At 39.7% G+C, this 72,089-nt stretch overlaps 4 protein-coding genes across 4 annotated transcripts; 3 read left to right on the top strand and 1 right to left on the bottom strand.

Annotated features, from left to right (window-relative positions):
* Positions 1-13,858: 13,858 nt before the first annotated feature.
* On the bottom strand, positions 13,859-14,587 carry LOC140932072 (TNF receptor-associated factor 4-like). Its single transcript, XM_073381730.1, has 2 exons — positions 14,502-14,587; positions 13,859-14,318 (listed from the first exon to the last, which is right to left on the bottom strand). Exons 1-2 carry the CDS (start codon positions 14,585-14,587, stop codon positions 13,859-13,861), a joined length of 546 nt encoding a protein of 181 aa, XP_073237831.1.
* A 19,010-nt stretch (positions 14,588-33,597) lies between these two features.
* Positions 33,598-38,682, top strand: LOC140932074 (uncharacterized). Its single transcript, XM_073381731.1, has one exon. The coding sequence runs from the start codon at positions 33,598-33,600 to the stop codon at positions 38,680-38,682; it is 5,085 nt and encodes a 1,694-aa protein (XP_073237832.1).
* A 46-nt stretch (positions 38,683-38,728) lies between these two features.
* Positions 38,729-39,571, top strand: LOC140932075 (uncharacterized). Its single transcript, XM_073381732.1, has one exon. The coding sequence runs from the start codon at positions 38,729-38,731 to the stop codon at positions 39,569-39,571; it is 843 nt and encodes a 280-aa protein (XP_073237833.1).
* Positions 39,572-62,734: 23,163 nt separating this feature from the next.
* Positions 62,735-66,716, top strand: LOC140930830 (uncharacterized). The gene is made up of 3 exons (XM_073380543.1): positions 62,735-62,888; positions 64,241-64,633; positions 66,357-66,716. Exons 1-3 carry the CDS (start codon positions 62,778-62,780, stop codon positions 66,714-66,716), a joined length of 864 nt encoding a protein of 287 aa, XP_073236644.1. The 5' UTR covers positions 62,735-62,777.
* Positions 66,717-72,089: the final 5,373 nt, after the last annotated feature.

Genomic DNA, 72,089 nt, shown 5'->3' on the forward strand with positions numbered 1-72,089 from the left:
TGGTTGCAAAGGTTGCAAGGGTTGCGAGGTACAAACACTGAGAGACGGACTGACTGAGACGTGGTTGCAAGGGTTGCAAGGGTTGCAAAGGTTGCGAGGTATAAAGACTGAGAGACGGACTGACTGAGACGTGGTTGCAAGGGTTTCCAGGGTGCCAGGTATAAACACTGAGAGACGGACTGACTGAGACGTGGTTGCAAGGGTTGCAAGGGTTGCAAGGGTTGCAAAGGTTGCGAGGTATAAAGACTGAGAGACGGACTGACTGAGACGTGGTTGCAAGGGTTGCAAAGGTTGCGAGGTATAAAGACTGAGAGACGGACTGACTGAGACGTGGTTGCAAGGGTTGCAAGGGTTGCAAAGGTTGCGAGGTATAAAGACTGAGAGACGGACTGACTGAGACGTGGTTGTAAGGGTTGCGAGGGTTGCGAGGTACAATCACTGAGAGACGGACTGACTGAGACGTGGTTGCAAGGGTTGCAAAGGTTGCGAGGTATAAAGACTGAGAGACGGACTGACTGAGACGTGGTTGCAAGGGTTGCAAAGGTTGCGAGGTATAAAGACTGAGAGACGGACTGACTGAGACGTGGTTGCAAGGGTTGCGAGGGTTGCGAGGTACAAACACTGAGAGACGGACTGACTGAGACGTGGTTGCAAAGGTTGCAAGGGTTGCGAGGTACAAACACTGAGAGACGGACTGACTGAGACGTGGTTGCAAGGGTTGCAAGGGTTGCAAAGGTTGCGAGGTATAAAGACTGAGAGACGGACTGACTGAGACGTGGTTGCAAGGGTTGCGAGGTACAAACACTGAGAGACGGACTGACTGAGACGTGGTTGCAAAGGTTGCAAGGGTTGCGAGGTACAAACACTGAGAGACGGACTGACTGAGACGTGGTTGCAAAGGTTGCAAGGGTTGCGAGGTACAAACACTGAGAGACGGACTGACTGAGACGTGGTTGCAAGGGTTGCAAAGGTTGCGAGGTATAAAGACTGAGAGACGGACTGACTGAGACGTGGTTGCAAGGGTTGCAAGGGTTGCAAAGGTTGCGAGGTATAAAGACTGAGAGACGGACTGACTGAGACGTGGTTGTAAGGGTTGCGAGGGTTGCGAGGTACAATCACTGAGAGACGGACTGACTGAGACGTGGTTGCAAGGGTTGCAAAGGTTGCGAGGTATAAAGACTGAGAGACGGACTGACTGAGACGTGGTTGCAAGGGTTGCAAAGGTTGCGAGGTATAAAGACTGAGAGACGGACTGACTGAGACGTGGTTGCAAGGGTTGCGAGGGTTGCGAGGTACAAACACTGAGAGACGGACTGACTGAGACGTGGTTGCAAGGGTTGCAAAGGTTGCGAGGTATAAAGACTGAGAGACGGACTGACTGAGACGTGGTTGCAAGGGTTGCAAAGGTTGCGAGGTATAAAGACTGAGAGACGGACTGACTGAGACGTGGTTGTAAGGGTTGCGAGGGTTGCGAGGTACAAACACTGAGAGACGGACTGACTGAGACGTGGTTGCAAGGGTTGCAAAGTTTGCGAGGTATAAAGACTGAGAGACGGACTGACTGAGACGTGGTTGCAAGGGTTTCCAGGGTGCCAGGTATAAACACTGAGAGACGGACTGACTGAGACGTGGTTGCAAGGGTTGCTGAGAGACGGACTGACTGAGACGTGGTTGCAAGGGTTGCAAGGGTTGCAAGGGTTGCAAAGGTTGCGAGGTATAAAGACTGAGAGACGGACTGACTGAGACGTGGTTGCAAGGGTTGCAAGGGTTGCAAAGGTTGCGAGGTATAAAGACTGAGAGACGGACTGACTGAGACGTGGTTGTAAGGGTTGCGAGGGTTGCGAGGTACAAACATTGAGAGACGGACTGACTGAGACGTGGTTGCAAGGGTTGCAAAGGTTGCGAGGCATAAAGACTGAGAGACGGAGTGACTGAGACGTGGTTGCAAGGGTTGCAAAGGTTGCGAGGTATAAAGACTGAGAGACGGACTGACTGAGACGTGGTTGCAAGAGTTGCGAGGGTTGCGAGGTACAAACACTGAGAGACGGACTGACTGAGACGTGGTTGCAAGGGTTGCAAAGGTTGCGAGGTATAAAGACTGAGAGACGGAGTGACTGAGACGTGGTTGCAAGGGTTGCAAAGGTTGCGAGGTATAAAGACTGAGAGACGGACTGACTGAGACGTGGTTGTAAGGGTTGCGAGGGTTGCGAGGTACAAACACTGAGAGACGGACTGACTGAGACGTGGTTGCAAGGGTTGCAAAGTTTGCGAGGTATAAAGACTGAGAGACGGAGTGACTGAGACGTGGTTGCAAGGGTTGCGAGGGTTGCGAGGTACAAACACTGAGAGACGGACTGACTGAGACGTGGTTGCAAGGGTTGCAAAGGTTGCGAGGTATAAAGACTGAGAGACGGAGTGACTGAGACGTGGTTGCAAGGATTGCAAAGGTTGCGAGGTATAAAGACTGAGAGACGGACTGACTGAGACGTGGTTGTAAGGGTTGCGAGGGTTGCGAGGTACAAACACTGAGAGACGGACTGACTGAGACGTGGTTGCAAGGGTTGCAAAGGTTGCGAGGTATAAAGACTGAGAGACGGAGTGACTGAGACGTGGTTGCAAGGATTGCAAAGGTTGCGAGGTATAAAGACTGAGAGACGGACTGACTGAGACGTGGTTGTAAGGGTTGCGAGGGTTGCGAGGTACAAACACTGAGAGACGGACTGACTGAGACGTGGTTGCAAGGGTTGCAAAGTTTGCGAGGTATAAAGACTGAGAGACGGAGTGACTGAGACGTGGTTGCAAGGGTTGCAAAGGTTGCGAGGTATAAAGACTGAGAGACGGACTGACTGAGACGTGGTTGTAAGGGTTGCGAGGGTTGCGAGGTACAAACACTGAGAGACGGACTGACTGAGACGTTGTTGCAAGGGTTGCAAAGGTTGCTAGGTATAAAGACTGAGAGACGGACTGACTGAGACGTGGTTGCAAGGGCTGCCAGGGTGCGAGGTATAAAGACTGAGAGACGGACTGACTGAGACGTGGTTGCAAGGGTTGCAGAGGTTGCGAGGTACAAACACTGAGAGACGGACTGCTGTCAAGAAAGTCGAAGCGCCTTAACTTCTTTTTGTTAGTAATTTTATTTTTTAAATCACGTCGCGTCAATCTCACAACATTCACACAATTTCCAGTGTGATTCGGTTTTAGACCTTTTCGGTGGGATTCTTCTTCGTAGTCTGTCCACGTACCTTTTTTTGGACATTTCGACGTGCGCGTGAGGTGAATTTTCTGTTGACTTCGTAGGAATTTTTAGAGAGTATTTTATTGTTTAAGTACATTATATTTAAGAGAAATATCGTAATGATTCTCTCCTGGAGTATTGAGGCTGAGATTAACCTCAATTTAAGAAAATGAGCTGAGAACCTACCCAGGCTAGAGTCAGTCACGAACGTCTTAATTTCCCTTATTTGCTATTTTCTGTTTTTTGAATGAGTAGTATAAATAAAGGCAAACTGTAGTCTAACAGATTAATTGACCAAAACAATTGGGGACATTTTATTTTTTCAATATTAACAATGTAGTTTCCATATGCCATGTAAATTAAGAACATTTTAATAACGTTTTCAAACCTCAAATTGCGAAAAAATAAGAACGTGCAGCCTCAGCTCCAAAATTGGACGTTTTATTTAAAAAAAGTGTATTCAAGGGTTGCCCGCCGGGAGAGGTCCAAACAAAATGGTCCTTGTATTTTTGAAAAAAAAATTATGTGTTGTGCCGTGATCCGTTCCGGTAATTTTAAAATGTTGGTTTGCTATACCAGCTCTTAATTGGCCAGTCATTAGCTCAATTGGTAGAGCGCTGCACCAATGTACCATTATCGCAGAGGGCGTGGGTTAAATTCCGTACAAGCAAGCTCCGGACCTTTTGGATGGTTTTTCGATCGGAAGGCACATTGTTGCTGCAAAGTTTTAAAGCTAAACGATGGATGTGATTTTCTGGGGGGAAATCGTTCGGCTGCTGGATTTTCTCCCTTATCCTTCCATTTAATATTAGGAGACGGGACCGCCATTTTACGTGGTCATCCGAACCACGCGAAGTTCTTGCCATTTCTAGGGCCAAGGTGTAGATAAAGCAAACGGTAAATCCACTACATTTCCCAAAAAAACACAGTCGAACCTCTCGGTACGGACGCCTCTCTATTACGGATTGTTTCCAATGTCCCGACACAATTCTTATAAATTGTCTTTAAAAAATTACCTCTATAATACGGACTTTCTCAATAATAAAACGGACACTAAATCTCGGCCCCAGAGACTACATTCATATAAACTTAAACTATCTTTATTACGGACACTACGGTGATCAGGTGAATCTCGAATCCCGATCAGGTTAATCTGCATGCAAAAGGGGGAATCCCGTCTGGTTGATGTGCTCTGCAAGGTGTACAGAGGAACATTTTTATAAGGCTTGAATCGACTACAGATAGCATAAAGATCTTTTCTATTACATTTTGTACTCTAGTAAATGTTTTCTGTACTTGCAAAATAGCGAAAGACCAGGTCCAATTTTGTACGAAAAGGGTAGCCCTTTCATATACCTTGTATTGACAAATTGTACCCCTTTCACATACCTTGCAGTTTACAACTTTGCATCCCTTTTAACTACTGTAAATGCACTGTCATTTTAAAATAGGAATCATTCACAAAAATAGAACGTTTTCTCAACTTTATCATATAAAACCTGAAAATTCATCTGTTAGCCGCCCTTTGGGCTCTTTCACAGACACAGATTTGAAGGTGCTAATGGGGGTACCCAATTCTTAGTTAACTACTAAATTTTCGACCAAATATCAGTTAACTACTATTTATTGGGCAAATTCTCAGTTAATTTCATTGACATGGGGCAATTCGACTTTTCGTGAGTGTAGCTCACTTCGAATTTGTAGTTCTGTTAAGCGATTCCTTTACTCTTTTTCCAAAGTCTTGGGCGTAGTTCAAAGCACTACATGTTTTGTTCGGAATGAAGTGAGAAACCGCGGGTAGGTTTTCCACCTACGTTCTTAGAAGTTTTTTGTACCTCGATACACACTTTTTCTACATCCTCAGTATTACCTTTTTCCCAGACGTACACTTTTTTCGCCTATTTCAAAAGCTTAATAAAGATATCCAAAGGTTTTAAGAAATGAAACTGTTTCGGAAAGACCGGTTTAAACATGAGCTTAAAAGTCTGAATAGTTGGAACTGAAACATCAGTTACAAAAGTGATATCTCGTAAGTACAAATTCATTTACATTTATTTTTACATTTACATGTATTAGGTCGGTAAAAACCGTTAGGTTATCACACTTTTTTTCATGTACTTAAATGAAAGATGCTGATTTCTTTGAAACTTCAGAAATTCCTTTTGGCCAGATCCAGTACTAAGAGTCACAGCTTTTCTTTGGTAGTAATGTTTAACGTGACGTCCTTTTGGATCCGTGACAACAGTATTTCCTTATCCTAACGAATTATTCGTGGAGTTGTCTACAACCATGCTCTATGACGGACGCTATTTGTTTGCCGGGTACTGCCCCGGTGCCTTTTACACATAATGTAATATGTTCAGTTGATGTGCCACCAGGTCATCAGAGGGAGAGAAAAAAGTCAGAAAATAGCATTTCTGTTTGCAAAACGTTGTTGCTTTCATTAACATCAACGATCATATTCAGTATAATTAATAGAATGTCACTTAACTGTTAACTTTTCATTTCTCAGTTAACTAATAATTTTTTGGCTAATTATCAGTTAACTATTCTTTTTTTCTTGGCCAAATATCAGTTAACGACTAACCCCATTGGCACCCTCAGATTTCCGTCCGATTTTCCTACGCTTTCGTATACTTCAACGAGTGAAATCCCTCCCCTCCCTCGTATAGGTCATTATAGAGAGTCCCCCACGGGGGAAAGACAGCGTCTTTGCACTTTGAATTAACAAAAGTAAATGCAGTTGAAAGACCAGTGTGAACCTGGTTTTAGCAAGTGGCATCATAAAAGTAGACTGCAAAACAGTCGGTTTTTTTCTCAAACTGCTCGCGCGTACTTGAATACGCAAAAATACGGACTGGTTTGCAGGTCTATCATTAAAGTAACCTTATCGAACTACCCTCTCTTATACGGACACCTTTCTAATACGGACACTTTGCTCTGTCCCTTACTGTATCCCAATAAGTGAGGTTAGACTGTACAAACTGAATGTCCAACCTTTTGAGAATGTAACATCGGGAGTAGTATTTTTCAGTCACCGACGAATCACATGAGTGCCGATTGGGTGAGCCGCTCGGGGGTCTGGTTTTTTTTTCTCCTATTTGGAAATCTCGATGTTCTGAAAGCCATTTTCCAGTGTTCTGACACGACACCTTTGTCTAAATGATCGCTAAATCGCACTAATCTATTTCCATTTTTTTGCTTATTTTTATTCGCGAGTCTTCGCGAACGAGTGTTTGATTTATATTTCAATTGATATCTCATGCGGTTTTAAAGTTTTGTGGACAATTTTAGTTCAGTATACTCTGTTAGGTGTTCTTGTATTAGTATCAAGAATTAATCTGAAAATATCAGAACAGAATCAAAATGGAGATTTTTCCCATTTCGACCCTCAATTGATCGGGATTCGGTATTTCAAGCAGAAATCGAGAGAATCCCGACGAAATAGCGGTGGCTGGACAGTGTTATAAACAATCGGTCCACTGTGTGGACGCCCTGTGCTTGATTGATGTCAATCAAAATAGTCGATCTGTTTCCTGCCGTACCGTAAGCGACATCACCACTGATCACAGTTCTGTATACCAGATTGAAGTGACAGTCATTTAGGTGTATCTGCTCTCTTCTCGAATTTTTCCGGTAATCGTAGAGGTATGTATAGGTATTTATAATATTTAAGGTTTAGAATAGACAAGTTTTAGTATTCGCAAGCCTTTACGTAGTTGTGGGACCAGCCACATACCACCATGTGCAATAATCAACTGATCCACGCGAAACGTCGGCTTGTCTTTGCACTCATTGAATCTGTACTAATTTTGTGCTTTTCACTGTCGTTTTTTCAGAAAAAACATCGCATTCTATTTAGTAGAGTGGATGTTCGTTATAATGCAGTCAGAAGGTGACCAGGTTAGTACATTTCCCTCCTCCTCGTCACTTAAATCTCAATAGTGCTTCTCAGGGAACCACGTGCACTGCTTTCTCTTAGGTGAATCACTGGTCCTCGATCACCCGTTTTTCTTCGCTCGTGAAAAGTAAGGTTTGGTCATCTGAAGGTGAACGATGTCCTTCGGGTATCGACAGTGAGACAAAACGTAAAAAAAGGGTAGTTGCAGCTCCAGCACCATGTAAACTGAAGACAAGAGTGCGAGAGCGTTTAACATGACAGCGTTTGTTTTAGTGTCATACGTTTATGGAGATGTCAAAAATGGACACGAATACTTTACAGCAGACTTAAAATTTTAACGTTTAAAAAACCTTTGCAGATCTCTGGAAAATTCGCCAAAATTAGATCTCGCACGTGTCACACATCGGGCTTCTCCCATTTTATAAACATGGATTCCTTAAGCTTCACTTGGTACTTAGTGGCTGCAGAGTCTAGGATCTCGAAACAATCCGGTGTGCAGGATGCTCTACAAAACTCTGAACCCTGCAGATGTTTAAAAACGTTCGAAGACCTGTCTGAAAGTAAGAACAGACAAGGGTGGAGAAAATGCTGTGGTTACTCGCTTGATGATAGAAAGGAGGGGAGAAGGACGCGGAAGTATACTTCAAGGGAGCTCCGTCCATAATCAAAGAATTGAGCGGCTTTGGAGAGACATGAGGAAGATGGTCTCGGAGTACTATAGACGGTTGTTCTATTTTCTCGAAAGCCATCTTTTACTCGACCCGATAGGAGAAGTAGACTTATTTTCCTTACATTTTGTGTTTATTCCAAGAATAAATAACAGTTTGAGTCAATTCAGAGCTTCTTGGAATAATCACAAATTATCGACAGAGGGACAAAAAACTCCAAATCAACTTTACATTCTTGGAATGCTTCGGTTGTTTGGTTCAAACTACACTGCTGTCAAAGACTTCTTTGAAGATAATAGAGTTCCTGAAAACTACGGGATTTCCGAGCCACAGGAGGTAGACGCGGTAAACGAAGATTCTAACGGAGCGGTTGTCTTACCGCAAAATGCAATTCAAATGTCACCAGATTGCCTAAGAGAGCTACAGGCCACGGTCAACCCTCTCGATCAAGACGGGAACCATGGAATTTCTCTTTACCTTAAAGCTAGGGAAATAATTACTCGGTCTACCCAGGTAGAATGAACTTAAGAGAGGATTAAAGGTCTTGGAATGGATGCCGGTGGGGAAGGGGGGGGGGGGGGGGCGATATTTGAAAGAAGGGCGTTTTGTGAAATTCCGCCACTTTGGCGAGCAATAATATATATCCTGGCCAGCAAAAAATTTTGTCAGATTACTTATTTTGAGGCACTATTTCAATCAGTGTCGCTTGAATTTTTCACCTGAATTAAACTTGAAAAAGGCTAGCCAACATTACAATCCATTTCCATCCAAAGACCGCATTAGGGACTTTACCGTATTTTCTTTGCTCAGGCTTTATACAATCTTTTTCATTCACGCCCCACGTACACATATATACGGAATTTTTTTCCCTCCCTTTAGCTGCGTAGCCACCTGTATAACTTCCTATTTAGTGTCTTACAGCTCGATGAAGAAGAAACACATGATATTACGGGAACAGAGGGCAAGAGCACTGGATTTCTTTAAAAATAGTAACATGAATCAAATAAGTTGATATTGACTATACACATTAAATCACATGCAATAAATTCACACGACTGCATTGTATTGATGTCAACCAACAGGTGTGGGGCCCTAGCTAGGATATACTGTATACATACGGGTACACGAGTGTTACTGCTTAATTAACGCCACCCCACCTTCCGCTATAAAGAAAAAAAAAAAGAGCAAAAGAATGAAACTATAAAGGGGCAGCGTGATCGTTGTCGTTTTTGTGGGAGGTGGTTATGGAGGGGGGTGACGTTGAGGTTAACGTAAGAATGAAAGAAATATTGGGAAAACCGTTATACTGAAAAAAACAAGTTAGTAGACTAAGTTTTCTTTGCGAAAGAGGACTATATGGTGTTTGTCTACCAAAAACAGTATCGACATTATTATTCGAGTATTTTTCCAATTGTCCACAGCTATTAACACCTCCTCCAACCCTGCACCTCACAACAAAACAGGTATTTTGATTTGAAGCACATAAATTAAGCAACATCTTTTTGTAACAAGTCAAGAGGCACAAGTCAAGATGTACATATTTAAAGACAATTTACAAGAAATTTAAAAGACAATTGCAAATTGTACGTATTTAAAGATGAATGTTAAACGAAAGGAAGTATTTTCGTGATTTACATTTCCTTTTTTATTGCACTTTGCATGCGCTATATAGTAAGTGCTGAACCTAAGTCTTTTTTTAATTATGAAAACATGACTGAAAAGGTATTTCGCCTGGCGCAACCACAAACCTCAAAAGGAAGAAGAATCTCTTCTCAAACAGAAACCGAGTGTATTGTATTTTGTTAATTACTGAGTAAAAGTAATTACACAAGGTGACATACAGCTGAAAAAATGAACGAATAAGATTTCACAAAACAAAAACAAGTAAATTAACTAAGACCTAAATTATCGAAATACACACTGTAACTTAATTGATTTTGACAAAAAACGTTATAAACTAAAAGTAATCAAGGCTAAAATAGTTAGTGATAACTGTCAGTTTTATCTACAAATCAAAACCAACCCATCTATGCATACGGTGCTTGGCAAATAAACCAGTATATATAAAAAAGACCCATTGCCAAGATTGACTGCGGGTGGTGGGGACGCAAGTTTTAAAAGTTGTAAATGAGTAAAAGTACAAGTAATATATAATTATGTTGCAGTTATTTCGTAGTGTGAAGGTCTCGTTGGTTGAACAATTAGTAATAATTAAGACTGGGTCGTAAATTAATTTTTAAATATAATTATATTCATCGTTGTATTAAGACATTTTGAAAAATTACGTCCCCTTGACATTGTGACTTCTAATTATGACTCTGTTTTATTAGTCTCAAAGTACTTCATTCGGAATACTCACTTTTACCACTCCGAAAAATACATGTAGACGAAAACTAAACTTGTCTCTATTTAAAAGTCTAAAAGGTATGGAAGACTTATAAAATGGCACTTTTACACTCAGTGCACAATACAGATGAAAACCAAAGGCCAAATCTCTTATAACTATTGAAATCTGCTAAATGTATAAAGGACTGTCTTTTCATATCTCGTTCACTACGATTTCACCCCTAGTAATATCCGCCTTTTTTTGCGAGAAACTGGTTTGAATTAATTATCACAAAGAAGCTGAAAGAACGCAATTGCACTGCCGTTGTCTAATAATTGCGGCCAGCGAGCAATGTGCCTGAAATGTACATTTCTTCTTATTTTGTTCTTCACTTGCACATTTTAGGCAACACCAGAACGCAAAACTTTGATCTTGCACACATCCTTGGAAGCCAGATGGCCAAAATAAGAAATGTACATCCACCCAGTTTGCGCCCAGGCGAAGTTCCAATCCTTAGGGGTCAAAACCAAGCAAAACCTATGCAAAACGCGAAACAGTTAGGTTAATACCGCAAATCCTCTATTAAGCCCCCCGGGAGCTCATTTCTTTCAAATTCATACGAGGAGAAAACAGGACATGGCTGGTCCCGTGATGAAGTTACAAGCAATTTCTAACTAAACATGAAATTGAAAACCTCTAGGTTATGATCGGCCTTGAAACTAACTTACATCACTGAAATATTTATAAATTCTGAGAAGTCTGTTTAGACCCAGGCCTCTACTCAGGGGCACCCAACGAGAATATAGTTCAAAACCACTTAAACACAGCATTGTTGAACGTATTTTAGTATTTGAATGGTACATATAGGCATATTTTCATCCCCTAAAAATTTTTCAGCTGTTCGGATTTCCTAGCTGAAAGTCTAGTGATCAAAACTTACCTTTTCGAAAATTTCAGCCAGAAAAAAGGCTCCCGAAAATTCTAGGTGACCTTTTTAGGGTAAAAATCCGTTTAAAATGGGCAATTATACCATTTTTTAGATGTTGGAAAATCCTAGGAGGGGAAAGCAAGCAAGAAATTTTACAACAAATGTTCCGAAAATTCTAGATCTCAAATCGTCTTCCGAACAGATATTCTCCAAAAATTGTCGTTGGGTGTCCCTGTCTACTTGAGAAGTTATGAATCTTTAGTACAGCTCGGCTCTAACAATTCCATATTGACCGTGATGGTTTTAGGCATACTGCCCGTCTTAGTTTGCTCGGTCATCTGCCCCTTCTTAAACTCCAAAACGGGTATGTTATATACTTCTTTACCCCCACTGCTGCTCTCGACGATGAAACTGCAAAGAGAGAAAAACGAGTTAGCTGAACAGGTCGCAACACAGACATCCCACTCCCATCCCTTATCCCCTTAGCCCCCACTGCGCCACTTAAGGTTTACAGAGTATAATATAAATTTCAGACAGGACGGTGTGTCCCTTTAAGAATTTGCTGCATGCAAACGTACCTCACTGACAAGTGGATAGGCCTGTCTCCCTCTTCATTTTCAAGGCCGTATTGGATGATGCCTCCTCGTCGTAGGCAGAACAGTCGCCACTTACGGCCCCACATCTCAAAGCTTGACGAGCATATGTCGCCGTAGCAGTTCGGGATGCTCCATCTGTATGCTCCCGCCTCACCTGTTCTTCGTGTCTTAACATGAAGCCACTTCTGTGAAAAAAAGGAACACAGGACGCGTTAACAACATTTTTCTTGGATGAAATCCCATATCAGCAGGACAATTGTTATGCTTGTTTTTATTTGAAAGCACGAAAAAACATAGGGGGAACTGGAGGAGTTTCCAAGGTGCATTACCTCTCTATGTACACTGTCGGCTAAAACAGCGAATCATTTTTTTCTTTTTGCAACTATCTGGCAACGAAGAACTTCATTGTGATTCATAGGCAAATGCGAAAAAAGAGCCATAATCGGTTTTCGTTTTAATCAAAGCTTCAGAAATGAGAATGACGCGAGTGTTCCTCGAAACAAAATTGTGGACGTAACGTTCCCCCAACGTTTTAAATTTTCGCAAAAAGCAAGTTTACGTTTGTTACAAACAAACTGCTTTCTTTTTCTCTGCGCGGGGAGTGAGGAACAGATAAATTTTTCCCAGCAATCACTCAAAATGCTTAAAATGGCTTCAGAAAGCTTTATTCAAGCTTTGTTGTAAGTTGTTTTTAGGTCTTTTTCTCAAAATTTCCCGTTGGGTGCCCCTGTAAAGTAAAGTCAACTGTCTTGTTAGCAGAGACTTTCAGTTGTTGTGTAAGGGCTATCTTTTTTCACGCTTAGTTTGGGTACTGAGCAATGTTTATTACGTATTTCGCGAAATTCAGGTTGCTTAACTTAATGACTACATCCGTCTGCCTGTCTGACAACTTATGCTATAATTTCTTTCTGAGCATTCAATACATGTTATAGTGCCGTTCGCAATGGTTCTATGACTATGTAATGACGTTATTTATTCAGCTTCTCGTTTTTAAGTTTGTAGTAATTGTAACAAAACATTTCGGGTTACAGATTCTATAATTTCACTCTAGAGACTCTGTTAAGAGGTTTCGTTGAAATGTCTCCTTTCAATAAAATTCTTGATAGGTGCATAGCATAGCATATAATTTTAGAAATGGACATTTCGGGCAAACTCACCATCTTGCTGGCACTCCAAAGAATGCGTTCGTTTTCCTCTTTAAGGAGGCTGTAGTGGCGGGACATATTTTCATCCTGGTGCTTTTTCCTGTCCTTTCTCCTGACCGTTTCTCCACATCCCTTGACGGTGCATTTCTGCACTTTGGCGGGGCATTATAGTGTATGAGATGGGAGAAGATACCTTGGGAGATCAATTAATAGTGAGGATTACTCCATTACTCACTAGTGCACAAGCATTCTCAAACTCTTCTTTTGTTATTAATTTTATATAGCCGCCCCAAGAAGCTGTGAACCTGTTTTCCTTTCTCTTCTTAAAAAAAGCATATGTTAATGATCAATCTCGGCTCTATGAGCTCTCTTAGGCTGGGACCAGGCTCCGCATTGGGGGAAGAATGGAAAATTAAATGTCCGCTTTGTTAACCAAGAAAAAAGAAAAAAATGGGAACGCAAAGGAAGCCGAGAGATGAGGGTCTCCAGCGGTCAGGCCTGGGAAAGGGTGGCAGAGGCTCCGCCGCCCTTCCCTCTTCACCAATTCACCGCTCAACTCGATTCGCTCGCCTAAATTCTTTTTCCTGTTTGACCCCTTTCTTGACTCACCCCTTCCCCCCCACCCCCCCACCTGCACACCTGCAGAGCCTAGTCCCAGGTTAGAGCCCTCCTCTGGTAATTCCAATGTCTTCTATCAATCGTCGACATTTTCAAAAGACCCTTTTTTTCCAGTTACATCAATTTTAAGTTGAAACGATCTTTTCTCGCCAAAACTCCAATGCCGACAAACTGACGGCATATATACTAGCCCAGAGGTGTATATATGACATAAACTATTTTATTTGCTTGATAGAATCTGTACAGAATGTCCTGAAATCACATAACAATCAATCTTAGTCTTCTATTTTTACCTGCGCGGTTTTGTAGCCCACCGGAATTGAAATTTCACTCTTTTGGTAGGTTAAAACACGATGAAGAAAAATCGCTATCGAAATATTATTTCTGCTTTCCTTATCAATACACTGTATAGATTCTATAGAGCAAACAAAAAAATTTCTGTCACATACACTTTTTAACGTACCTTTCTACCAATTCGCCGCAATCGAATGGGCATTGTGTCTGTTTAAAACTGCAAAGATGCTGGTGGTGTTCCTCATCTTTTTTGTTGAACTTTTCGCCACAGTTGCAGATTATTCCCCGCATGGGGCAATCGTGGCCATCTTGGTGTTTCCTCTGCAGTTTTTCACTGCAGAGAAGGCACACCACTTCAACTTCTGAACATCGCCCTAGATGGTCTTTGGCAGCGTCCAGTTTGATCCTTCCCTTGCAGGCTAGGCATTCACCATCAATTGCAGTGATTAGATTGCTTGCAAAAATATTTTTGCAAAAGGCGATCACCACTTGGCGGCACATTGCACACTGAATGGCACGGGATGTTTGCTGGAATCGGTAAACGCATTCGCCCCAAAACGTGTGACCACATGGCATGGCTATTTGTGCATCGAGTAGAGGCTTCTTGCTAACAAAGTAGAATTAAAATACACTTTAGAATGCTGCGATCATCTAATATCATTGCGAACGAAAAAAATTCTCTCGCATCACAAAAGTTAAATTCCAGATGGATACCAAGGACAGAGCTCTGCAATGGGGGGGAAATGATTACAATGTGGTTTCAAAAGTAACTAAATTGTCAATTACTTACCACACATTACAAAGATACTCTTGGGGAGGTTCCTCGCTATAACCGATAAGATCGAATAGGTCAGTTCCTGGTAGAGAGAAGCTCATCGTTCAGCGCAATCGTTTACTCTCGTAAAGTAGTAGGCTGATGAAGAAGCGTCTCAGATAATGTGCGATGATTCACTGAGTGACGCTAAAATCGGAAGCTGATCATATTTCTTAAAACAAAGGGCTTTTACTCTCAAGTGATCATTGGGAAATTTGCTACCCATTCTGTTATCATGTTATAGAATGGCCATGATTTTTTTTTTCTGCTTGCTGTCCGCCTCTGCTTTTCTCTTAAAATCGTCGCAGTTCCTATTCTAGCTAGTGCGATTGCAGTCAACAAGGTTACAATAAGACTAGGACTAGACGAGAAAAGTCGTATTTTTTTCTTTTCGGCCTTGCGCGCTCGATAAAGTAGCTCGCTTGCATGTGGGGAGGGGGGGGGGGTTGGGAGAAGGTTAATTATTTTAGTTATGGCAGGGGAGTGTAGATTTGTTCATTTGTTTTTAATACGTTTTATTTTTTAAGTTCTTCTAATTTAAAAATTCGAAGTGCAGTCAACCCCGTTGGTATGGGCACTGAAGGGTCCGTAGAACGTGTGCGGTGTATTCATGGTAGTTGATTGGAAAGTAACGATGCTTTGCTCAATTCCGGGCGAAAAAGAACTGAGTTGGCCGCTTAAAGAACATTACCTCGAAGAAACGCGTGTCTCCGAAGATTTTGACCCGATCTAAAACTCTCCAAAGCGTTTTTGATGTAGCCTGTTTCAGGCTCTCAGATCTGCTGGGCATGACGCAAAAGTGAAATGCACGCGAAATATCAGCGCCTGGTCCACGTAAAACGGGTGGATCATTTGTTATTGAGGCTCTTCCGCCCATTGTCACATCGGTTGTCAAACTGGAAAATGTTTAATTTGATCTAAAAATTTTCCTCGCGAGTATCTGGCGCTCTTAAAATCCCCAAAATGTTTGTAAGAAATTCCATGTGTTTCAGTTCCAGCCTATTTGAAATTCCAAGACAGCGTCCGTCAATCCGACCTAGTCTATTTTGATATTTGCCGTGTGGCTTGTGGTGGGAAGAATACGTTTTCTTTGAAAACTGAACTGAGAGCGGTTTCAGTTTTTCAGCGTTTTGAGGAACTTTCGGTTTCAATTTGTGCTGAAGCAACATCTAAATTTTTTGCCTTGAATGAAGCCGTATTTGGTCTCGAGGGTCGGTTCTAGCAATTGACGCTGTTGAGTTACAAGAAAATAGCGGTTTCGTGAAGCCATTGGTCTAGTTTTTTTCTGAAATGAGTGCATCCGAATTACTTTGTGTCTCATATTTGTTTTGTTATGCTCTGCTCATTTCCTTAGAGTCGATTGCAGTTAGAATGGCCCCTCGAAAAAAACGTGGGTCTTGAAATCTGAAACCGGGGTCTCGCCAGGTCTCCAATCTACTATTCTGTACCCCTCGTATTGAGTGGGTCATGTTATTAAAGGCAAAAAACACCTTCCGGTAGAACAAAAAAGGGGGGCATAAGCTTCAACAAATTAAGTGTGCCGTATAACTTTAACGTTGTTTATTCCGCTTATTAAATACACGGAAGTTACATTTTAAAAGTCGCTCATCAAAATTACTCCCCAACCCTTTCTCGCGTCAAAACTGGCGTTCTCTCCCGATCAAAGCACTTTATGTTTTATCCACAACTCGTACAATATAAATTGTCGGATATGATGAATACCTTCAACAAGCTAATGGGAGTATCGACTCTATGATAGTGAAGAAAGCGACCTGAGAAAGTAAAGTCGCTATCAAAACGGATTATTCTAAACAAGAGAAAGAAGAGATTGAACAAAAAGAAAATTGCGCACGGCTGATATATATAGATAAAAAATATATACAGTTAAAACAGATTCAAAAAGTCATTAACTAATTAAGAAAAAGATCTTTAGTTTCCCTTGCAGGAGTGAGAAGTCAAGGAAGGATTTCTTTGGTTTGATAAAAGTAGTTGGGCTGTAAATTTCCGTCGCACCTGTAAAATAAAACGATCTTTTTGCGACCGCTTGCTTCACTTTCGGGATATGAATATCATTGCAGCGTCTAGTTGTTACGGAGTGTACAGACGCATTTAACTTAAAATAATTATTCAAATAGGGTGGAACTGAACCGTGAAGGCATTTTCTTGTTAACAAAACAATGTGAAAAGGTTGAGTTTGATCGTCCGGGTGAACGTAGTCCTGAATAGTACTGTTGTTGTTGACAGTGACTGACGTTTCGACAACCTGTGCGGTAGTCATCTTCAGAGTCAAAGTGAATTGTATCACGTCAGTTGATGGTATTATACTCAAGGACAAAGACAAACCGGAGGACAGACAGGGAGCAGTATACAAGATCAAATGCTGCGACTGCCAGGCTTCTTACATTGGTGAAACCGGCAGAAACCTAAGCACGTGACTGACCGAACACAAACGTGCGACGAGTAATGGTGACGTCAACAATCACATTGCTGAGCACCATTTAAAGACGAAACATCAAATTGACTGGGACTCTGCGACATGTATAACGTATTCTACAGACTACTATCAACGTCTTACTTTAGAAAGCTGGTTTACTAACTTAGAACAAACGCCACTGAATCGTAGCCAACAGTTACCAGCGCCGTACAAACGACTTATTGACGAGATCAAGCAAAACTAACTACGAGAGAACAACTGGAGAACTGACAATTTGACTAATAATAGACGACTGTTTAACTGTGACAATAGACGGATCGAAACGCACCAATCACTGATTACGAGTCTTCGTAGCCAATATCATCACGGCTTATTTGACAGACGACCAATAACATCGCGACATAATTGACCAATCAGATCAATAACCAGAGTATGATACCATCAACTGACGTGATACAACTCACTTTGACTCTGAAGATGACTACCGCACAGGTTGTCGAAACGTCAGTCACTGTCAACAACAACAGTCCTATTCAGGACTACGTTCACCCGGACGATCAAACTCAACCTTTTGAAATGACTCCTGGGTTCAAACCTTTCACAAAACAATGTGAGTTACGCCTATAGGTGGTTTTCATGCAATCTCGGGAGACTCAAATGACAATGGTGAAATGAACAAATGCTGGTGGACAAACAAAGCGAGCTAATGAGCGATCTTTTGTTTACCGTCCACCAGCATGGCGGCGATGAGGTAACGTGAAAACCACCTATTAACCAAGGCACTAAACCGAAGGTATCATTCAGTTCCAGTTTAGTATCGAGACGAGAATTTCCAAAAATTAACTTCGCGGCTCCATGCTGTAAACTCTCGAGAGCATCAGGGTTAACTTTTCCACACCCGTGCCAGGCCACCTTACAGTAATCAAAAATGGGTAAAATCATCTTCTTGTCGAGGCGTTCAGCTGCAACCATGGGAATAGAGATTCTCAAAGGCCTAAGAACACCCAATTTTCTTGAATAAAACTTTGTTGACTACGTGCTCAATATTGTTGGTAAAGTTCAAGTGCTGATCAATCACGACGCCAACATATTTGAAAGAGTCGGATGCAGTCACAGAAGATCCGTTGTAGGATAAGCTTATATTATCTTCCCTCTTGAGCCGTTGGTATGCGCTATAAATAACATATTCCGTCTTGCTCATTTTCAAAAATAGCTTGTTTTCTTAAAGGATGAAATTAACTGCAAAAACTGTGGAACTGTTATAAAAACAATACACTTTGTTTTAAATCCGGCTTTGCAGTCGTCTTTGGACTTCTAGTTATTGTTTTCTTCCATCCACGAAGAAGTATGGTTGATATCAGGGTTAAGGCTTGCTTCTAACTCAATAGCAGTTTTAGCGGCAAACTCAACACTACATCGTCAGCATCCAGCAAAACTTGTGAGAAACAAATACAAGAGGATCCTTGGTACCGCCATCTTAAAAATAAAGTTCAGAAACTCCTCCAGGTGCAGCTCAACGTTTTGATTAATAAATACAAAGAGAACGGAGATTCGCGAGGTTCGGGTGAGCTCCGGAGTGGTGCTCTTTTATGTAGTATATGCAATAGATGTGAGATATGAAGAAAGACTATTTTCCGAAAGGTAATGGGACTCCCAAAAAGTTCTTAAAGATACAGCAGGATTTGAATCAACCGAACTAGCTATCGACAAGTGAAAACTATAGCTTATCGAATGTTTGTCAACCAAGCAATTCCCGAACACAAAGACTAATACTTTCACTTTAACATCTCTGATTGTAGCATTTCAGTCTTGTGAAACTTTGTCGTGATTCCTCTCATTAAACTTATATGAAATTATGCTTAGTTTTCTCTTTTTACGGCCCACTTGCCGCACGAGCTATATAGATACTTTTTATTTTCCTGAGAATTCTACAAGAATAATACAGAATTCAAAGAGAAAGGGGTTATTGCCGCGCCCCCTTCTGCCTACCCACTTCATTCAGAATTTCAATCCATAGCCAATTACTGGTGTAAATTTTATAGCGATCGGACAAGGAAAAAAACACTTTTAAGGCGATTGAAAAATATCGGTATGGCCTCTGAAAACTCTACCGAAACAAACTAACATTGCAAAATTCATGCAAAACAAGGCGGAGTCAAGGGGTGGGCAGAAGGGGTGCTTAGAGCTTTAAGCTTAGAATAATTGTCATGTCCACAAATTTGGAATATAGGACAAGAGAAAGACAGAGAAAAAGAGAAAGTGGGCTGCAGGTCAGCGAAACTCAACGAGAAAAAGGGGGTCAGAGCTGTAGAGTGAGAGATAAAAAAGACATTTTTTCCCTAGAATTTTGTAGCGGAGGTGACAAAATGAGAAATTTCAATCGATCTGTTTGACGAGATCGTCTGTAACCCCACCCACAGTCTCCATAGCCTCCTCCCCCAAAGGAAGAGTTGTAAATATGCACTGAGACGCAAAAGTGACATCACTCTCCCCCTATGTAAAACCGAGCGTTTGAAGAAAAGTTTTATTTTTAGCCATGTCTATAAGATGTAGATAATTTTCTTATTTTCTCCTTGTTATCATCAGTATTTTTAAATATCCCGTAATTCAGCCTATGGCTGCAATGGTGTTTATAATAAAGTATCTATCTATCTATCTATCTATCTATCTATCTATCTATCTATCTATCTATCTATCTATCTATCTATCTATCTATCTATCTATCTATCTATCTATCTACCTATCTATCTATCTATCTATCTATCTAAATGCTAGCGGCCACCAATGCAAGGTGAAAAAGAACGGTAATGAAAAATAGTGAACGAGAACAAGTACGACATTTCCTCGATAAAACGTGTAACTTAGGAGTTTCACGTTGCAGTCCTGCAAGACAACGGCAAAGAAATGTACCAAAAAGTGTGCTGCACGTGCAAGGTTACTTTTTTTGCTAATTAGACCTATCGTTGTTTTTTCGCCGTTCTCGTTGCCTTAGCATTACACGATTTTATATTTTGTTTGAACGAATTATAAATATTATCGAGAGCTTCGCTTTTAGCCCCGGCTGGTTAAACACTTTGTGACCTCATACGCATGATTCTCAATATGAACAACTTCTATTGCAATGACAAACATTACTTATAGACACATGGTACCGCTATGGGGACAGTGATAGCTCTGTCATACGCCAACCTTTTTCTCGCCAAATTCGACACGGATGCCTTATCACGTGCCCCTTTTCAGCCCTTCATATGGTGGCGTTATATAGACGACATCTTCATGATATGGACATGATACTTCCCTTCTCAATTACATTCACCCCACCATAAAATTCACATACGACTATTCCTTCACATCCATACCCTTTCTCGATGTCAACGTTTCACTTGACAATGGCACAATCGTCACTAACCTTTACACCAAACCTACAGACAAAAACGAATACTTACTACATTCGTCATGTCATCCCATACGCACCTGAACGTGCTATTTCTTTCAGTCTAGCTCTTAGACTCCGCCGCATTTGTTCAACCAACGAGACCTTCACACTACGTACCAATGAAATTATTTACTATCTTTACAAATGTGTTTATAACCTCTATTTCCTTCAACGGGAAATACAGCAAGTTAATAATATCACACGGACAGAAGCACTTACGCCCCATGACACTTGTACACTGGACAAACAAGAAAGTGTTCCCTTTGTTATCACCTACAACCCAACCCTTCGTTTCATCTCTTCCATTATTCGCAAACACTTTCAAATCCTTATTTCATCCCCCCGTTGCTATAACATCTTTAAAGCTGCACCCATTGTAGCTCACAGACGTGGTAGTAACCTCAGTGATTTTCTAGTTAGGGCCAAACTTCGCAATTTCACACAACACAACCATCCCCGGGGCTCATACCCATGCGGAAAAAACCGTAGCACTTGTAAAAACATATCTGACAGACAAACTTCATACACATTCCACGCTACAGGCGAAACCAGACCTATCACTAATCACATTGACTGTAACTCCAAAAACGTCATTTACGTGATACACGGCAACCACTGCTCCAAACAATACACGACGACTCAAACAGCGCTTCAACGATGAACACCGCAGACCAGCTGAAAACCCATCTATTATCTCTAAACCCACCACGGTCTCAGAACAATTTCTTACTAATGATCTTTCTGCTAACGACGTCACACTTATCCCACTAGAGCTCATTAAATCTAATAGAGACAGTGTACAAAAAGGTAGAGAAGCGTACCTCTTCGAGAGAGGCAAAACTCTTGAACCTTCAGGTATGAATGAGAAAGATAAAATGTAATACAGTCTTTATTTCTTCTACTTGTTATCATTTACTTATACTATTTTTACATTTCAAATTTCTTTCCAATCACTACTTCAACGGTTTTGGTTTTGAACGTTCACTTTTTTCTCATTTCATATTTCACGTGTTATCAAATTGCACGCTATTCTTCATTTCAAATTGTAACGTCTTAGCTTAACTTAACGAAATATTGGCAAAAATATATATATATATATATATATATATATATTCCCGACGGTAAAATCATTGAATTAAAATATGAAAGAAATAACGAAGAGGATTCTGGTCTAAAGCATTAGATCCTATCGGCCAAAACCGCCTGGACACCTTATCACTAGTAAAGTTTACACAACGTAGTATTCTTTATTGCTTCTACACTACACTGATTTCATAGATTTCTGTTTTCAGTCGTAACATTTTTAAAACGCACTTAGATTGAGCGCGAGGCACGAAAACTAAGATATCAAGCTATTATCATTGAAAGGACGTGCTTGCTACATTTATTAACTATTTGCCTTCTGTTTGGCACAGGTAGTTTTGAAGACAATTCTAGGCAATTTTGACTCCTTTGAACATATATTTTACAGTCGTTGAATGTCCCAGTATTATTTTCAAACCGTATTGTTCTTCACGACTTGGTTGAAACATTAAGGCCCGGGGAGGAGACATGACCCATTTTTTTGATTGAATGAAGAACACTTTACTTTTCACCTACAGTACAAACATGCTGGTACGTTTGCTAACTCTCTTACCCCAAAAAACTCTGTTGAAAATGTAACCCCCATTATAGTCAATCCAGTCGTGAAAATGTGATCCCATCCAGCGGAACGTTCCCACTAACCTCTTATAAGGAGGTACCCCCCGCCCCCACTCCCCCGGGCATTAGGGTTTGGATTTCACAAGAGGGTGTGAATGGGGTTAACCGACTGGCGACAAAGGGCGAAAAATATTACTGACTACCGACAAAACGAGTAAAAAATTATCGACTACCGACGGGAAAAATATTAACCGACCACCGACATGGGCTGACATTATCAATATCTGTTTCAAAAAAAAAGAGCATTTTGCATTTTTTTCTAGCCGTTAGAAAGTAACCTCTTTAAATTTTTGACTCATCAGATGGTCTAACAGAAAGCACTTCCTCTTTTGTTGATACGAGTACATTACTACAACTAATATCATAATCACAGAAGCTACACCTTAAAGATGCTACCGATTAATAAATTTTATTGAAAAGACAAAGGTGAAAAAACTGAACGTTTCTTGTTTTGGTCCGAGAAATGCTTATCTTAATCCTTAAAGAAAATTCTTTACAGTTTAATGGAAAGCACTATCAGTGAAAAACCACGGTACGCGATGAGCACATACAGCAGTTTCCTTTCCAACATTTTCATGGCCGCATATATTAAAACAAACAAACAAAGTCGGGCAACATGCCTAAAAACATAACAGTCAATGTGGAATTGTTAGAGATTCCTAACTTCTCAAGTAGATTAAGGCTTGGGTCTGTACAGACTTCTCCGAATTTTTAATTATTATAGAGATGTAAGGTAGTTTCAAGGCCAATCATAACCCAAAAATCTTTCAATTTCATGTAAAAAGTTGTTTGTAACTGCATCACGTGACCAGCCACGTCCTGTTTTCTCAAAAAATCCTTTGAGTCGGTATTCCCAACGGAGCAACCGGTTTTCTTTTGTAGGTCCATCCGAAAAGTGGAAATAAACGGAACGGAAATTAACGGAAATTTTATGTAAAGGGGGAGACCAACACTAGTAAACGAAAAGCAATTTCACCAATTATTGCTCTTGTGGCAAGTGGTGGGAATAGTTGGTCGCAATTTTCGAACAGGCGCGTGGTCCTTCACGTGATATTTGGATATCTCTTTCTTTAAGTCTAGTTTACTTAACCATCTCTCACTCCTGGTAGATGACTTCAATAATTGCTTTTGGGAAATGTACATAATAGCCTAATTATAATTGAGTACATCGGTCCTCTTTCTGTATTCTATAGAAATGAAATACCGTAAATCCTCTTCTAAGCACCCCCTCTTTAAGAAGATCCCCTTTTCCCCCAATTATTTTTCACTAATAAATGTTAATTTATTGTATTAATCAACCACAAATATAAAACTTGGAAGTTCGATTTGATTCGGATTGTCGGCTGCATGCTGACCTCCAACTTTCTTTTACTTGAGTTGTTCTACTTTGTGGTCTAGCCCCTTGGAAGAATAGATACCATCTTCTTATCTAAATTAAATAATCCCCCCCCCTCCTGTCTCTATTAAGCCCCTCCCCAAGTGAGCTTGAAAGAAATAAGCTCCTGGGGGGGGGCTTAATAGAGGATCTACGGTATTAACCTAACTGTTTCGCGTTTTGCAAAGGTTTTGCTTAGTTTTGACCCCTAAGGATTGGAACTTCGCCTGGGCGCAAACTTGGTGGATATACTTTTCTTACTTTGGCCATCTGGCTTCCAAGAATGTGTGCAAGATCAAAGTTTTGCGTTCTGGTGTTGCCTAAAATGTGCAAGTGAAGAAAACGATACGAATAAATGTACATTTCAGGCATATTGCTCGTTGGGCGTAATTATTAGACAACGGCAGTGCAATTGCGTTCTTTGAACTTCTTTGTGATAATTAATTCAGACCAGTTTCTCGCAAAAAAGGCGGATATTACCAGGGGTGCAATCAAAGTGAACGAGATATGAAAAGACAGTCCTTTATACATTTAGCAGATTTCAATAGTTATAAGAGAATAATAGTTATAAGTGCCATTTTATAAGTCTTCTATAACTTTTAGACTTTTAAATAGAGATAAGTTTAGTTTTCGTCCACATGTATTTTTCGGAGTGGTAAAAGTAGTATTCCGAAAGAAGTACTTTGAGACTAATAAAACAGAGTCATAATTAGAAGTCACAATGTCAAGGGGACGTAATTATTCAAAATGTCTTAATACAGTGATAAATATAATTCTATTTAAAAATTTATTTACGACCCAGTCTTATTGATCATAGACCCAATGCAAAAATGGCTGCTTGATTAACATTCTTTTGTTTGAATTTAAATTAGCCTAACTAGCCTCGTTCTCCAGTACAAAATTCAAAAGAATACATTATCGCAAGCGAGGCTAGTTAGGCTGATTTTAATTTAAACAAAAGAATATTAATCCGGCAGCCATTTGTGCATTGGGTGTATATTGACTCCATAAATCAACTTATTTAAATAGACTTACAATCCATCAATTTGACTGAATACCGGCAGTAGCGAAATCGATTTAACTATAAATATACTAAGCCTTAAATTAAAACTAAGTTTAACCAAATTCAACGAAATCTTAAATCGATAGCTTACTTTAACTAAATAAGTCTTAAAAGTCTCTAAGTCTTAAAACGATTTAAGCTTATATCGATTTAAGCTTAAATAGATTTAACGACTAAGTCTTAAAACGATTTAAGCTTATATCGATTTAAGAAATAAACGACTAGGTCTTAAAACGATTTAAGCTTATATCGATTTAAGCTTATATAGATTTAACGACTATGTCTTAAAACAATTTAAGCTTAAATCGATTTAAGAAATAAACGACTATATCGATTTAACGACTAAGTCTTAAATCGATTTAAGCTTAAATCGTTTTAAGACTTAGTCGTTTATTTCTTAAATCGATTTAAGCTTAAATCGTTTTAAGACATAGTCGTTAAATCGATTTAAGCTTAAATCGTTTTAAGACTTAGTCGTTTATTTCTTAAATCGATTTAAGCTTAAATCGTTTTAAGACATAGTCGTTAAATCGATTTAATCTTAAATCGATTTAAGACTTAGTCGTTAAATTTGTTTAAGCTTAAATCGATTTAAGACTTAGTCGTTAAATCTATATAAGCTTAAATCGATATAAGCTTAAATCGTTTTAAGACCTAGTCGTTTATTTCTTAAATCGATATAAGCTTAAATCGTTTTAAAACTTAGTCGTTTAATTCTTAAATCGATATAAGCTTAAATCGTTTTAAGACTTAGTCGTTAAATCTATTTAAGCTTAAATCGATATAAGCTTAAATCGATTTAAGACTTAGTCGTTAAATCGATATAAGCTTAAATCGTTTTAAGACTTAGTTATTTCTTAAATCGATTTAAGCTTAAATCGTTTTAAGACTTAGTCGTTAAATCTATTTAAGCTTAAATCGATATAAGCTTAAATCGATTTAAGACTTAGTCGTTAAATCGATATAAGCTTAAATCGTTTTAAGACTTAGTCGTTTATTTCTTAAATCGATTTAAGCTTAAATCGTTTTAAGACTTAGTCGTTAAATCTATTTAAGCTTAAATCGATATAAGCTTAAATCGATTTAAGACTTAGTCGTTAAATCGATATAAGCTTAAATCGTTTTAAGACAGTCGTTTATTTCTTAAATCGATTTAAGCTTAAATCGTTTTAAGACTTAGTCGTTAAATCTATTTAAGCTTAAATCGATATAAGCTTAAATCGTTTAAAACTTAGTCGTTAAATCTATTGTAGCTTAAATCGATATAAGCTTAAATCGTTTTAAGACTTAGAGACTTTTAAGACTTATTTAGTTAAATTAAGCTTAAATCGATTTAAGATTTCGTTGAATTTGGTTAAAGTTACTTTTAATTTAAGGCTTAGTATATTTATAGTTAAATCGATTTGGCTACTGCCGATATTCAGTCAAATTGATCGATTGTAAGTCTATTTAAATAAGTTGATTTATGGAGTCAATATGATCAATAAGACTGGGTCGTAAATTGTTTTTGAAATAGAATTATATTTATCGTTGTATTAAGACATTTTGAATAATTACGTCCCCTTGACAATTATGACTCTGTTTTATTAGTCTCAAAGTACTTCTTTCGGAATACTCACTTTCACCACTCCGAAAAATACATATGGATGAAAACTAAACTTATCACTATTTAAAAAGTCTAAAAGGTATAGAAGACTTATAAAATAGCATTTTTACACTCAGTGCACAATACAGATGAAAACCGAAGGCTGAATCTCTTATAACTATTGAAAACTGTTAAATGTATTGATACTTACAATAATAACCGAAAAATCAAATAAATTCACTCTTTGATTCTTAACAGTACACGAATAGGAAGGACTGTCTTTTCATATCTCGTTCACTTTGATTGCACCCCTGGTAATATCCGCCTTTTTTTGCGAGAAACTGGTTTGAATTAATTATCACAAAGAAGTTCAAAGAACGCAATTGCACTGCCGTTGTCTAATAATTACGCCCAACGAGCAATGTGCCTGAAATGTACATTTATTCGAATTGTTTTCTTCACTTGCACATTTTAGGCAACACCAGAACGCAAAACTTTAATCTTGCAAACATTCCTGGAAGCCAGATGGCCAAAATAAGAAATGTATATCCACCAAGTTTGCGCCCAGGCGAAGTTCCAATCCTTAGGGGTCAAAACTAAGCAAAACCTTTGCAAAAGGCGAAACAGTTAGGTTAATACCGTAGATCCTCTTTTAACCCCCCCCCCCCCCCCCCCAGGAGCTTATTTCTTTCAAGCTCACTTGGGGAAGGGCTTAATAGAGACAGAAGGGGCAGGATTATTTAATTTAGATAAGAAGATGGTATCTATTCTCCAAAGGGACTAGACCACAAAGTAGAAAAACTGAAGTAAAAGAAAGTTGGAGGTCATGCAGCCGACAAATCGAACTTCCGAGTTTTACATTTGTGGTTGATTAATACAATAAATTAACATTTATTAGTGAAAAATAATTGGGGGAAAAGGGGGTCTTCGTATAGAGGGGGTGCTTAGAAGAGGATTTATCGTATTTCATTTCTATAGAATACAGAAAGAGGACCGATGTACTCAAGTATATTTAGGCTATTATGTACATTTCTCAAAAGCAATTATCGAAGTCATCTACCAGGAGTGAGAGATGGTTAAGTAAACTAGACTTGAAGAAAGAGAAATCCAAATATCACGTGAAGGACCACGCGCTCTGTTCGAAAATTGCGACCAACTATTCCCACCACTTGCCACAAGAGCAATAATTGGGGAAATTGCTTTTCGTTTACTAGTGTTGGTCTCCCCCTTTACATAAAATTTCCATTCGGGGATAGACGTTAATTTCCACTTTTTGGATGGACCGACAAAAGCAAACCGGTTTGCTCCGTTGGGAATACCGACTCAAAGGATTTTTGCCGAAAACAGGACGCGGCTGGTCACGTGATGCAGTTACAAACAATTTTTTACATGAAATTGAAAGATTTTTAGGTTAAGATTGGCCTTGAAACTAACTTACAACTCTATAATATTTAAAAATTCGGAGAAGTCTGTACAGACCCAAGCCTTAATCTACTTGAGAAGTTAGGAATCTCTAACAATTCCACATTGACTGTTATGTTTTTAGGCATGTTGCCCGACTTTGTTTGCTGGGTCGTCTCTCCCTTCTTGAACTTCAAACGGGTATGTTACACCGGCTGCTGCGCGTCACATTGACTTCAAAATGACCTGTGCCAAACAGAAGGCAAATAGTTAATAAATGTAACTAGCACGTCGTTTCAATAGCAATGATGATAACTTGATTTCTTAGTTTTCGTGCTTCGCGCTCAATCTAAGTGCTTCATCTAAGTGCGTTCAGTTTTAAAGATGTTACGACTGAAAACAGATGTTATGGTGTGGCAAACGCTTTGAAGCACTTTGCTTGTAGATTAGTACACAAGCATTGTTGTGTTACCTTTTGTAAAAGGCTAAACGACAGAATTTAGACAAAAAGGAAATAATCAAATCTGTACTCAAAGCACCTAAACTTGATTTTATCATATCCAGTTTAGGAAAAATTCAAGGATGGACCCTTGCTCAAATTTAGACGTGTCAATGATTTATTGAATTCAGTGACATCCATTGAAATTTAAGGACTCTTCAAAATCAAGACTGGCCAAAGCAACTTATCAAGAAACAACGGCCAAAATTATATATACATAACAAACATTAACAAAATCGGAGTGCAAAGAAAGTCAGTTTTACAGCCTTCCATTTGGGCAAGTGGTAGCTAACATGTACTAGCCCACAAGTCATTTCAACTAGCCCCAAAACCCTTTTTGATTTGCAGGATTGATTACAATCCTCTTGTAATTTGAATTTCCCCAAAAAACAGCACTTGCCTGTCGGGCAAGTTAAGAACAAAATCACTAGCCCGATGGCAAAATCCACTAGCCCCAAGCTATCAGACAAACCTTTCTTTGCACGCTGAAAATGTAACTTACCACTCTGACTGCTACAATCTGTGATAAAATAGTTGTCAAGTTGCAATATTAAATTATTACAAAAAAGTAGCAAAATTATGGACACAGGCATACCAACTATTGTACCCTGCTATTCCTTCTCTTTGATCTCTTTTCTCCCAGACCAAACTTGCACTTTTTGTGCTAATAAACAACACTGAATTGGAGAAAGGGGGTATTGCATTAAAGTGTGGCAAATATTATTAATATTGTTCTACACTCCCAGTCTTGTCACAGATTGTTGCCTATAGTCATGGGAACCCAAGATGCAATTTAAGGCATTACTAGTTTCAACTAACTGCTTAAGTAAGAAGCTTTGCTACACCATTACGATATGGTGTACTTCTCTTTTTTCCTCTTATTCTCCTACAATGGATCTTTGACCTGACACCTACACCATGTACTGTAATAGCAAAAGGTAAAAGTAAAAAAATACCACTAGTTAAATGTAGAAAGATGTGTATGTTTCTATGATATTGTGGCTGAGGTTTTCTTATTGAAATTTCCATCCACAATCAACCCTAATAATAGCTTGACATCTTTATTACTTGGTCTTTATTATATGGCCATGTCTCAAAAGGACTGGAAACAAAGAAATTCAAGAATTAATTGGCTGAAATCGATCTTGACTGCGGCCTAGATTTTCCCATCTAGACTGGCATCTAGACTGATCTTGTTGTAACAGTAAAACTGTTGTCCTCAAAAAGTTACAAACAAAGAATATGAAAAAATTGGCTTGTTCCTGTTAAATTCTAAATGGAAGAATCAGTGGACCTTCACGAGGAAGCAGGTAAAGAAAATAGGCAAATGTTGGCAAAATTAATTTGAGTCATGCTCAGGAAGCTATGAGCAAACATGAAGTCGAAATTGATGTTTTTGTTCCTTTGCTTTCTTGTTTGGCCATATAATAAACATCTTATTAACCGAGCTAGGTTGGTCTGTATGGGAGAATCTTGACCTCAGTCGCTGGTACAGACCTCACTACGTTCGGTCTGTAATGGCGACCTCAGTCAAGATTCTCCCATACAGACCTCCCGTTCGGTTAATAAGAGCCCATTAAACAATCTCTTATGCATGACCTCTTCACTTAACCCTTTCACCCTAAGCAAGTTTTTGGCCAAGATTGCAAACTGGGCATCCAGGAGGTACACTTTCTCATAAAATTTTGAGATTAAGAGCATTTTCCTTGAATATATAATCTTACCAATGTGGGTGTCCAAAGAGTGCCTGGACACCCTTCTGGATAAAACCTTGCCCCAGAGTCAAAAAGTTTAATACCAACAAATATTTTCCTCCCTTATTGTAACACTGCTCAGTCAATCATAAAAGGCCAGTGTGGAGGAAGTGCATTTTGACGTTAGGGTTTACTTGGTCAGAACATTATTGCAACTTACAGCCCAGGATGGGTTAAAATGTCTGACTTTACCAATAACAGGGCCCATTCTCTACAGGCTAGTTTTCACTAGCACATAAGCATAAGGACATACACACGTGCAGATCTTGGTCAGTGATATTTTCTCCCTTGCTTAGACACACGGTGGGCCACATGGATAATCTTGACCACTGCTTCTATATGTTTCAACTGACAACAACGGCATTGGCATCGTCAGACAGTGATTCACTAACAGGTTCAACGAGATATGGAGGATCGTGCATTGATGACTTCCAAGAGGGAAGGGGTGGAAGAGCAGTTAGAAGAGTTGACCTGATTGTGACTCCACCCAATCAATTCCCATTTTCTTTACTAGGATGGACAGGTTCTAAGGTGTGTACACCAGCTTCTGTCAGAAATAAACTGTTATGCCACCCTTAAAGTGGTCTCCTCTTGCAAAAACTTGACGCACCAAATTGACTTATTGTGTGCTCAATTTTTGCGTTAACATCTGTGGTTATTTTGCAACAACTTTTAGGACTTGTGTTAGTGATGTATTACGATGGATGATGTTACTGTCAATAATAATATTATGCACCTGTTTTTCTTGTCTAGCAATTTAACCGCTCAATAAGGGACTATGCCTGGAAAATGTTGAAAATCAAGTTATCGAACCGTGGAATGTGGGATCATAACCAAGTGGTAAGTTCTTGTGTCCTTAAGAACAGGGGATCATAGATGTCACTATGCTGCACTACCAATAATCATATTCTTTTGACTATAAATGTAAAGATATGCTTCCTTTTTTAGGCTTTAAAGTACTTTGAACAATTCCTGCCAACAAGTGGGGAAAATATAGGATGAAAACAACTGAAGCAGATCTTACTCCCTAATAAATTTTATTTACTTGTTTTAATTACGTCAATAATTTAACTGACTCACTCTGACAAAGGGCTAGTGCTGTAAATTTCAGCCTCTGAATTTTCTCACAGTGGCCAATGTATTTTATCAACCAAACTTGTTTTTTACTTTCCCAAAATAGCATGTAGAACAGGTGCTTTTAGGAGGGGTTTTTCAGGTGAGCAAATGTAAGCGCCAAGCAGGTGTGGAGCATGAAACAATAGCCTTCCCCCATTTCAGGTCTTGTGCTTCATGCCTGCTTTATGTTGGCCTTGATCATTTGCCCCTGCATGGCAGGCGCCAGTTAGTTTTACGGTTTGTTGTATGCGTGCATCCTCAAAATTTCTCCCTTTGCTCTAAAAATTCTGGCAACTATGTTTATAACGTGAAAAATTGTAGGCTAGCTCTCCAAGGCAGCCCTACAGTTTCCTTAGAAGCAAACCCCCTTACGTATAATATGGCTTCTCTTCTTTGCAGCCCCCATGTCTCCTTGAAGCGAACTCAGAAGAAGAGATATTTGCCACGCTGAAACTTGAATACAGAAAACCAGAGGACAGGAATGTATAAAGTTATCATTTATTTCACCAATCAATCAATTATCAATCTTATTTCCTCACATCTTTGTAATTGTTACGAGTTCGTTTTGTGAGTAGCCTGCGTAGCTGGCGGTATTGTGTAGTACAGGACAACTCGGATTAATATTAATCCGTGGATTATAATAATAATAGATTATAATATGGTTATTATAATCCGGTAATAGATTATTATAATGCAGTAATAGATTATTATAATCCAGTAATAGATTAAGGCACGGCAAAAATTGGAAGAATTAAATTATTATTAATAATAATCATCCGGATTAATATTAATCTCTATTATAATCCAGATCAGAGCTATGACAGACAAACTGCAGACATTACACGCTGAACAAGGGACTGACAAATCAGTCACACGATCACTTGCATATGTTAGAGCTGGTTGGCTACATTCTTGTTAAAGTGAATGACAAGGCACGTATAAAGTATCGTTATCAAAGCATACAGGATATGTTGTCTGCAAGGTCACTTGCCAACATAACTCTAGAGTTCTTCCGTCCAGCTGAAATTGGTGCCAACACTTCAGTCAATCATACGCCTTCGTGGCTGCCACCAGCTAACCCATACACAACATTGGCTCCTTCTATGACACCAATCCTGAAACCCAGTCCTCTAACACAAACTCCTACTTTAAGTCCAGCATATACGCAGACGGTCCAAATCATGAAATGCTCCCTGGGAAATAACTATCTCTATGGATCAAACTCAGAAAGACTGCGTCTTTTAGAAATAACTGGAAAAGATTCAAGGATTTCCTTTGATGATGTGCGCACTGACATCCCTTTCACTTTGTTATTTTTTTTATTACTTAAGATCTTTATTCTATTCTATGTTAAAAATCTTCATGGCCCTGCAAAAAATTCAGTTGCAACTGTATTACCAGCAGAGCTGAGACAACTGCCGACTTCTGCTACTAAAATATAATAACGTATAATAAGGAGTGCGGTTATTGACTGAATGTAATTAAGAGTTTTGTTCACAAACTACTAGCACAAGTAGCAAATTCGTCGTGGTTAGAATAGAATATTTTCTTTATTGAGAGACTTGTACAAATTTGAGCTATGTGGGATTATATTTATCAGATTAATATTAATCCTAATCGTTTAAGGTACGGCTCAAAGCTCAGTTATGGATTATAATAATCTATTACTGGATCTAATATTAGGATTAATATTAATCTGATTAATATTAATCCTACATAAGATTAATAGTAATCCTAATTGATCAAGGCACGGCTCAAACCTCAGTAATGGATTATAATAATCTATTACTGGATTATAATAATCATTAGGATTAATATTAATCCGAGTTGTCCTGGTAGTAGTCGAGTGAGATTTGACGGCGGAGCCGTTGTAAATTAGTCGAGTGAGATTTGACGGCGGAACCGTCACGAGCGGCGAAGCCGCGAGAAATACCGCCTGCCAGAGAACCACGATTTTTTTAATGCAGCCCACTTTTGTCACGTTAGCTGATCCCAATTAAATCAGCCAATCAAAGAGAAACCTACAATTTGAAACTTCCGATTATTTTCGCGCGAGACAGGTTAGAAATAAGCGTTGACAGGCTAAACACGACTCCTAAGCTCGTGATAATGTGAAACGTGACCTTGTGAGTTTGCTTGAACAGAGGTTTTTTTTTTATTTTCTCGGCTCTCGCTCGAAGGTTACTAGCACTACACAGTGCACGTATCATTCTAAACTTTGACTGAGTAAATCTTTTTTTGCAACACTAGGCTTAACATTAAAAGGTCATGAAGCTGGTTTGTTACATGCATACTGAGTAACCATTTCCGGTGGTTTATTCTTCTGTAGGTGTTCCTGATAGGATTTGATCTCAGATGCAGTTGTAAAGTGTTTTAATTTTCTTTGACCTTTGTTTCTTACGGCTAAATAAAGACAATTCCAGCGCTGTGAAGTTTAAAGACGTCATTTCGACAATTTGGTCATCAATTATGCTCTTTTTAAAGCGGAAATCACAATTACTGTTACGGACTTGTATAGCGTTACAGCGTGACATCGGGTCACGTGGAACTTGACGTTTGCAATCATGTGACTTAAGCGTTTTTCGTTTTATTTATTCTGAAATAAATCTCTCTCTGTGTGGTTGATATTTATCGATGTGGAACCTTAAGATCCTTTGAATTCTTCGAAACCAGCGACTAACGCCCTGTAAAGCGTTACCTTCTCTTACATGGTCACTCCGAACCGGATTATTCTGTTGGTGATAGTTCTTGTCGTGTTAATCCTTGGACCGGACAATTCTTGTTTACGAGCACGTGGTGTGGATTTTTCATTCGTCGACGAGTTGACTATTTTAAAAGTGCACGTGATGCCACCCAAAGTGAAAGCCATTTCAAGGAAAAAAGCTGCGCGTGAAGGGCACAGAACAACCGTCAAACGTATTGCTTACGCCGTCATTGAACAACTGGATGCCTCGTACAGCGACGTTAACTTGGACGGGAACAAACAAGCGCTTGCCCTAATCGTGTCAAAGCTTCACCAGCAAAGGCAATCCCTGCACGTCAAATTGGAAACCCTAAAAGTTGTGGACGAAGAAATCTTGTCAATCGTGGAAGAAGAGGAAATCGGAGACGAAATTCGGGAAGCAGACCTCGTAAATGAATTAATTCAGCTCACCATTGCTAGAATTGATAATTTTCTAGAAACTTTGAAGACCCCCGCGAAGACCGTGGACGCACCAAAGGACGAGACACCGGTAAGCCCTTCTAAAGTTGTTACTAGTGACTTCTTACCGTCAAATGACTCTGTTGAATCTCCGGTAAACCTTCCTGTATCTGCTGGAAATGTTGAAACTTCGAATAATCTTGTTGAATCTCCTAATCCAACACCAAGTTTAAGCTTACCTACTCAAGAAACAATCCCTCGAGTTAAATTACCTAAACTGGACTTGAGAAAATTTGATGGAGAAGTTAGTACATGGCCCACCTTCTGGGATGCCTTCGAGTCCTCTATTCATAAGAATCCTACATTGGCTCCTATTGACAAGTTCAATTATTTGAACTCTCTCCTTATGAAACCAGCTCTTGATGCCATTTCTGGCCTGTCTCTCTCTGCATCAAATTATGAAGAAGCAACTGCGATCCTTAAGAAGAGATTTGGAAACAAGCAACAAATTATCAATCGCCACGTGGATATTCTTCTTAATGTTAGCCCTGTGACTAATCAAGACACAAGAAAGCTAAGGGAACTATATGACACTTTAGAGTCTCATGTCAGAAGCCTTAAGTCACTAGGAATCCCTTCAAACTCCTATGGAAGTTTACTCTCATCAATTATTATGAACAAGCTGCCTCAAGAGCTACGATTGATTATTAGTAGAGAAATAAAGGATCAAGATTGGCAGCTAGATAATATTATGCATGCATTGGAGGACGAGTTAAAAGCCAGAGAGCGTGCAGTCCCTCATGATGAGTGTCAGTTATCAGGTGGAATTCAAGGATTCTCAAAGGCTCAGACGCGTTCAACTACATCTGCTTTATTTGCAGGACATTCAGGACCCACTTGTACATATTGTAAACAGAGCCATCCCTCTAACGCCTGCAAAATAGTGACCAACTCTGCAGCTCGAAAAGATCTTCTCATTAAGCAAGGAAGATGTTTTGTTTGCGTCAGGAAAGATCATCTCAGCAGAAATTGTAAATCAAAGAATCAATGTTTCAAGTGTAAGGGTCGACACCATATCAGCATTTGCCCATCTGATGGCACTCATGAAGGTAGTGCCCACAATAGTACCAATCTTTCAAGAACACCGAGTCAAGAACAGCCTCAGTATCAGCGCGGGAACAATGATGAAGGTACCCCTAGAGCTGCACCCAGACAGGAAAAGAACCAGAAACAACTAAAGACCTCAAAGCAGAACCTCACAGCCCTGTATGTCAGTGCCGCTACTCCAGTCCTGCTTCAAACAGCCAAAGCATTGACATACAAGCCTGGCAATTCAGCAGTCACAGTGAAAGCTCGTTTTATCCTAGATAGTGGAAGTCAACGAGCCTATGTGAGCACAAGGCTAAGAGAGCGTCTAAAGTTACTGACTGAGAACACTGAAAGGATATCGATCAAAACCTTTGTTTCGACAAATGAGAACAGTCAGTGTGTGGATGTTGTCCGACTCTGTGTCGCCACTGAGCAAGGACAAGATGTAGAACTGTCAGCCTTTGTCGTCCCCACAATATGCGATCCTCTTCAAAGTCAATCTGTTGTACAAGCTAGCCTCACCTATGCTCATTTAAAGGGACTTAAACTTGCTGACTACCATACGGGTGAAGACAATATTGACATTGATATTCTTGTTGGGTCCGATCAGTATTGGAGTCTAGTGTCTGGCAGGGTGGTACGAGGAGAGCATGGCCCCACTGCAATTGAAACAAAACTTGGATGGGTTTTGTCAGGTCCAATCCCAGAAGGAACACAAGTTAATAGGCAGCAAAGTAATCTTGTCACAACACATGTACTGAAGAGTGCAGTAAAACCTGTTGATGTCACAAATGAGACCCTTGATGGAACTCTAAAGACATTCTGGGAACTAGAATCGCTTGGCATTAAACCAAGGACACTGTATGAAGAATTCCAAGAGCAGATATCCTTTACGAATGAGAGGTATGAAGTCCATCTTCCCTGGAAAACGCCGCATCCGCTCCTTCCAGACAACTACCAGTTGAGCAGGAAACGTCTAGAGAACCTTCTCGAACGTCTTCGCCACGAGCCTGAAGTCCTTAGAGAATATGACTCTGTCATAAAGGAACAGCTGCATAGAGGCATAGTTGAAGTTGTAGAAAAGCCTAGCGAAGGAGAAGTTGGTAAGGTCTACTACATACCGCATCATGCAGTCATAAGAAGGGACAAGTTAACAACCAAGCTTAGAGTCGTATATGATGCTTCTGCAAAATCCGATGGTGTAGCCTTGAACGATTGTCTGTATGCAGGACTACCCCTTGCTGAGAACATATTTAATGTACTTTTGAGATTTCGTGTTAACCAAGTCGCTTTGACCGGCGATATCGAAAAGGCATTTCTGATGGTGGGTATGGCGGAGGAAGATAGAGATGTGTTAAGATTCCTGTGGGTGGATGACATTGACAACCCCTCTCCAGAGATTGTGGTTCTAAGGTTTACACGTGTTGTATTCGGAGTCTCGTCTAGTCCTTTCCTGTTAAACGCCACAATCAAGCATCACATTGAAAGGTACAAAGAAGCAGATCCTGAATTCGTAGAGAAATTTCTTCGCTCCATTTATGTGGATGACCTAAGTTCTGGAGCCCCTGAGACTAATGAAGGCTATGAACTTTATCTGAAGTCCAAACTCAGGCTTCCGGAAGGAGGATTCAACCTAAGAAAGTTTGTATCAAATTCCCCTGAACTAATGAACAGAATTCAAGGTAATGAATCCAGAAACTCTAGATCTGATGCTGGTACATCCAGTAAGGCTGCTGAGCCCAAGAGTGTACAGCCCCCTCGAGCCTATCCAGAAAGGAATGTTGTTTCTGAAGACAAAACTTACGTCAAGAGCATGCTTGGCACAATAGAAGAGAAAAGCAGCTCAGACTCAAAGGTCCTTGGAGTACGCTGGAACCCCATGAAGTATGCATTGATATTTGATTTGACCGAGATAGCGAACTTTGCAAGAGACCTTGAACCCACCAAGAGAAACGTTGTTAGTGTTGCCGCGAAGTTTTATGACCCTTTTGGATTTCTTTCACCAGTTGTTATAGAGTTTAAGTTGTTCTTCCAAGAACTTTGCCGAATGAAAATTGGTTGGGATGATCCCTTGAATGATGAATTGTTGAAGATGTGGGGCAAGCTGTTGGATGGGTTAGAAGGTGTAACAGCACTTTCACTATCAAGATGCTACTTCCAAGGAGTTCAAGAGAGAGTTGTCAGTTGTAGCCTTCATGGATTTGGTGATGCATCCAATAAGGCCTATGCAGCAGTGATCTACCTGCACGTGACTACCACCACAGGAAGCTATGTCAAGTTTGTCGCATCCAAGTCCAGAGTTGCCCCTGCGAAAGAATTATCCATTCCAAGATTAGAGCTTCTTGCCGCTCTAGTATTAGCTAGGCTGATTGAGCATGTTAAGGAGGCCTTGCAATTGGAATTGGCAATTACAGATATAAATTGCTGGACTGATTCCAAAGTAACATTATTTTGGATCAAAGGCGAAGAAAAGGAGTGGAAGCAATTTGTCCAAAATCGTGTCAATGAGATCAGGAGCCTTGTAACAGCGAGTAGTTGGCGACACTGTAACGGAAAGGATAACCCAGCCGATATTCCCTCGAGAGGATTGAATCCTGTAGAACTCTCAAGGTGTACCTTGTGGATGAAGGGCCCCAAGTGGTTAACCAATTTTAACGAAAACAGTGAGAGCGTGTTCGACAGCACACATATACCTGAAGAATATTTTGCAGAAATCAGAGCTGAGGAAAGAGCAAAGTGCCAAAGGGAAACCTCATCCGTAATGCTTGCAGCAGTTGAACCCTCCGGTATAGCACAGATCATGAGAGCAGAAGACTATAGCAACCTGCAGAGACTTATAAGAGTTACTGTCCTTGTTCTAAAGTTTGTAAGAATCATGAAGTTATTACTGGAAAGGGACAACCTTTCCCAAGACGAGTCGACGGATCAAGATACTGCAGTCGCAGAAACCCTTTGGATTAAGGAAATACAGAAGTCCTTAAGCAAGAATCCCAAGTTTGATATTTGGAAGAAGCAGTTTGGCATCTTCACCGATCATCAGGGCATTATGAGGTGTACTGGACGTTTAGCCAAGGCGGAGTTACCAACTTCAGTCAAGCACCCCATTTTGTTGGAGAAAGACCACCACATCACATCCTTAATTGTCGAAGACAGCCATAAACGAGTTATGCATGGTGGTGTGAAGTCCACTCTGACAGAACTAAGAGCAAGATCTTGGATCGTACAGGGCAGACAGTTCGTTAGAAAGCTACTGTACAAGTGTGTGATTTGCAGAAAACTTGAAGGAAGGCCATATCAAGCTCCACCGCCCCCGCCCCTCCCAGAATTTAGAGTAAAGGAATGCTCACCATTTACCTATACTGGAGTTGATTTTGCGGGACCTCTCTATGTCAAAAATCATTCTCTTCTGCCCTCAGCAGAAAGTATGGATCTGCCTCTACACTTGTTGTGTTACCAGAGCTATTCATTTGGATCTCGTACCCAGCCTCACAGCCTCCGCATTCATGAGGAGTCTCAGAAGATTTTCTGCCCGTCGCGGCACTCCACTGTTGATGGTGTCTGATAATGGGAAAACCTTCAAGTCAGCAGCGCGAGAAATCACGAAACTGATGAACGACCCGGGAGTAAAACAGTACTTTGCCAATGCACGGATGAAGTGGACGCTCAACCTTGAAAAGGCCCCTTGGTGGGGTGGCATATTTGAAAGACTTGTCAGATCTGTTAAGAGATGTCTGAAGAAGACTATCGGCGGTGCAACCCTTACCTATGAAGAATTGCTTACAGTAGTCGTGGAAGTGGAAATGATACTGAACTGTAGACCTCTGTCCTACGTGTCTGGTGAGGATACTGAAGAACCCCTTACCCCGTCGCATCTCTTATGTGGGCGACGCCTAATGAGCCTTCCAGACAGCAACAACAGCGACACTCCAGATTATGACATTGATGTTCAGCCACAGGATCTAAGCAGAAGAATGCAGCACCTGAGCAACGTTCTGAACCACTTTTGGAAAAGATGGAGAAACGAGTACCTGATCGAGTTGCGAAATGCCCATCGTTACCTTAATCAGAATGACACTATCAGAACTGTATCTGTTGGAGATGTAGTTGTTGTGCATGAAGAAGATCAGCCCAGAGGAAAATGGCGTGTTGGCAAGATTTTAGATCTCATCGTTGGATCTGATGGTTGTACCAGGGAAGCTTTGGTCCAAGTCCGAAGCAAGGGAGGAAAATGCACGAAACTCAGGCGCCCTGTGCAGCGGCTTTACCCTTTAGAGATCCAGTGCGAAGTTCCTGTCCAACAAGCAACCGAAGTAATCTCAAGCCAGAATCCTGATCCAGTTAGCACTGAAGTGAGAACTGAGCAACCAGTGTCTACACGAAGCTGTCCAAGACGAGCAGCTGCAGTTGAGGCTGACCGAAGAAGGAAGACCTGGCTGGAGGATCTGACTTAATGAACTTTGAACTTTGCTACGAATTATCGTTGAGTTTAGGTGTCTCAATAGTATGTAAGGTTTGTTGACCAGATAGAATTAGGTAACCAAATAATAATCTGGTCAACAGGGGGGAGTGTTACGGACTTGTATAGCGTTACAGCGTGACATCGGGTCACGTGGAACTTGACGTTTGCAATCATGTGACTTAAGCGTTTTTCGTTTTATTTATTCTGAAATAAATCTCTCTCCGTGTGGTTGATATTTATCGATGTGGAACCTTAAGATCCTTTGAATTCTTCGAAACCAGCGACTAACGCCCTGTAAAGCGTTACCTTCTCTTACAATCACTTTACATGTACGTCTTTTCCAGTTTGCCATCTGCTCCCTAAATTGGGAAATATACGCGAAGGCTCATCTAACATGATTGACATATGTATGGCCCTCGACCAATCCGTTTCCCCGCACACTGGTGTGCGGACTATTCAAAATACCGGGGTTTTCTGGCAGGCGGTATTTCAACCGCCTCGTCCCTACTCCCTTTTTTTGGAACACGGCTCCGCCGCCAAAACTTTAATCTCGCACCCACACAATACCGCCAGCTACGCAGGCTAATGGCGGGGCGCCACTATGTTGCTATTAAAATTAATTATCAGGCGAGCTTGTACCCTAAAATAATTCATGTACGTTTGTGGTTATGAGATTAGCGAGTGGAAAACATGCTAGACCGTACGAAATGCGTCTTAGTTTTATAAAAAGAGAAACTAGAACTCGTCTTAGGGCGTTCACATTGCACGACTTAGTTGAGTATAAAATAGTAATAAAATGTATAAAAATGTTTCTATCCATTTTCATTGTTTGTTTTGCTATTTGAAAGCTGGTTTACACACAGCGATTGTATGCCCGATTTATCTCCAAAGAAAATATATGGTGATGCAACAGATTATTTTAATCTATCCGGTTTTCAGCCAGTTTTAACCTTTTCGTTTTTCTTTCGAAAAATCATAGCGTGACAACCGGCTTAAAGCCCTTCAGTTACAAGAGCAAGTTTTCTTCTATAAGGAAAACGTCCTCCGCGGTTGCTGCCTAAGCCCCATTATGTTACGTACTCATGCATGACTCACAATTTGTTATCGCTCAGGAAGGGAGCTGCCTCTAACATAAATGTCTCGCAATTGTTTTGCAGCAAGCATGGGTTGCAAAAAGGAAGGTCACGTTCCAAATTATGTAACGACGTCTGCTACAGCAAAAATAAGAACAAGGACGTTGCGTTCTCCTATTGACTGACTCCATAGATCACATAGATCATAATGGCCGGGGGGGGGGGGGGCGGGGAAGGTGGGGGGCTTCTCAACTAAGTTTTGTATGGGGATCAGGCTCCGCCCCGAGGACTAATCCCTTAACCCTGCACTTACCATTTTTGACAGACAAGATACCCTTTCCTATACTTTCCATTGACAAATGGTGTCTTTCAACATACCTCGTTGAGAACTTTACATCCCTTTTTTTAATGCTATAAATGCACTCTTTTAAATATGAAACAGGAAAATCACGAAACCAGAACGTTTTCTCGAGTTTTTAACATCTGTAAGCCCTGTCTACGTCTGAATGTACGCTTTTTTATGAAAGTTACTTTTCTTTTAGCTGTAGTAGCCAAGAGTTTAGGAAGTTTAGGAAGACGGGGACGATCGATTCAGCTCGGGATGAAAGGAATGAGCAGTCTCTGCCAAGACGAGTTACCGGAAACCCTGAAAATAATATTGTTTACTATACATGTAGAAATTTAGTTTGTGGCCGACCCCACCATACAAACGTCTGTAAAATTTGGCGACATTGAGGAGCTATATCTTGGTTAGTTTTCAACAAACCCGACTTTTAGACTTTGCAGTTTTTCTAATTTAAATGCGTTCTTTCCATTGGTTGCTTTAGCTTGTCCGTGTCAAAAGTTGAAAATAACGTGGATTATTATTCATTCAAAATATTTTCCCGATTCTGATTGGCTAAAATCACACGTTTAATTCACCATAACCGGTTACTGATGACCAAATTTGGAAGAATTTTGACTTTAACGAGGAAATGACGTCAAAAATGCAGCGTTTTCGCAGGTTAAGGCACCGTTAACCGAGAAGACCTGGGGAGGAGGTTGAGTTGTTTTGGTTGTGAACTTGAAAAAATGGCGGACCTTTTACTTGTTTCAAGAGTAAGAACTAGGCGAAAAAATAGCTAAAAACATGGCAAGAACAGCAAGAAGACAACTCGAGGGGCGACATCTGCTATTTGGAGAATATTTGCGGAGCTGGACAAACCTAAACGTACACTAGCGAAGATGAACTGAACATCGATGGATCGATGGAGGTAAACATGTTTTAGCTATGTTTTTAAACTAGGAATGATTTTGAATGAATAATAAAACAGTTATTGAATTCGGCTTTCGTATCATATGAAGAGTTATGGAGATCTCGGAGGGTATTATCCGCCTCGGCCTACGGCCTCGACGGATAACACCCTCCTTGATCTCCATAATTCTTCATAAGATACTCAGCCTCATTCATTAACTGTTAAATAGTCTATCCTAAATTTAAAGAGGTACCCTTTTGGGCAGCGCCTCCCCATATAGATTATTATAGGGACCCCCCATCCCCAACTCAGCCATCAAGGTATAAGATATGGGAGTTTAAAAATAAACACACTAACACTAGACACGTTAAAGCTTGCTTAGCTGGAGCTTAATGGAGCCGTTACTTTTTCTGACATAACATAGCCAACTTGCACTGAAGGCAAAGTTATATTTTTGGAAAGGGATCGGGTAACGTTACAAACACAAAATCGTGATAGCATGCATAAAATTTTGCTACTTTTGTAACAATTTATACTCTGCCATTTATTTTTGGAATGTTCATCTTTTGACCCTGTTTCAGTACTCTGAAACGGGCTTATGAACAGAGAATAAAAAAGTTCAAAAAAACTTGCCATATAAGGAAATTAAAAGAAACAAGCAAAAACAAACAAACAATACACAGGAACAGAGGATTTACTTATAATATTTACTATATTAATTGGTGAGCACGTAGCACTGATTTCAGAAAACGCTGTTTTCTCGTTCAAGTCTCATCGCCATGGTTCAGTATTTCGCTGTTTTCCTGATTCTCTCTTTTTTTGGCGGCTCACTGGGAACAACCACCTCACCTCAGCAACAAACTGACGCCTCAAAGTTAAAAGACTTATGCCAGGTAAAAAAACACCTAGAAACCGTTTTATTACTCTCACGTCGTTACTATCATTTACTTAAAACTACCCGTTAAAACTGTGTATGGCAGTTTATTTAAAAGTCCCCGCTTCAACATGATTTTTCCTCGAAAACCTGAAGCCTGTCCATTGTTAATTAACAGTTAATGAATGAGGCTGTGTATCTTATGAAGATTTATGGAGATCGAGGAGGGTGTTATTCGACGAGGCCGTAGGCCGAGGCGGATAACACCCTCCAAGATCTCCATAATTCTTCATATGATACGAAAGCCGAATTCAATAACTGTTTTATTATTCATTCAAAGTAATTCCTAGTTTAAAAACATAGCTAAAACATGCTTACCTCCATCGATCCATCGATGTTCAGTTCATCTTCGATAGTGTACGTTTAGGTTTGTCCAACTCCGCAAATATTCTCCAAATAGCAGATGTCGCCCCTCGAGTTGTCTTCTTGCTGTTCTTGCCATGTTTTTAGCTATTTTTTCGCCTGGTTCTTACTCTTGAAACGAGTGAAATGTCCGCCATTTTTTCAAGTTCACAACCAAAACAACTCAACCTCGTGCCCAGGTCTTCTCGGTTAACGGTGCTTTAACCTGCGAAAACGCTACATTTTTGACGTCATTTCCTCGTTAAAGTCAAAATTCCTCCAAATTTGGTCATGGGTAACTGGTTATGGTGAATTAAACGTGTGATTTTAGCCAATCAGAATCGGGGAAATATAAGGCGAGATAACAGAGGATTATGATATGATTATGATTATGATATCCAAGGTCTATTCCGTGCCTCGAAAACAAGGAAGACGGCTGGTGGGTATAGACTTTGTCGACTTTGGTCTGTAATCATTGTTTGCGAGTAAGCTACTGGCGTGTATCAACGTATTTATCCTTTCAATTCCAAATGAGAAGGAAAGAGAAATAATCATGTGAATTCTTTTTCGTTGCTGTTCTAAATTAATCTAAGTATAAATGATGACATGCCTAATTTAATTCTTAGAGTTAAGGCCTGAAAACGGGTGTAAAAAATGACGTGTTTTGGTCTGAAATAGAGTCAGGATTTGGAGAACCGGGCGGCACACCCCCACTAAGAATTCCCAAGAGTACCCTCCCTCCCCCCACCCCCGCCTTATTTAAGATCCCGTGTTGTCTTCGTCTCAGCTAATTACAAGTCATCTTTAATTTCAGCGATCTATGCTGGGTTTTCTTGGTATTCCAGGATCAAATGGTATACCGGGAGTGCCGGGCGTTCCGGGGCCACACGGACCCCGGGGAAGGGAAGGTGTAAAAGGACAAATTGGTGATAAAGGATCGCAAGGAATGCCGGGTCCGAGAGGAGACAGAGGGCGCGAAGGACCCCCTGGGAAGAGTGGACCCCGAGGAATTAAGGGAATGAAAGGTCAACAGGGACTTCTGGGAATGAAAGGAGAGCCAGGCATTGTGGGAATTAAAGGAGCACGAGGCATTATGGGGAATCAAGGAAAAAAGGAGACAGAGGAGAAAAAGGAGAAAGCGCCAAAGCAAGTCAAGCAAGAGTAGTACCACAAACCAACTGGAAACAATGTGTGTGGAAATCATACAGCAACACTGATAACGGAACGATTAAGGTAATCAGAATAAGAATCATTCATAACACCTTCCAAAGAAAATTTACACCTTTTAATTTAATATATTTCAGAGAAGAACGTCTCCCCTCTCACCAACCGTCTGCCAACACGTTACATAAAGAAATAAGTTACATATCTCTCAACTTGGGTTCTTTAGGATCGAAAAAAGGAAAACAATCGTACGTGATCAAATGATTCCTGGCCATATGGATGTGGAAAACAAAAATTTAAGCTATTACAGAGTTTTCAAAAATTCGCAAGTAATCTTGACTGGAGATGTTAGTATCAATCATTACACACGGTTGCTTGCCTTGTTACAAAAGGTTTGATTTTATTCCAGGACTGTGCGTTTAACAAACTGCAGTCTAATTCAGCGCTCAGATTCTCATTCCAGGGAAACATGGGTAGTTCCAAGTGTAACCGATGGTATTTCAAGTTTAATGGAAATTAATGCAGTGGACCAATGACGATTGAGGCTGCTGTTCACAACTACTTGCCATATGACCCTTTTCTAAATCGTCATCGGTCATTTAAGGTGTACTGTGTAAACATCCCACAAGGCGCTGTTAGAGTGGAATTATGGGTAAGACAGAGTAGTGGCGTGCCCCTGGGTGATGCTTACACTGGGTGGAATTCAGTGTCCCGGATAATGATAGAAGAAGTATCTAGGCCCCAATCCTAATAGGGGAAGTCTTTAACTTTGTCGCTGTTTCAATTTTCTTAAAATAGCATTCTACAAATATAGACTGTAAAGAGCAAGGTGCGAAAGTAGTGATTTTGGTTATTATATATTTTTTGCCCGTTGTGGCTACTTTCGTCGTATAAAAACATAATTTTGTATTATTATGGCGGCATGTTAGTCTTATTCGTGCACTTTGGTGCAGCAGTTCTTTAGTTCTTTTGAGGGAAGGCACCTTTCGTGACGACACAATAACCGGCTGAGCTCGTAGAGGATTGGTCCCCCATACAGCCGTTTGTCTTGTCACGCACCGCTCCTTCCTTTGTGGTGACGAGACAAAAATGGCTGTGATAGAGAACGATTGATTGGCAATCCCTTTTTTATATGGTACGTTATGGAAGAAAGATATATATCAATACAGCATATCTCAGGGGAACCCATTCTCCTTTGGCTAAGAATTTTGTCGTTCATTTTTTGAAGTCTATAAATATGTAGTTAAAGTCAAGACCGTGATATAATCTTTCATCTCAGCGAAAGAAAACAACTGCCGAAGAAAACGATTTAATTAAATGATGCTGGTGAATAGAGAGGAGAAGTCGTTACGTCACGTTGCCCTGGTAGCAACATTTTTGAATGACAACAAACCAAAACGTCACTTAAAAAGTGAATTTAACTGTTTCAAACTTCATCGATCTTATTTAATTTCATTTTATTTGTCAAATGATGGCGAAATTTTCTGTGTTAAATCCGAAAGGACTGTATGTACATTGTAAGTTTAGAAAAAGAATAACAAAATTTTTGTTTTGTGCTCACCAACTCCAGCAAGCGCGTGAAATTCAGAAGTTTCATGTCGCGGTCGTGTAACAACGGCTAAGAAATGTGCAAAAAAGCTTGATGCGCGTGCAAAGACGTTTTTTTTGCCAATCTCGACCTTTTGTTTTTTTACTGTTCGGCGTCGCCGTTGCAAAAACTCCCTATTGTTGTCATCCAGACATTTTGCTACCATGGTAACGTGACGTCACACGTCTTTTCTCTATTAAATCTTTAATCAATGCACGATTCCTAGTTTGTAGCTAATCATTTGGAGGCAAAACCATTATTAAAATCGGTTAAGAATTTTGAGGATAAAAATCGCACCTTATAAAATTTATAACAATTATCTGGAAAGATGAATGTGATAATAGGATAACTTGATTATCTCTAGCCTGCGTGGCAGGCGCTCGAAAGGGAAGGGAAGTGAATTTAATTTAGGCGCGAGAACGCGCTAGGGAGAAGGAACGAGAGGCGCGTCCACCTTCCTCCTTCCTCGCGCGCCCTTCGTGCTTCCCACGCGACCCTTACCCTCTTTCCCTTCCCTTTGAAAGACCAGATTATCTCTCAAAAAGTGGCGAAAAAATGGAATGTTTTTACTCGTAACATTGAGATTCTTGTCAAACCTTCCCATTATGTTTATAGCATTTTTGTTATATTTCTTTCATCTCAGTGTAGTTTGCTTCAATGTGTTATTAAAGCTTCCAATAAGAGACAATGTCTTACAGTTTGTACAAATCTTGTCCATTATTTTTCCCTAACAAATACTAGTCAGAGAGATCAATTGAACTTATTATGTCATCTCCTAACAGAGAATTTGCCGTACAGTCTCTCAATATCGATCTATCCAATGCAGCTATTTGCAGACTTTTCTGTAGCCTGCGGAAACATCCGTTTCTCCCCGCTCTTCGCCGCCGGGGACGTTTCGCGAGTTCCTCCGCGCGAAACGTCTCCATCGGCGAAAAGCGAGAAGAAACGGATGTTTTCGCAGGATAACTTTTCTGGTGGTTTAAACAAAAATAAAAAGCCTCTATGAACTATTTACATTTGAAAAAGTTAGATATCGAAATATTTTATATCAGAGGAGGAAGTGGTAGTTGGTTTCCAGGGTTTCTTTTCTTAGAAAATTGGAGGGAGGTGGGGGGGGGGGGGGGGGGGCGTCTCAATCATTTGTATACCTAAATAACCAGTGCTGTAAATTACCCGGTACAGGGTACCGTATGGGTATCTCCTACCGGGCATACCATACAGTAAGTTATAGCAAGTTAAGACGTCACAGTACGAACGTCCGTCAAGAGTACAGTTTTCTTTTATTTATCAAGCCTTTTATTTCTGTGTACGTTTTTAAATACCATCAGTGTAACGACTTTATCTTTTTTTCCTGTGTTTTTTTTTTTATGTTTAAGATAAAACGACTAGATTTATCTGGGTATAATTCACACTTAAGTGACGCAGCTCCGTTTGATTGTGTAACATTCACTAACCCGCCGCGCTACGGGCCAATCAGTCTCGGTTCGCCTCGCGCTCTACGCCAGCTCGATCTAGTTTTGATTCTCTTCCCACCCACCCCTTTATTATCTTTCTTACTTTTGTTTTATTGTATATTGCATTGTTGTAGCTTGTCACCTTCGGCAGACGTTTGTGATTACCTTTTTGATTGCATGCGGGTATCGAAATTAGGCTCTTGGAGAGCAGTCAGTTCTACCATCGTAACCGAAAAAACGTTTCCTCGATGTTTCAGCCGGAGGTAAACTAATAAAAGGTTAGAATAGACAAAAAAACATTGTACCTATGATAAAAGAGCACCAACGTATAACAAACTGGATAACTGGATAATGCAATTCTAGAGCTCTGATTGGCTTAGCCATCAGTATATGAGGCATTGTACCATTCTCTCTAAATATGGTAACTGTACGCGTCTGCTAAAAAAATTAAAAACAAGCTGAAAATCGGATGTGTTTGCAAATAAAGTCGGCAAGAATTTTCGACATTTTGTTGGCATTTTTAATAAAACAATTATTCCACTAGCGCTTTTTTTTTTAGCTGTTGGATATAACATGATTATAGCGCGTCAATTCATAGGAGCTCCTCTGATTTTACATCTGGGTCAGGAGGAAACCCAAGGAGAATGATGCAATAACGTTTGTGGTATAGTTAATAGCCGCCTTTGCCCAGTAAGAATACACCTAAAATAAACAAAGGAACTAGCCTAGGTATCAAACAACGTGGCTTATGAACCCAAGGCTTCTTGCAGTATAAAAACATGCACGTATTACATAGTGATAACTGCCTGCAAACTACCTTTCACAACTAACGAGAAGGCGTAAGAATCACTGAATTTCGTTAGTCAGCTAAACCTAAACTATAGTTTAAACATCTATAACAAATAAATTGACCTGTTCTAAGAAGACTGCAAGATATTGCTATATTAGAGGGTCTCAAGGGGGTGGTGGCTTTTACGGTTATCGGAAAAAAATTTGGCTCTTTTACGGCTATCGATTAATTTTTTTTTTCAGTTCCGGTTAACGAAAAAGTTAAAAATTAACTTCTTTTGTTTCAAAAAGTTAAATATTGATTAACCCGTATTTTTTTTTTTTTTTTTTTGTATCTTTAAATCAAAATAAAGGTCTTCGGATCATCTCGGGTTGAAATAAGCTATTCTTTTGAAAAATCTTTAACTTTCGATAGATCATACTTTTTATAAAGTATTCCACTTCTAAAATTATTTTACACATAGAAATATCAATAGTCAATTTAAAATTAATCTTTGTGAAAAAGCAAAAGCAGACACGCAAACGCCCAACTCAAGGCCGGGGCGCGACATTCACTATAACAGAAATGGCAGTTTTCACACTAGAGAAGGATTATTCGTGTGAGACGGGTTATCCGTTTGATGATTCGCGTCAGATAGGTAACACGTCTTAATTTGAAAATGGAATAGTTTTAATTTGAATGAACAATCCGCCTGACTTTTGAAGACGGGATTATCCGCTCCAGATAGCCTGTGTACAGCCGCCCCCTCCCCCCAGAAAAAATCGGAGAATGGGTGTCTTTGGGAAGGGCGCGACTGTACACAGGTTAGTCTCAGACGGATGATCCATTTCTAGCTCTAGTGTGAAAACGGCCAATAACAAAATTCTCGTGTCCAGTGCGAAGGACTGTAACGAACGACTGTCTGCCGTTGCCTTGTCCATAGGTTGCATTATTCCGCGCGGCTAATGCGTTTCGGGTCACGTGGTGTGAGCGAGTTCTCCTCCGATGCCTTGACCGAGATTGCGTGGGAAGACGCCGTACAGGGACTAGGCTTAATGTCTACCGTAGCGTCAGAGAAAAACAAGGAAATGTTGTTTATCGGCAACGTTTTACAAAACAGTGACATCTCTGCGTGTTGTTTCACTAGTTTATCGAGGACACGACCTCCAGAAAATTCCAGATATTGATATTAATCCCCAGCAAGAAGCCACACTTTCGCTATGGAAAAAATTAGTTCCTCGAGAGAGCGCCGGAAATGGAGCCTAGCTAGCGGGGAAATTAAAAACGCAACCAAAAAGTAGCAAATCTAGATAGCAATTTCTTTAACGGTTAACTCTTTTTAAACTATTTACGGCTAACGGTTAAAATTTTTCAATTTTTACGGCTATCGACTAAATTTTTGGCTGTTTTACGCCTATCGATTAACCCCATTGAGACCCTCATATTAATGTACAAAGTAAAATATGGCCTCCCGTAGAGCATTGTAAACGAACTGTTTAAGAAGAAGAAGAACACTAGTTATTCACTAAGAAACAGCGATTTTGATATCCCTACTTTTAACACTATTGACTATGAAAAACATCCTCTAAGATATGAAGGACTTCATATGTGGTCGAAACTAGATAATAAATTGAAAGGCTCCTGGAATATTGAATCTTTTAAAAAAGAACATCAAGAAAAAGACCTAACGTTCAACAATAACTGCTGAAACCTTTGCAATTCTTAGAGACTACCTTTTATATACATTGTATACCTTTTGTTTTATTGTTCAATTTATACATGCTACATATTTTGATTGTATTATATTCTTTATTTCTTATATGTAAATAATTTTAACTTTTTTGTTGTGTCCCCAATTAGATGTGAAAACTAAATACATTGACACATTAATGAAGCTGTTACTTACTTACCTACTTTTATAGTACGTCATTTTATTTTATTTCGTAGTGAACTGGTGCACAACTATTTTCCCAAGAGGCGGTAAACAGTGGTTGAGATAAACCGAGACGCAACGTCGAGCGAGTCTTTTTAGCGCTATACACCGACCCTGAGGAGGGGTAGATGTTTAGCCATCTTCAGTGGCTAGCAATTTTCGAATGTTTACATTGGCTCCCGTAACTCGAAACAGTCCTTAGCTATACAACGGCTGTTTTAATACGGGCGTCAAAATGGCGAGTCCTTTCGCGACAACCAACAAATACTAAGAAAGAGGCGAAAGTTGGTTTGTTTTGTTTCGTGGTAATTAGACTTGGTATTTACAGAAACCTGACCGTACCCTGTTTAAGACAAAGAGACGTTTATTTATGACCCTAACTCATTTCGTTTCGCAAACAGAATTAAGCATTTTTTAAACGAAAATCAGGTAATTCTACAAAGGATTATTCACAGCACAAAAGTAGGCCCAACTTTCACACTCTCTAAAAGGCACCCGGTCCAAAAATTAACCTTGTTAACGACGCTAAATAGTGAATTAGTTGACCCTGTTTGAGACTCACTGGTGAGACCTTAAAACTAACTTCTTGTTGTTCAGTGGTACGTAACTTTTTAGGCTAAAGAAGTAAGGGAATCCCTCCCGGGTTTTCACTAAAATTTGAATTGGCCATTTTCGAAAGGGGTGATAATCCGTTATTTATAAAAACGGGTGTAGTTTGGTATGCTTCTTGATCTAGCCTGTAAAACAGGTGTTATTTACTTAATTTTGTCTGTTTTTGAGTTTTGCTTTTGTTCGCCGGCAAAGGTAGGTAAGAAGCGGTCATCTTAGAACGCTTGATTTTGAAGCACAAAAGAGATCTGTTGACAAAAAGATTCGAAGACAAAAAAGCTTTTTGATTCGGATTATAAACAAACATCCTCTAGTTTGCCGACACGTTTACTTAATAAGATTTTATGACATTTTTCTGCCCTAAGCTCTCGTTATAATCTTTCTCGGCTCAGTGTCTTTAAATTAATTAAGAGTAGATTTGTTTGTTTGTTTGTTTGTTTATTTTTTTTTTTGAGCAGAAAATTGGTCTTGGAGATACTACCATCTGAAGTGACTTATTATAAAAATAAATTGTTAATTCTTGGGCGTTGCTAAACGAAATACGACTTGACAAAGCCCAAGGCTGAAGAAAAGAATTGAGCTGTGAGACACTCCGACAAATGACGAAATAGGGTTCAATAACTTTTTTTATCATTTTATATGCAGTCTACTTGCTACTTCTTCCGTAAGCTAGAGGCGATCAGTTTACGGCCAGTTTCACAATCAGTACGGAACCTCGATAATTGACTCGGATGACTAGAATTCTGCACTAACTCGAACTAAATTTCCCTTCCCTTGATCAAAACTTTACTGAAATTTACCCTAATAACTCAAATTCCTTGCTAACTCGAACTACGTTTCGTTTCCCTTCAGAGTTCGAGTTACCTGGGTTTTTTCTGCATTACCAACCGGTGCCCCCCGTCCCCGGCCCCTTAACGTGCAAAATGCATAGCTGAATATTTTCCACACATTTTTTGGGTAAAGTTCAGATGTAGATGAATTATGGAGATCACAGAATATATTGCATGGCAAGTATTTGAAAGCGAAGGGGATATGAAGACGACGAGCTTGAACGGGATTACCACTAATTCAGGCGCCTTGACGCAGGTATAGCTAGGAAATCAAGTTAGAAGGAGAAGTGGAGATACAACTGTCTGCATGATATTATTCAGCAAAGCTGGGAGAGCCTAGAAAAAAGGCTTCAACATTTTAATAGTGAGCTTGAGCAAAGACGTTTTGAACCGGACGCACGTCAACCGAAAGTGCACTTTTTGCATCCTTGGGCAGTATTCTGCCGAGCAGTATGATGGCATCAAGCCCAAATTTTCGGGAAAAGCGTTCTATAAGACTAAAGGCACTTAGTAATACTAGCAAAAATTTGGGTTTCATGGCATATTAAGAAAGAAAAAGGTCTCACTTCCTATTGACGTGCGTCGAACGCCTATGCTTGAGCTCCCTATGTTAAAAGAAGAAACGAAGGCACAATGTTGAGCCAAAATGTGCGGTCAGCACCATGTCACAAGTCACACAATGCTAATGCCAGTGGTTGGAAAGGATGTCAGAAACTTTGCCTCGGCTGTAAACGAATGCTAAAGCGGGGACAGTAAAAGAACGTCTACTCGCGTGGGCCGTTTTTAAATTAACGAGTAAAACAGACAAATAATAGTAAGTCTTGTTTTAAGTTCACTACCGACCACAACTAACCAACAATGGTTTCCGCAACCACAATAACAATTTGCATTTCTAGCTTTTATCTAAAACAAAGGGTGTTATCACTCACGTTCGAAGTTTTGTTTTTATGAATTTTAAAAACAAACTCGATCAAAAAAACAAAAACTCACTATGAAACAATTTTGGTTTGGCAACAACCAGTGCGTTTTGCTATGTTAGCTCGTTTTCTCTGCTCTAGCTTAGAATCAGTGGTTAAATCAAACGTTACAATCTTTGTGTAGACCAAAAGAAAAAAAACAACTATCACTACAGTTTTGGTCGTTCTATTTACGCGCGAACTGTCCAGTAAACTATAAATGAACCGGTCCGCTAAAACAGTCGTTGATTTTCCTTTCTTATATTATGATTTGATGTTCACAGTCTATCGGCTCATCCGATTAGTTTTTTAAAAGAATTTACGCAGTTTACTTGCCTCACCAAAACAAGGAAGGGATTTAGATATCATTATAATATATGTCGCAAAGTTAAGAGAATTGATACTAGGGGTACCTTCCGGCAAGTGCCAACGAGGCGAATTCGATAACCTTTTGTGGGATGTGCCTAACGGTCCTTCGTGAATCGGTGGACAATTTTAGGGGTTTTAAATTGATTTGTCTATCATTAATAAAGCCAAAATAAGAATTAATACAGGAGATTGTAAAGGAACTTTAAAAGGGTGGGGTGGTACGCCCTTATATTGCCTATACGGGAATGTGCCGCTGGACAGGGTATGGTTTTTGACCTCTCCGTCCCCTATTGTGTTTTTACTCTACAGTAATTGCCAATGAATTCATAAATAGCTTTAAAAACGACGGCGCTTTTTTCGTTTATCCTAAACGGAGTATATAATTGGCGTTGTTGACCTAAGAGGGTATGTATTTAAGGATATTTTTGTCCTAAACAGGGTCAGGGTTTCAAACCTCGGCGATTCACCTATACCTAAATATTGGTTGAGTAACCCCCTGAGGGGTTTGAAGCAACAACTTTGGTACATTCTAGGTTAACCTGGTCACAGAAGCTTAAAGCGTCTTTGGTAGCAAATCTTCACTGCAAATTTCATTTTATTTAAACGATAAACGTTAGGTAATCAATCCTTGAAAATTGAACTTGAACAAATTAATAACAAGCTGTGTCTACTGTCTACACTTCAGCAGTGCTTTGTTTGAAATTATTGAAATCAATGTATTAAGTGCCTATATGGTTGTTTTCTTTCATGGTATGAAACAACAAATACATCAATTGAATTTGTACAAACGAATTTTCACGTCTCAGTAATAAATATCAAAGTTTTATAACGTTCTTATAGATAGCAAAAAATGTAGGTAACAAAACTATGAACGCTTTGATTGTATTGGTCTGTTCACGAACTTAAATAATAGTTTCTTTTCCACTTTGTTTCACTACAGTTCACATGTCATTTTTTTGAAATTCTTCAACTTTGTCCACAAAATGGTACTTGCTGTGGAAATTACAAGTTTAGTACTTCTTTGACAATGTTCCGTTGGGAGTTGTATTTCAATTTGACATCCTTTAGGCTCATAAGGGCATCTTCTATTTTATCTATGGTGCTGCTCATACTTGCTGTTGTATTCCTCAGGAGGTTTTCGATTTCATTTGTTAATGCAGTGAGCCACAATTCCGATTCATTGTGTTGAATACACAGCTTGACAGAGCCTTCCCGCCTGCAGTTGATGATCCTTTGTCGCACTTTGCAGTTTTGGCATCTCACTGACTCGCTCGACTCATCGCCAATTCGCTTTTTGCAAAGTTGGCATGCACTAAAAATGCTTAAACTGGCAACATATTTTAGTTGACTTGCAATGATCTCTCTTTCTGGATTTGTCAATATTTCTGGGCCCACTAATTTTTTGAGAGTTGTGGTTTCCTCACTGTAAGTTGTATTCTTGTTAGTGCTAAGGAATTTTGATCCTTGATAATACCGTAGTGTGAGGTTTTGAAAGTAATAGGCCTTGTTGCTTTTCAGTTGTGTAAATAACGGTTCCCATATGTGGAGTTCCATTGTGCCCGTTTCGTCTTCCAATATGCAGTCTTCTTTGACAGATAAAGCTTGACTGGATTTGGTTTCTATCTTGTTTGGCTCCTGGGCTCCCATTGACAGAGTTGTACGGACGTCAACTTTCTGATTGGGCGCCATTTCTTTCAGTTCTCGTAAAGAGACATCAGACGCTTCCTGTGATGTTGATTCGGAACGTTCTGACTTGACAAAATTTGGTACATAGGAGAATGATACATCAGCATTTGCACACTGCGAAACATAGGATTGCTGGTTGAAAAGCCAGTCGTTGTCTTCATCATCTGGTATAAGAAGGTTCTTTAACGAGACGGAGACTTGGTTTCTTGGAAGTGCTTGATCTTGGGATGTTTTGTTTTGTCAAATCCAACTACTCTTTGCACTTTAGTCGGTGAAACTTGCAGGTGAAAGTCAAACCAATCATGTCTGGACCTTGCAGCGGTTTTGACGGGGGATATTTTTTGGATGAACCCATACTTGTTTACTAAACGAAAGAAAAGCAAACAAATTCAGGATGCATGATCATCAATGTGCTTACGGTGACAGCAACAATAACCCTATTATCATCATTATAGTTAACACAATAACACATGCTATGCTATCTTAGCATAGTTTGCTTGAACATTTGTCAAGTGTCTTGAGCTAAAAAAGGTTTTCCATCTTTGCCCCCACTTTCCCATCATATCAAACATATAAGCTCTTTCATAGGGAACATCAACTTGAATAAAATTTTACAACTTACCCCTATACTGCTTTCTTGCTGACATCATGAACTGTAATTTTTTAAAGTAACAATAACGTGTTAGCAACTCAGTTTACAAATAAGCCCATCTTTCAGTTACACATAAAATAAGCACCACAGTGAGAATCACCTCAGAAAGTTATAATATTTTTATACAAGAGGAAACCTGATTTGCAGATTCATGTAAATTGATGTCTACAGACTCAGACTTTTGAAATACGGCAAAAAAACAGCCGTCCGGATAACTATACAATACTTCTTGAAAGGATAAGAAACGCCTTACAGAAACGCACAAATCATCAAGATAGATCCAACCGCTCTCACTTTTTAAGGCAACAGTAAAATGTCTATTTAAACACCTAATAATTCCTTTGAGGCAGTATGAAACTCCTAAGGTTTCCATATCATGTGAAAAAAACATTTGAGTTATACAATCAGGTGACAATTCTATCATTAAAAAGGTTGGCAGGCACACAAAGTGTCGAAGAGAAGCAACACTTCCAGAATGATTTTGGCAGTAAACACAAAAAAGTCTATTGATGTTGGGCAGCATAGCTTCTGATACAGAACTTTCAAAACCATTCTGATTTATATGGCGATAGGTAATATACAAGACAAAAACATCTGTGGATTTGGTGATTTCCTGCTTACACTCTGAACAAATGAAATGATTGGTATGTTGAATAAGAAATAACGATTTTAAACCAAACGTTAATTCTCCAAATGTATTGATTTGGAATATGTCACTGAATACAGCATTATCTGACATACCTGTAAAAGAGGCACAGTGCTGTCTCATTTAGGAAAGGATTTCACCACTATTTACTTGCACACATGCTGTGTATAACATTTCAAAAAATTCATTACGTTCCACAGACTCAATAGCATCTTTAAAAATGTAACAGCTTAAGTCTATAAAACAATCAATTGCACATGAGAATTTTCCTAAAAAATCAAGGCAGTAATTCCTGAAATGCATTTGCTCAACGGGGAGGAATGAACGAGGCAATGACTGCGATATTTCTTTACCAAAACGTTCTTGTAAATGTGGTTTGGTTTAGGAAGATTTACGGGAGTTTGAATCCTTTGACAATGCTGGATTTCCATTGACCAAATGTGCTTCCTTGTTTGTTATTATGTAAGGATTAAAACTACCATTTGAAGCATACGGAATTCTTCTAGACAAATATTTCCGTTTGTAATGGGTGACCGTATATAAGTATGGGCCACAACATCTAATTTTGTGTAATTGTAAGTCGTCACTTAAACAAGAACGCGGAGGTTTAATTATGGAGCAACTAGTACTGCTTCCACAAATAATGAGTGATACAATCAGCATGAAGCAGTAAACATGAATCATAACAAAGTTGGTATGCGACTGAACGCTCGCAGTGATCAAGCAGTGGAAACCACGTGTTTGTCTTGATTTAATACGCAACGCGGCGTTTAAGGATTTTTTTCTGCTAAAAGATGTAAAAATAAATCACTTCGCTTCTTTTCTCGCAAGTCTTCAGAACGTCTCAGTCGTCGAAAGAACACCTCGTTCGAAACTGACAGGCAAACACACAGGTGCGAACACGCTTGTTCAATGCGAATCGAGCTACGAAGAACACGCTGGTTCTAATAAAAATTTGAGCGTATAATCCTATTCCTTAATCGGCTACCGCTTAAAATTCAATTTACAAAGGAAAAGAGAGCACTGCAAACCCTGGTTCTGAATAGAGAATGTATAAAGCAAACACGCTGGCTCGAATGTAAGCCTGCAAAGAACAAGCTGGCTCTGACAAAAATTTGAGCGTAAAACCCTATTCCTTGATCAGCTGCTGCTTCAAACGCAATTTATAAAGCAAACGAAACCACTAATAGCCTTTTCAAACTAGAAATCGTATTAAAACTTGCTCACCTGGTAGGTCATCGACCTTCTCCGATGGACAACGAACAGCTGCACACTGAACCACGCAATCTCAAACCACGAGTTATAAATACAGGACCATGACGTCACTGCCCAGATATGGGGTCTTACTTACACCCAAATGTGGTCAAAAATGCAAAGTTTAGAGGGTTACGCAGAATTCGAGGGGTTTTGCCCACATTGCGCGGCGTTATAATCTGCCGCCGAGTCAACCTCGCTTCTAAGCTCGGTTGCCTCGTTGGCAATAAAAGTCGCTGTTTAATGAATATGGGAATGTCTGCATCGACAATCAGAATGCCGTTTCTTTCTAAGAACTTCAATTTCTTAAAAAAAGTTTCAACTAAACGAGAAGGCCTGCGAAAGTTTTTTTACAGTTACTTCCCTTTGCCATTTCAAATCACAACAACAAACAATAAAGATAAAAGAATCGGTATTGTCCAATCAGTTTTATCAGTTGTAGTGACGTCAGTATTTTCTGATTGGCTGACGTCTCCTCTATTGTTCTGTTCCCTATATATTTGCGATACTACCCGGATGGTTTGGGCGGATCAGTAAAACCAGCGCACCACAAACTTCTCTTGCCAAAACCTAAGATAGCAAAATACAATCTCATGCTAATTTTCAAGCACCAACTAACATAATTATGCATATCTAATGTGGCGCTTTCAAGTCAGTTTACATCTTTGTGCACATCCGCTACATGGCTTTCATCTGATTAACAGTGGGGTCTCAGTCAAGGAAGTTGAATAGGTACACTGCGCATGAACATGAAAGCACCGTCTCCATTGCTTTAACAGAATAAATGGAGACCATGTAGGTCACTGAAGTGGAACAGAAAAGGGACAATGGTAAAGAAATATTTTGATTGAAAGACTGGTGTCTTATAATTCATACATGTAAAGACAAGAACGAAGAATGAAAAGATACGTTTCTACTCATGAGATCACTCTGAAAAAGTTTACTACTGAGAATTGATATTATCTCGGTCTTGATTAACTTTAGATTCCAATTGTACTCGATCGAAATAAAAATAACTTAAGCCCCACACTTAAAAATCCTAATGAGTCTGTAAGTTTCAAATGATTCAATCAGTGATGTAATATAATAACATCCTCAGTAGAGACTGTCTACAGTTGTCATAGTGTTACATCAAACATTATAGTAATTTCAACTTCATCTTAATTAAACTTCATCTAGAAAAAAACTGTCAAACTAAGGTTTTTAAACTTCGTTTAATTAAACTCATTACAAAAGGTTTCAAATGGTTCGTTCAGCGATCTTTGGAAAGCTAAGTAGACTATCTACAGTTGTCATTTTACATGGAGCCTTGCAAACCAGTTTATCTTAAACTCCAAGCATCATGTTATAAATTAGCCATCGAGGCAATTTTAACTAATTTATACTTTCACAAAACTGGAATTTAGATTAATTTTTTTTTCCGTTACGGTTAACGGATCTGTTAAAAATTAACCCTCGGATGTACGAGCAAATTCATACCCCCACCGTTCTACAGGGGAGGGGGGGGGGGGGGTGAACATCCCCCTTCCCCTTGTACTTCCGAGGGTTAATTACCATTTTTTTTTTCATTAATTTTTATTGTAAGATTACATTTTAAGTCTCAGGAACAATCTGGTCTATATCTTTATTCCTACACTGCGGTAAATTAACGTATACAAAACAAATAAAACAATAAAGTATATTTATCTAAATATTTTTTTTATTTAGTGTATTTTTCAACTGACGTGATACAACTCACTTTGACTCTGAAGATGACTACCGCACAGGTTGTCGAAACGTCAGTCACTGTCAACAACAACAGTCCTATTCAGGACTACGTTCACCCGGACGATCAAACTCAACCTTTTGAAATGACTCCTGGGTTCAAACCTTTCACAAAGTATATTTACTCGTATTTGTGAAGGCGTAATAAATTTTCCCATTGAAACATTTGAAGTAACATCCATGCTTTATGAATAACAGTTTTTCAGTTTACCTTAATGTCGTGGCTTACCGTTTTGCGACTGTCTAAACATCAAACCGTATCCACGATTTGACTTGTCTTCCAGAAATTGTTACAACAGGTTTACCATTAACCAGTTCTTCTGAGTCATAATCAGTCGAATTAACCTCAATACAATCGGCATCGCTTTCGTACTTCACCAGCTGGTTGAAATCGGCCTCGGACGGGAGCATAACTTGCGGAACAATGGTATCGCTCACGAAACTTATCGCGCACTTTTCGTCGGCAACAGACGATTTTTTTTTTTTTTTTATGTAAGGAGGCTGTGGGCGTTATCAGTTGACTTGGTCGGCTGGAAAAAGCACCCTTCTAACAGCAGAAGAAACTGGAGAAGGTCTAAAAATGGTAAGAGCCGTCAAAGCGTCTGTGCTGCGACACCGTTCGACTGACACTTCCAACACTTCCAGTTTACTGAAAAAGGAGAGTGTCGGCTTTTCTCGCTCTGCAAGATCGCAAAAAGACTAATAAAATCATCAAATTCAAGATACATTGAGTCTTCAGACGAGACCTTGAACATTTATTTTCATGACCATAATTTTTACGGTTAACATTTTTTTTACGGCTAACGGTTCATTTTTTTTCAATTTTCACGCCTATTGTCTAGATTTTTGGCCGTTTAACGGCCAATGGTTAACCCCTCTGAGAACCTAGTACAGGTCATGTGATAATATAGAGAACCGCTTCTTTCAACTTTCGTCTAATTCACATGCATATGTACGCATAACTTATGAAAAGACTCGAATAAGACAAAGGGTAGCCTGCGTAGCTAGCGTTTCCATTTGGTTTCAGAGCAAAGAACGTCTGGGGAACGGGATTTTCGGTTTTGGCAGCGGGAGAAATGAAACGAGAGGCCATTTTTCGCGCTGTCTTTGACTCTCGTTCCTCGTTCTTTGCTCCGAATATTGCACGGAAACGTTTGCTACGCAGGCTAGACAAAAGGTCAAGTTACCCTAGGACCTCTATTGGAAAAACAAAACATACAAGCTAAGGATTTCTGTTAACGGTCTTAACTGCGAGGTACGAGGACAGACGACTGTATTCGCAGACGTCATATTCGAATTCATAATTCTTCAACAAACAAAAACTGTACCCGATTATTCTTATGGATTAACCTGACATTAAACTTGCCAACCTGATTCTTCTCCACAAGCAAACATTTTTCGGATTCTGGAATCCAGATTCCAATACATGAGGACATAAAATTCATGATGTGGGGCTTAAAGGGTTTTAAAGAACAAAGAAGTAATGTTTCCTTCTACCTGTCTAACAATTTTTTTATCACGATGCGAGTCCACAAATTGCACAAAACGTTACTTGAAGCAGCCAGTGCAAGTATTGCTAAGAGTAGAAAAAAGATGAAAATAAGTTATGCTTTGAGCTCTAGTCCTTGGTCCGTCTTAGCTTCGTCGGTCTTAGCTGTTGAACTGTTGACTCGCCCCAACTCTCTGGTAGTTTTAACGTCCAAGATGGCGGCATAGCATTATTCCCGAAAAAAGCCATGGATCGGTCTGGAAAATACGACTACTTGGCAGGCTACATTCGACTTTGACCTCTCATTTCTCCCACGATTCTCATCAAGAGTAGCATTTAGAGCGAGCGAAGCAAGTTTAATAAGTATAATCAAGTTATTTGCTAGGGGAGAGTGTTGTACCAACTTAAGAAATCACTTCATTCTCTCTTTGGACCGGTGATTATTTATGTAGAGGGGGGGGAGGAAAAAAAGAAGGGGGGGGGGTCAAGGCTATTTCAGATTGGCTAGAGGGGGGCCTAAACCTTTTTATAAAGAAGTTTAGAGGGGTCAGCAGTTTGATCGCGAGTTATATTTTAAGAGGGTCCATTGGCCAAGATGGGTAAAGCAGTTAAATCGTAGGCTCGATTTCCGCCGTCTCCCGGGTCCGGTCTTGATCCTCCCCGAAGAGAGGGGAGGATGAATGCGGGCTCATTTTCCCGAACAGCGGCTGGTAATCGAGCCTAGTTAAATCGTAGAGCACAAACAATATTTGTATAATAGTAATGCTAAATTATACGCTTTTATGCTAATCTTATTGCTTTCTGTTTATTTAAAGCATGACTATTTTGTACAACTTTGTCATTTGTATGTGACAAATTCTGTTTGCAATCTTAACTTCTGATTTTTAGTTAAAATTTTAGCTAATAAAGAATCCAGACCTATCTGTTTTAATATTTGGTTTGACTGAATTTTCTTTTAACGAAATGCTTGTGTCACTTCAATATCCCACGAAAAAAACGATAAAACAACAAGGAAATTGTCCTTTTACAACTGCAGGAAAATGATTTGAAAAGAATTATATTTTGCATGGTTATTACATTCGTGTTCACCATGAAGGTACGATTTGCAAAAATCTATCACTTTTCCTATATTTATACGCTGATTTTGTAATAGAGTAGGTTAGTTCGTTTGTTATGCAAAGTTACTAATCACCTTATGATTAGTACGTTTATTTACCAATAAGTCTTCAAACTTAACAGAGTATTGTTACATGCATTTTAATAATCACTTTGTAGAGCATATAAGAGGAGATATGAGGTGGGGGACGGGGGTCACCACGTAAATATTGAATAAAGAAGGGTGGTCACTTGCTATTTAATATATGGTCTGCAGGGGGGGGAGGGGGGGGGCTTACAGAAATTTTGATCTTTCCAACTCCCCCCCCCCCCCTAAACACACACACCTCTACACCTCTACATAAATAATGACCGGTCCCTTATCATTTGTAAGTTAAAAAGGAATCAACAGGTCACAACTTTTTAAATTTGTTACGTAAAGCCTAAAAGAGAATACATGGCATCGCAGGAAAAATAAAAACAATGGAATTGAAAGTTGTCATTCGCAAAACTCTCATGTGGTGGTAATATCTTTCGGTACCTTGCGCAGAGTGTGGCACTAAAAACTGTATCGATTACCAGCATATCATTAATTATTGTAAAAAAAAGCAACAACCAAAGAAAACAAACCCTGAAACACCCTGAAACAAGAATAAGAGATTAGCACTAAGCACGTAACAGAAATCATAGTAAACCCAAAGAACAGAGAACTGTTACAGGGCTTGTCATGTTTATGACGTATTTTCAAAAACCACCACACTTCATCAACTAAACAGCAGCAAAAAAGAGGATTAAAAAAGATTAAAACGCTCCTTGTCTTAGAATCAAACCACGTTGAGTAAGTAAGTTTCCTGCAGGAAGGTACATGGATAAAAATAAAGGATTAATAAAAAATAAATAAATAAACAATGCAAAAATGGACAAGTTCGGGCTTGTATACGACTGCAATCAAAGTGTTTATGAATGAACATCATCAAGTGGGGAAGACCGAAGGTACGCTTAAAATTTTGGCGCGCTTAAAAGATCAAGCTGAGGAAAGGGATCGAGTACCGTTAGGCGCACAAAGCTCAAGCAAGTGCTAGTATAACTATGAAAACTTTTGGCTTTAGTAGAAATTTATAACGTTTATTTTAAAATGTTCATCTCTTGACCCTGTTCAGAACCCTACACCCAGGCTCAAATAAGAGAATAACTTGAGGTTGCAAAAAATTGCCATAAAAGGAAAAAACAAAACAAGCAAAAACAAAGAAACAATAACTGACAGGAATATAAGATTGAGTTAAAAATATCTGCTATTTAACTGACGAGCACGTAGCACTGATTTCAGTACCACAGTGTTCTGGTTCAGCTCTCACCATGGCGCAGTATTTCGCTGTTTTCATGATTCTCTGTATCTCTGATGTTTCACTGGGAACAACCACCTCACCTCAGCAACAAAACACCGCAAAGTCAAAAGATTTATGCGAGGTAAGAAATGCATGAAGATAAAAAGGAGTAAGCCTGTGAATTAGGTACTCCCAAAGACCATTTTACTACCGTAAAGTTCCGAAAGTGATATAATGGGCACATGGGCACTTCAAAAAATTTAATCGCAAAAAAAGTGAAAGGAAACAAGGCCAATAATTTAACCACCATATCAGAAATGACCAAATATTTTTTACCCAAACGCGAACTTTCGAGTACTAGAATCTCGCGTTCTATTTAGAACTTCAAAAGTGGCGCTCTTACGACCTGACCTCACGGACGTAAACACATGCGCAGAATATTCACACTGGCGCGAGTGACTTCCGGTCAGAGTCGGTGACCTCAAAAACGTCGCGCGCGCGCGCGCGCTCTGATTGGCCGAGTGGCGTGTTTCTCTGAGAGTGTGTAAACATGGTTATGACGTTAAGATATTTTGCTTTTCGCGCACACTTATTACGCAGGCACGAATTGAAGAAAAGTTTTCGAGTTGAAAACTCGACAAGTTTACTTTATTTACCTATTCCTTCGTCGGCTGAAACTAGAAAAATCTTTACAAAGACTTTTTGTTTAAGACTTCGCGACTGGTAAGAACTTATCTTTTAATCAGTGCGATAATAAAGAGTTTTGAGTTTTTTGGGGGAAAGTTAATTTATAAAAGTAATAGAAAACTTTTTCCTGTATTTACATAGCCAAATATAATCACTCAGGGGTTGGGGGAATTCCCGACAGCTATGCAAACCCTCGACTTTGTCTCACGTCTGTCTCGAATACTCCCAACCCCTCTCTGGCTATTCAAACACGGGAAACGTTTTCTATTGCTTATATGTTTCAATTTCCATTCACCACTTGCACATCTACCATAATGCACCTTATTCCCCACCCTTGCCCAGTTTTGCATAACCTTTTCCCTGGGTATTACAGCCGTTCCACGAGAAACTGAAAAACAATGCTGATGTAAAAATTTGGGGGATGGGGGGGGGGGGGGTTGGGGGCAAATAAGGTGGGAGATGTGCAAGTGGCGAATAAACACCGTCACTGGGGCTTTTCCCTTATGAACTTGAGGTACCTCCCCTCCTATTCTCTAAGGGAAAAGCCCTAAGGACGAAGTTAAATTTCCATAGCACTTGTTGAATAAGGGAGACTTTGTCTCTCTCTCTAATACGTCCATTCAAGGCTAGACCAAAACACTAACTGGAAGGATCATGGTATTCAAGGTCTGTTGTGCCTCTCAAACAAGGGAGGCTGCAATAATCTTTGTCGTTTCGTGGTCTTTCTATTTTAATGTTAATGGGGCAGGTTATTAACCAGTTTTTACCTGGTTTCCACATTAAAGTACAATCCATCTTTCCTTTCAGCGATCTATACTAGGTTTCCCTGGCATTCCAGGATCAAACGGCATGCCGGGAATGCCCGGTGTTCCGGGGCCGCAAGGACCTCAGGGAAGGGAAGGTGCAAAAGGACAAAACGGTGATAAAGGATCACAAGGAATGCCGGGTCCACGAGGAGACAGAGGGCGCGAAGGGGCTTTCGGAAAGAGTGGACTGCCAGGAATCAAGGGAATAAAAGGTGAACAGGGACTTGTGGGGATAAAAGGAGAGCGAGGCATTGTGGGAAATCAAGGAAGAAAAGGAAGCAAAGGAGAGAAAGGAGAAAGCGCCAAAGCAAGTCAAGCAAGTGCAGTACCACAAACCAACTGGAAACAATGTGTGTGGAAATCAGAAACCAACACTGATAACGGGAAGATCAAGGTAAGTGTGATAATCATTGTTAGTTGATGACCTAGACTTTCACCCAAGTAAACAGGGACTACCATGACCTACCATTCGTTTACTCTTGGTCACGTGACCATGGCAATTGGCAATGTATCTCGTGATATGTATAACTTAGCGGTTTTAGACCCCGCTCGGGATACAACAGCACGTGATCAAAGCAAGGTGGAAAGTGGCAAGACAGAAGGCATGAAAAAACCCTGCCAGTTTTTATTTTTTGTGAATTCTGAATAAAACAACACAAACACGGGGCCTCAAGCTAAAAAAATACGATTTAGAGACACATCAAGCCGGCTATTGGAAGAAAGTAATTTGTTAATCATTTCATAATTTAAGGGCATATCACCCCAAATTTGTTAAAAAATGGAATAAAAAATTATAGAAAACTTGTAATAAACGATGCCACAGATTGTTTTCAACTTTAGATAAATCTCATTTTTTTACAGCCATTTTTAAATATTTTTGCTCAACTTTTTAGGCTGTAGGCTGGGGGCAGTCTCTCATATTCCTTTGCAAAGCTTATACTCCACGCGAAAACCATGCACGCGAGCAGCGAGCTCCATGCCGCAAGCCGCGATAAGCAAGCGTAAGCCCAGGAAGAAACAATAATTCTAATCCGGCTCCGCCTCGGGAAACAAAACTAACTGTTTCTCTCGGGACCAGTAATTAAGTGTTTACTGTGGTCGCGGGCATAAATATATTTTGGGCCTGACTCAGACTCATTTCAGCCCAAGTCGCAAGGCGAGGGTTAAAATAGGACCCAGAAAAAGGGTCCCTCTCCAGAGAATAGAGGTGTCCCTTCAATAGAGGCATTAGATACATAAATTATGTAAGCATTTTTCCGGGACAAAATTTTGTGTCCCCTGAATGGAAGTGTCCCTTGATTAGAGGTGTCGGAAAGGAGAGATTCCACTGACCACTGTAGACGGCTTTTACAGTCTTTTTTAGGCTGTGCCATTGTTGGCCTGGTGGAAGTGATAGAGGCATTCATTTCTCCTGGAGACATTGTTCTTCTTAAAGAGTCTTTTTCACTTCCCGTGAGGCATTTGTGCATTGTTTATTTTGATTTTAACGGACGAGCTGCGATCTGTGGGGAGAAGAACATTATGCCGTCTCATAATGAGGAATGAACGTAGTCGTTAAATTTTTGCTAGTCAGTGCTCATTTTGGTCCCAAAAAGCGGCTGCGTTGGAATACTTGAGGATATTTTTTTGCAAATAAGACCTTTAGCGACAGGTTTTTCCTGACCACGAGACCAAGGTTTTTGCGGCCCCCTTTGCAGTTTGCAGCTCACGTTTGAACGGCAGGAAGGGCTTCCAGCGGTAAGTGGCTTACGGCAAGGTTTTTTGCGACTAAAAATTGTGCAGCCTCACCTTTAAAGGCACGAAGTAGCTTTCTTTATCCGTCTGCCATGTGTTAGTTGGAGTTTTGAATTCGAATAAAGAATTATTGCTGTTTTTATGCGTTTAAAGTGATGCACTTCGACTTGACGAAAACAACATGGCAACACTCAACAATGAACGCCTTGCTGATATTTGAAATCTCGGCAATGTGAAACTGCAACGCATAACTGTGAACTGCGGTTTGCGGTTTCCCATGAAGAACATGAGTTTAACTTTCGAAGAAATCTACTAGACCACTTATCAATCATTACACAGTTACTCGTCGCCTTAATTCAGCAGTATGTTCGATTTTATTCCAGGATTGTGCATTCAACAAACTGCAGTCTTCTTCAGCGCTCAAAGTCTCATTCCAGGGAAACACAAGAATCGAAAATCATGGCAAATGTAATAGGTGGTATTTCAAGTTCAACGGCAAAGAGTGCAGTGGACCAATGACAATAGAGGCTGCCTTGTACAGCTCCTGGCCATCTGGGAATATTGGTAATCAGCTGTACCATCGGTCATTTGAGGGGTACTGTGAGAACATCCCACAAGGCGCAGTTAGAGTAGAATTGTGGGTAGGGCGGTGCAATAGTGGTCACGCCCAGGGTGATTCTTACACTGGGTGGGGCTCAGTGTCCCGTATAATGATTGAAGAAGTATCTAGGCCCCAGTCCTAATAAGGGAGTCTCCAACTGCAATATTTCTTGGCGTTGTTTCACTTTCCTAAAAAGTGCATGTTAATAACTTTTGCGACACTGCTCCTTTAAGATTACTGAAATTGTGGTCAAGGTAAAGGTCGTCATATCATTTTTCATCATCTGCAAACTAAAACTGCTGTAGAGGTATTCAGTCTTTCTTATCGAAATATTTAGTGACTTTCATGATTAAAACCGGATTAGAATTTGCCGATTAAAATCGAGCTTTGTAAAATTTAGAACAGTCAGCTAAGAAGAAGATTATAATTATAGGATAAATTGATTTATTTCTCAAGCAACAAAGGAAACTTGACACTTGATTTCCCCTCGTAACAGAGAAACGTTTATCAAACCTTCCCATTCCTTAACATCTTTGTTATTTTTCTTTGCTTTCAGTGCAGTTTGTTGTAATGTATAGTTAGAGAATAATTACTTTAAAAGAAAAAATTTCAGTAAAAGACTGTCATACACATTCTTTCCAGTAGTAGTTTAGTGTCCAATACGCTATTTTATAGTTGTGTGCTCAGTGCCCTGGCCTTTGAATAGAAGCGAGGCTGGCGGTGACTTTGTTTTGTCACAAACCTTCTTGTTTTTCATATGTAAATGATCATGTTCACGGGCTTGTTATAGCATGAGAATACCACGATTTGCAAATGTAAAGCAAGAAGGTTTGTGACAAAACAAGGCCTACTCCGGGACCTAAAGCAAGGTCACCGCCATCCTCGCTTCTATTCAAACGCCAGGATCCTTAGCACACAACTGTAAAAAGCCATATTAAAAATTACCGCTGATTACACCATTAACGACACATTCATACAGGGTTAGCCTCGACATAAAGTAAAATATTATTTTACAAATTTCCGGCTAAATAAGTGTTTAGAATTTGAAAGTTGACAATTAACAGAGTAATAACAGATCTTCTTCTTCTTGGAATTTGTAAATATTTTCACATAAGGTACGGAAAAACGGGCAACAAAAAACGTGCAACTTGTTTTGCAACATTACTGCAAAACGAGTTGAAAAGCGATGTTACGCGTTTTACTAAATACATCAAACCTGTCTTGCAACAAATCAGGTTGTGAACAGGTTTAAACATGGGTGGTAAAATGCGTAACATCGCTATTCAACTCGTTTTGCAGCAATGTTGCAGAACAAGATGCACGTTTTTTGTTGCCCGTTTTTCCGTACCTTTAGGGTGGAGGCTAAGCCTGTAAATAATGCGTCTTCACTTCTTTTATCAGCGGTCATAGTAAATGAGAGAGAACGCTTCTCGGCAGATAATTCAGGAGAGATATCTTCGAAAAATGCTGTCGCAGTTAACGAAATTCCATCACAAGATATAGAAAACGAGTTGTATATGATGCAAAGTGGCAACGCCTGTTCTATAAGCCCGCAAATCTTTTACAAAATCGTAAGTGCGTGGTATCTGCCTTGGAGCCAGATCATTCACGCTTTTAACAATCACATAATATTCCTAGCCAGATCATGGGTTGAAAATATATAATCGTGCTTAAATGGCCAACATTTTCGCGAAGTTTCGTCTTTTTCTGTAGGCCGCGAAGACCATATTGCGCAAACTTCCCAAGAAGGTGAATTTTAGTTGTCGCATACACGCCCCATTGTAAACTCGAATGCAATAATTCAGTTTTAACAAGGTAGTTTAGTTTATAATCTTCTCATACGTTGCCTGTCTTTTTTTCTAGTAGTGTTAGTCCACGTTCTTAGAGTTTGATTAAGATTTCTACTTTACATTTGAGAAATTCATGCTCCTTTTGTTTAGTGATGGAGGAGGTATTTTTTTTAAGAGAATCCGAATCTATATAAGATTGTTTCTGAAAAGAATCAAGTCTAAATCCTTTGAATCTGCCTTCAGCGTATTTTGATTGAATTAAATCTACATCCAGATACCTCGCTTCTGAAAACTTAGGTTACTTTGAGACACCACGACATTGCTGTTTTAAACTTCTAGTGATAATTTTGATCGGCATTAAGGTTACGGTAAGGTAAGGTAAAGGCGCACACGAGCCAAAGACCCACACGGCCGGAGCTTATCACGTTCCGGTTTCCGTAGCATGAAGCAAGCCTATGAGTATTGCTACTCTTCCCTGGACTGGAAGCTAGTCCATCGCAGGGTTACCTCCCAGCAGTATGTCGCCGGTACCCTTTTATGCACCTGGGTGAAGAGAGACGAAGTGGAGTAAAGTTTCTTGTAATATATCAAACATGAGATGCAGTGTTTCATCACCAGATGAAACACCGAGAAGAGAGTTGAAAATACGACGCGCAGCGGAGTATTTTTGACGAACTTCGAGGTGTTTCATCTGGTGATGAAACACTGTGTCGAATGTTTGATATTTCTTCTCAAACAAAATCATTTTTGAAGGAGAAATTAAGGATGCAAATACTAAGCAGTGTTTCATCCGATTTCCAAACACTCATTAAACATTAATTTCCTTTGTATTTTCTTAATGAATTATTAATGAGTTTGAGAAGTCTAAGGAAACAACGCCACGGGCGAGGCTTGAACCCCGGACCCCCAGATCCAGAATTCAAGGTATTAACCGCTCGACCACACACGCCTTCAGGTTACGTTCACACCATGCCGGATAGCTTTTCGTGCCGACGCGAAAAACTCTAAAGTATTCACACCCATCAGATATGTGACTCTCAACTTTAGAGATCAGCGCGGCGCAGGTTCCCTCCATAACAGAAATCGCGCTGAAATCACTTGTGTGTGAACAGAAGCCATATATGGTATGGTTTATCGTGCTGGCGCAAAGGTTATCCGGTATAGACGCCCTGGAATGGTTACCATGGTAATAGTAATATTAATAATAATAGTAATAGTAATAATAATAAACTTAATTCAAGTGTCAGATACCTTAGCTATATAAGCTAATTGGTGAAATCTTCTTAAGGATTGAACGTCGTTAATGTCACGGGCGGATCTAGGGGGAGGGTACAGGGGGTGCCCCCCCCCCCCCCGAGATGCCCTGTGGTTTTCTAATACAGCTGGTATTCTGCAAAAAAAAAAACTATGTGGTTTATTGGTGTTGAAGTAGAGCGAGAGACGAGTGCACCCCATCCTAAAAAAAATCCTGGATCCGCCCCTGAATGTATTGACGAGACTGTGGCTTTTGTTGGCCTTGTAACCCGGAATAGGATTTTAGCCAAAACATCCAAACCTTAAGCCAACTTATCATACAACACTTTTCAGGGTTGGATCGTTTAGGGGGGGGTTAACATTTCTCATCATTTTGAAATGTTGGGCAAGATATTTGATTTAAATCAAAACTCATTCGTCCAACAAAAAAAAGTGTTATCGCACAAACCTGACAGCTTCATTCTAACATTATTGGACCATTTCGTTAGTTTTATCATTTTTGCGCAAAAACATTTTCAAATGTCTTTCGGGAGTTTAAGGTAAAGGATAAAATAATAATATACGGCACTATTGTAATACTGGAATTAAAGAAAGTTGAAAATGTAATTGCTATATTTTTTTAGAACAGAAAGATAATTTGTTGTTTATCAACTCGTGTGTCAGTTTTGTCAAATTACACTCCCTATATTTTTGTTAGTTCAGATATTGGGGCATTTTTTAAAAGGCAAAATTATTTTATCGCACAGAATAACTGCACTCGCCTTAGTTAAAAGTTTAACTCGATTGATGTCATGACATGGTTCGTAACAGTGCATGTAGGGTATATTCCATGGCGTGGTTCCTGTTCAGCGTGCTGAAATCTCTATGAATCTACCTCATCAATAAAGAAGAAAACTAACAAATCGCAAAAAAAATTGGTAATAAAATACCGCCTTTCCTCTTTTATTAAATTTTACTCATTTTTATGTCAGATCCGGTCCTTGCTGTCGTCTCGAATTTCATTCTCGTGAAAAGACTAGAAATCGTACGTCCGTAAGAACGTCAAATTTACTTGTTTAGGCTCCCAATATCTTTTGTCAAAAGGATAATGTAGCTTAACCGGAAAAGAAAAAAAAGCTTTCTGTTTAATGTCAGACTGCTTGTCTTTCTTGAATTTGCCTCTAGGGTTGATTAGGGCTTTCAAAATCTTTCATTGAAGCTAAAACACGCCAATGTAGCCTTTAGAGTTATCAGTCATTTTGGCTAAACATTGTTGCGTCTACGAGTGAGTGGAATAAAAAAAGGAGGTTTTGTGAGCCTGTACACAGACGTTGTTTTGTTTTTCTTTTCGTTCTTGAAGAGAAAATAGAGGATCCGTGAACAGGCTAGTGAGAACAATACGTTTACAAGATCAATTGTAACAAAAGTTCTATTTTTTCTCCCCCGTTGCAACTTTCTGGACAAATTCGCGCGGCAACGCTTGCTTTAGGGGGTAAGAAAATTACCACCGTAAAATTTCACCAGTTGTACGAGCTTTTTGTATTACACTCTACTCTCTATAATATTCATCTTCTCGTCCAAGATGAGTAATTCATTTTTCGGTATCAAGTAAAAACCGCCAATCAAATTTCAAGTTGGCGTTTAGAGTTTTAGCTGTTCGTAGGGCCAAGGCTCAACGATTGCGGTGAGGGTAAAAGGCGGAATGAGTTTTCGGAATGGCATGTGACACGGCTTGCAGAATGACATAATTATGCGGAATGTAAAACATAGAAAATGGCGCAAAGAAATAAATAATACTGAAAAGCATGCGCGCGTCTTTGCCGCGCCTTTTTTTGGCGCCAATTTGAGTGAGCGACTGCTCTGCTGGTCCATTTATTACTGCAGGCTCAAACAAACGAGGCAGAACAGAAAGTAGCGATAAGTTTTACTGCATTCATGTCTATGTAATACTTAATTAATACTTAATTTATTTTTGGTGTTTTCGACAATATTTATTCTCCTTCTGCCCACCATTATAATATAGTCAAATGTCAAAACGCTAGAGAGAAAAGAACGCTTGTTGAACGTGATGTCGGGCTAGCTACAATTCAAGGGATTGTTAATTAATACGGCAGACGAATCAGATCATATTTGAGACTAAATGAACGCCCCGAGTCAAACAAATCTGTAATTCAGAAATTGAGTGAAGCGAGCTGCTCTCTGTCTCCTTTTGGCCTTTCCGAGTGTATTCGTACCTTCCTTGTTTATGACAGTGTGAGCTTTTGATCGTAAAAAAACGCTAAAACGGTAGGAAGAGAAAGAAAAACGAGAGAAAAAGACACACACTCAATTGCCAGGATTCGAACTCGCCCTTCTCCGCCAGCTGTTAGCTTCGCGTGCCGGAAACCTAACCACGCAGCCAAGGAAACAAAATACAAGATCCGTTTCATCTCTGAATATTGTCACGATCACGTAATTAACCCACCGTCTGAAAAAGAAACACTTCTCAAGCG

Source organism: Porites lutea, chromosome 3, assembly GCF_958299795.1.
Source record: "Porites lutea chromosome 3, jaPorLute2.1, whole genome shotgun sequence".
Taxonomy (NCBI): domain Eukaryota; kingdom Metazoa; phylum Cnidaria; class Anthozoa; order Scleractinia; family Poritidae; genus Porites; species Porites lutea.

What these genes read in the sequence shown, in the direction of transcription:
- LOC140930830 (XM_073380543.1), top strand. Translation starts at nt 62,778, where the DNA reads ATGGCGCAGTATTTCGCTGTTTTCATGATTCTCTGTATCTCTGATGTT. An exon ending in AGTCAAAAGATTTATGCGAG is followed by an intron (nt 62,889 to 64,240) that starts GTAAGAAATGCA and finishes CTTTCCTTTCAG; the next exon opens with CGATCTATACTAGGTTTCCC. An exon ending in CTGATAACGGGAAGATCAAG is followed by an intron (nt 64,634 to 66,356) that starts GTAAGTGTGATA and finishes ATTTTATTCCAG; the next exon opens with GATTGTGCATTCAACAAACT.
- LOC140932072 (XM_073381730.1), bottom strand. Translation starts at nt 14,587, where the DNA reads ATGAGCTTCTCTCTACCAGGAACTGACCTATTCGATCTTATCGGTTAT. An exon ending in GAGTATCTTTGTAATGTGTG is followed by an intron (nt 14,319 to 14,501) that starts GTAAGTAATTGA and finishes CTACTTTGTTAG; the next exon opens with CAAGAAGCCTCTACTCGATG.
- LOC140932075 (XM_073381732.1), top strand. Translation starts at nt 38,729, where the DNA reads ATGAACGACCCGGGAGTAAAACAGTACTTTGCCAATGCACGGATGAAG.
- LOC140932074 (XM_073381731.1), top strand. Translation starts at nt 33,598, where the DNA reads ATGGTCACTCCGAACCGGATTATTCTGTTGGTGATAGTTCTTGTCGTG.